This window comes from Pituophis catenifer, unplaced genomic scaffold, assembly GCF_029215685.1.
Source record: "Pituophis catenifer annectens isolate HBS135680 unplaced genomic scaffold, rPitCat1.0.hap2 SCAF_2, whole genome shotgun sequence".
In the NCBI taxonomy this organism is placed as follows: Eukaryota; Metazoa; Chordata; class Lepidosauria; order Squamata; family Colubridae; genus Pituophis; species Pituophis catenifer.
In genome coordinates this window covers 134,482,200-134,537,476 of record NW_027256882.1, presented here as the reverse complement: position 1 = coordinate 134,537,476, position 55,277 = coordinate 134,482,200, and the positions used below count along the sequence as shown (strand labels likewise).

Genomic DNA, 55,277 nt, shown 5'->3' with positions numbered 1-55,277 from the left:
CGCCCTACAGGCAATCAGTGTAAAGCAGTTCTTTTTTCCCCTAGCTAAGCTTCAGAAACGAAACTGAAACCAGGGTCTTTGGTGCAGCGTGACAAAATGAGGCAGAGAGAGATTTATTTTTATTTTTATTTTTCCTCCCCAAAAAAGGTAGGTGAAAAACTGCAAACAATGGAAATTTAGGAGGAGAGTTCAAGATTTTAAAACACAAAGGAAAAAAAGCTGTATTTAACTAGGGAATTGTAATAATTGAGATACTATTAATTTAAGGTGACCAGATTTTAACATTGGTAAAGAGGGACATTGTGGGCGTGGCTTATTTTGTGGGCATGGCTAGCTGGTCATGTGACCGGGTGGGCGTGGCTAGCTGGTCATGTGACTGGGTGGGCGTGGCTAGCTGGTCATGTGACCGGGTGGCCATGGCTATGCGTATAGGGTAAGGTGAACAGATTTTAACATTGGTAAGAAGGACACCATTGTGGGCGTGACTTGTTGTGTGGGCGTGGCTTGGAGGCCATGTGACTGGGTGGGCGTGGCTAGCTGGTCATGTGACCGGGTGGCCATGGCTATGTGTATAGGGACTACTCAGAGGGCTGAAAAGTCATTTCTGACAGGTCCTCACACTTTTGACTGGTCCTCACACTTATGACCATCCTCACATTTATGCCCGTGCAGCAGTATTCTTAACAACCATGTCACTCATTTCACAACTGCTTCTCTTCACCATGGTGACAAGATAGGGCAAAAACGTAAAATGTGAGGACAGTCGTAAGTTCGAGGACTGGTCAAAAGTGTGAGGACCAGTCAAAAATAACTTTTTCAGCCCTCTGAGTAGTCCATATGCACAAAAGGACTAACCAGAGGGCTGAAAAAAGTCATTTCTGACAGGTCCTCGCACTTTTGACTGGTCCTCACACTTATGACCATCCTCATATTTATGCCCGTTCAGCATTCTTAACAACCATGTCACTCATTTCACAACTGCTTCTCTTCACCATGGTGACAAGATAGGGCAAAAACGTAAAATGTGAGGACAGTCGTAAGTTCGAGGACTGGTCAAAAGTGTGAGGACCAGTCAAAAATAACTTTTTCAGCCCTCTGAGTAGTCCATATGCACAAAAGGACTAACCAGAGGGCTGAAAAAAGTCATTTCTGACAGGTCCTCGCACTTTTGACTGGTCCTCACACTTATGACCATCCTCATATTTATGCCCATGCAGCATTCTTAACAACCATGTCACTCATTTCACAACTGCTTCTCTTCACCATGATGACAAGATAGGGCAAAAATGTAAAATGTGAGGACAGTCATAAGTTCGAGGACTGGTCAAAAGTGTGAGGACCAGTCAAAAATAACTTTTTCAGCCCTCTGAGTAGTCCATATGCATTAAAGGATACAGCAATAGAGAGGGATGAAGGAATGGAAATTAGAGTAGGAGTGAGGGTAAGAGAGGGAGGAAGAGAGGAGGAGAAGGAGAAAGGAAGAGGAAGTAGGGAGGAGAAAAAGAGGGTGGGGGAAGAGAAAGTAAGAAGGAAAGAAAAGAGAGTGGTGGTAGGTTTGAGGAGAAAGATTGCTGTACAATAAAAAAGATGAAAGGGAAGAAAGCCAACCCCAAACAAATATAAAGATATTAAGATTAAGAATGAATTGTTAAACTTTAAAGAATAAAAGAGAACAAATATGAATAAATAGCAATAATTAGCATTTAGAAACACACATACAAACATGCAATGTATTTTCTTTGAACAGAATATTTGGCTGGTTCACAAATTTAAACAGTGTTTAGTCATTTCAATTAAATTTACAATTTCTATATTTCCTTTTTGCCATATTTATTCCTCATCTATTTTTTAAAAAAACCAATATTACCCTTCATCCTCATCTCTAATCTTAATCAAATTCAATTTTTCCCTTCTATTCTATATTATACCCCTTCCCATTGTCATCTATTTTTATATCCATCCTCACATTGGTTAATTATGTAATTATGTAATACAGTTGTTTAATACAAATTCAACATTTTAATATAAATCAATTAGTTATATAACTATATTTTTTTGTATATTAATCAATATGAACATGAATATTCCAATTATTTCCATGCAATCCAATTTCTTACAAATCAATTAATTATATTTACCAATAATAATAAACCAAATAATTTCCCCCATATATTCCTCCAAACCACAACTTAACCATTTCTGCTTTCAACACAATATACAATTATTAATAGTATCTCAATTATTACAATTCCCTAGTTAAATAGAGCTTTTTTTCTTTTGTGTTTTAAAATCCAAAATTTCCCATTGTTTGCAGTTTTGTACCTACCTTTTTTGGTGAGGAAAAAGAAAAAGAAAAAGAAAGAAATTTGTCTCTGCCTCATTTTGTCACGTTGCAGGTTTAGTTTCGCTTTCGCCTGTTTTCAGTATAGCTAGGGGGGGGGGGAAATCTGCTCCAGGAACTTTTTGCAGCTTTTCGCAGCTAATTAACCTAGCGGAAGCTGTTAACAGGGGCTGTTTTTCTATTTTTGCAGGCATGGGTCTATTCATTTTTTTTTTTAACACTGATCAGCTGTAGGTCGGCCCTTTGAAGCCCCGCGGCAAGAGTTTAAAGAGTTTTTTTCCCCTCTAGCCATCAGCGGGGATTCAGGAGGCAGAATGAAAAATCGGGACTTTTTTAAAACGCGGCGGGACGCGGGACAAATTGCTCAAAAGCGGGACTGTCCCGCCAAAAGCGGGACGTCTGGTCACCTTATATTAATTGTATATTGTGTTGAAAGCAGAAATGGTTAAGTTGTGGTTCGGAGGAATATATGGGAGAAATTATTTGGTTTATTATTATTGGTAAATATAATTAATTGATTTGTAAGAAATTGGATTGCATGGAAATAATTGGAATATTCATGTTCATATTGATTAATATACAAAAAAGATAGTTTTATAACTAATTGATTTATATTAAAATGTTGAATTTGTATTAAACAACTGTATTACATAATTACATAATTAACCAATGTGAGGATGGATATAAAAATAGATGACAATGGGAAGGGGTATAATATAGAATAGAAGGGAAAAATTGAATTTGATTAAGATTAGAGATGAGGATGAAGGGTAATATTGGTTTTTTTAAAAAATAGATGAGGAATAAATATGGCAAAAAGGAAATATAGAAATTGTAAATTTAATTGAAATGACTAAACGCTGTTTAAATTTGTGAACCAGCCAAATATTCTGTTCAAAGAAAATACATTGTATGTTTGTATGTGTGTTTCTAATTATTGCTATTTATTCATATTTGTTCTCTTTTATTCTTTAAAGTTTAACAATTCATTCTTTATCTTAATATCTTTATATTTGCTTGGGGTTGGCTTTCTTCCCTTTCATCTTTTTTATTGTACAGCAATCTTTCTCCTCAAACCTACCACCTCTCTCTTTTCTTTCCTTCTTACTTTCTCTTCCCCCCACCCTCTTTTTCTCCTCTCTACTTCCTCTTTCTTTCTCCTTCTCCTCCTCTCTTCCTCCCTCTCTTACCCTCACTCCTACTCTAATTTCCATTCCTTCATCCCTCTCTATTGCTGTAATCCTTTAATGCATATGGACTACTCAGAGGGCTGAAAAAGTTATTTTTGACTGGTCCTCACACTTTTGACCACTCCTCGAACTTATGACTGTCCTCACATTTTACATTTTTGCCCTATCTTGTCATCATGGTGAAGAGAAGCAGTTGTGAAATGAGTGACATGGTTGTTAAGAATGCTGCATGGGCATAAATGTGAGGATGGTCATAAGTGTGAGGACCAGTCAAAAGTGTGAGGACCTGTCAGAAATGACTTTTCAGCCCTCTGAGTAGTCCCTATACACATAGCCATGGCCACCCGGTCACATGACCAGGTAGCCACGCCCACCCAGTCACATGGCCTCCAAGCCACGCCCACACAATAAGCCACGCCCACAATGGTGTCCTTCTTACCAATGTTAAAATCTGTTCACCTTACCCTATAGACATAGCCATGGCCACCCGGTCACATGACCAGCTAGCCACGCCCACCCAGTCACATGACCAGCTAGCCACGCCCACAAAATAAGCCACGCCCACAATGTCCCTCTTTACCAATGTTAAAATCTGGTCACCTTATTCAAGTGCCATACTTCCGGCAATTGAATGTTTCAAAGGCACGAAGGCTGTAATATTGATGCATTTGAATGCTTTCTCTTCTGTGGTTGCAGAGGATAGGTAATGAGATGATCCCATATATGGAACAGCCATGCCCCTGAGGACAGGCCAGCTTGAGACTGCTAAGCACATCCTTCAATATCTTCTACATAGAGATGTGTAATAGTTTGATCTCTCTGATATTGACAAGACTGCCAGAGCATGTTGATGCGGCTGATGGATTATAATCCCTCTATAACAGCGTACAAAGGGCTGTAGTTTATACGGCTCACCAGAAGCTGATTAAGTGTAAGCGAATTTTGTAAATTCTGAAATAACATTGAATAGATATTTACATTTTACAAATTAGTACTAAATAAATACCGATTTTTAATTAGCTTTAGATATAGAGTTTATTAATGGTTATTATAACAATTTTTAATATTATCACAGCTTGTATTTTATTGCTTGCATTAGCATCAGTATAAAACTTATAACTGTAATGTTTACAGTGTTATGGTAGTAATATTAAATTTCAGTTGCTGAAATGGTTGCTCTTGTTCTGTTTGTGTAATTTTATGACTTTTTTTGCTGGTCTGTGACTGAAATAAAGATTGTTATATTACTTTTAGTGTCGTCATAAAATACACACACATAGAGAGACAGAAGTACACAGACCTAAGGTTGCTTATTCCACTTTTTGACTTGACCAATTTCTAAAGTAACATTCACCATGATAAAGCAGTGAGATTTTAAATATACTGTTAATGAAATCTCATTTCTTTTGAAAATGTATAGCTATACTTCTGGGAATTTTTTTTTTTACCATGATTTTTATTAAGAACAAATTTTAAAATGATGGATATTAGAAACAATGTAGGAAACATAAATCAGAGGGTCACAAGAAGACAACAGGAAAGCAAGTCCACAAAGATACAAGCACTGGCCAGCCCAAACAACTCACACAGAGAATTCTCCAGATGCAGCTATTATGCCAACCCAGCCTTGGCATGGCACCACTATATCCCTATGATGTCCTCCTTTTGGGGGCAATTTAACCTATTTTTATTTCATCTGATAGGACTGAGGAATTACAGTACTGTGTAGGCAATCTGTTAGCCCTGAGAAATTACAAAAGATTCAAGGATGATCACTGGAACAAAAAATTAAATCCTGTGAAATAAGATTGAAAGGGGGTGGGGGTTAGAAGATGAGAAGGGATTTGATTTATGGAACTTTGTGAGATATTTTAATCAATAGGACATGATGTCCATCTGTAGCCTCCCAGCATCAATTTCTGAAACCTACCCTTGATAAAGATTGCAACTACCAGAGTCCAGATGGATTGGCGATACATCCATATTATTATCCAATGGTTGATAGCATCAAATACTGCAGTGATTTTCTCTATAAGTCTGATCGACATCTCCTTCCACCAAGCCAGACAGAAATAAATTCAATAAATATATAATCCAGAAATACTTAGATTTCAGTTGCCATCACTTTGGGCATATGTACAATGAAAACATAGTAATAGTACTGGTTTGTGACATCATTCACCTACTCCCAATTCAGGAGGGGAAAAAAATAGTCCTTAAAAAACACTAGACATCTGGTGCACCTTATTTTATCCAACAATCACTGAAGTGATACCTTGATTAAAGTGAAGATTTGCAATACAAAGGATGGGTGGGTCAAAGATGATACCAGAGGTACCCTATGGCGCCAAGCCACCTCCAAAGTTATTATGGAGTCCCATGATAGAGAGGCCAGAAGATGAGGGTAAGTTAGTATTCAAGCCGATAGCATCTTTTGCTGTAATATGAATTGTTGCTGAGCTTATCCATTGAATACATTTAGAATATATTTCCACATGCATATGTTTTTTTTCCACTTCTGTTCAGTTGTGATGGATTCTTAGAGACGTCCCTGCAGTTTTTTTTGGCAAGGAATTTAATTTAATTTAATTTAATTTAATTTAATTTAATTTAATTTAATTTAATTTATTGAATTTCTATGCTGCCCAACTTCCAAGGGACTCTGGGCGGCTTACAGCAATAATAATAATAATAATAATAATAATAATAATAATAATAATAATAATAATAATAATAATAATAATACAACAAAGAAGATAGGAAAATTATTTAAAAACATTATATTATAAAAAACATTTTAAAAACATTAAAAACAGTGAGATCAACGACCTCAGGCCTGCCAGAAAAGCCAGGTCTTCACCGCTTTCCGGAAGGCCAATAGGGTGGGGGTAGTCTGGATCTCAGGAGGTAACTGGTTCCAGAGAGCTGGGGCAGCCCTCCCCTGCGGGCCCGCCAGCCGGCATTGTTTAGCTGACGGGACCAGGAGGAGACCAACTCTGTGGGAACTTACCGGTCGCTGGGAGCTATGCGGTAGAAGGCGGTCTCGAAGATAACCTGGCCCTGAGCCATGTAGGGCTTTAAAGGTAAGTGATTTGCCCTTGCCTCCTTCCTAGAGCTGATAGAAAGTGACTGGCCCCAAAGTTAACCAGCTAGCTTCATGCCTAATAAAAAAGGACAGTGGAAATATATTACAGCAGAGGTCCCCAACCCCCAGTCCGTGGACTGGCACCGGTCCGCGGCATGCCAGAAACAGGGCCGCGCAAACAAGCAAAGCCCCATCCATGGGATACAGGCAGCAACAAAACCATGCCCCCTCTGGAGCGTGGATAAACCTCTCTCCATGGAATCAGTCCTGATGCCTAAAATGTTGGCAGCTGCTGCATTATAATACTGAATGTATAATACTGAATGTAAAATACTGAATGTAAAGAAGTGGAGTTACATGAAAATACTTTTATTTAGGGCAGGGGGGAAATGCTACTGGTTTGCACTGGTTCGGGCAAACCGGTAGTAAAAAAAAAGCTACTGGTTCATCCGAATCAGTAAATTGGTATTTCCGACAATCAGCTGTGCAGTGGATTTATATTTGCTAGAAAGCAGGAAATCCTACTTTCTAGGAATCTAAATCTGGCAGCACAGCTGTTCCCCCCCCCCTTTGCTGTTCTACTTACCTTCAAACCAGGGGTGAAATCTAGCAGGTTCTGGAGAACCGGTAGCGGAAATTTTGAGTAGTTCGGAGAACCGGCAAATGCCACATCTGGCTTGCCCCAGAGTGGGGTGAGAATGGAGATTTTGCAGTATCCTTCCCCTGTCACGCCAACCAAGCCACGCCCACAGAACCGGTAGTAAAAAAATTTGGATTTCACCACTGCTTCAAACGGCTCCTTTTTCCACATGAAGTGCACGTTTGGTGCGCACCGCGCATGCACCGACAGCGAATCGGTGGCAACCCACAGAGGATTTCACCACTGATTTAGGGTATTTCTTCCCTTTCATTTCTTTTTTTAACAATAGAAAACAAATGCCAACTTCCAATTCCTTTGTTCTTTGAGCATCAATGGGAAGTAGGGTTTTCTCTTCATCCGTCTCTTATTCTATTTTAGCCTTGAGCTAAACTATTATGGCCATCACCTAAAGGTACTGACAGTACTGTCAGCCGAGCAGTTTAGTGCTATTGAACAATTCTGATAGCTCTCTAGTGCAGCACTCACTTCAGTGAAACAAGAGAAGAGTGGCAGCCAACGAGGCTGAGCAGGAACTAGAGGGAAGAATTATAATGCCCACATGAATCCAATGTGGCAGTAAACATCACTCTGATCCCACTCATTACTGGTCACCTGAGATTGCCTTTGGCCTAACAGGTAAGTGTAAAGCATAATAGATTTTGTCACCTTCTGGCAATCGCTGGATGCTATCAGCTAAAGGTGGAAAACATCACTCGGAGCCCAGTACAGGTAAAGGTGAACTTCTAATCTCTCTCTCATTGGCTGTGGTGAAGGGAAAGTTTTGGCAGCATAGTAGAAATAGGATGTTGCCAGGATCTGATCCTACCATAACTGAGTGTGACTGTTAAGGCATCTTCCCTATCTTTGATTTTAAGTTCTGGTGGCTACTAATTAGATTTAACACTCTTGACTCCTGTACCTATTGGCTCAAAGATAAATTCAAAGAAATTTACAACCAAGAAAGATTTTTAATCACATGCTCATCACTTTGGGGACCTAGCACTTTGTAGTGCAATGATCGAAATATTGAATTAGGACTAGAGCTACCCCACCATTCAGATTTTCAACTATCATGTTTATTAATTGATTATCTTTCAGCCTAGCCTGCATGGAGTTGTTATCAGGATGAAATTAAGTAGCAGGGAGGGTGGATCTCATCTATCTCCTTTAGCTCTTAGAGAAACTGTAAACAAACAATATTACAAAAGAGAAAATAGAAATCAGAGGACAGGAGAAACAAATTCCCTGTTTTGCCTATATCACTTTAAGACAGTATTTAAAACAAAACATTATATACTCTGTGGGTTGTGCCTCTTATTTTTCATGTTCTTTCTTTCATATTAGCTTTTCTTATTTTAATGAGCTTTTTTTTAAATGCACAGATGCATCGCATTTGGTAAAAAAAAAGATAGTTTCAATTAATGGAATTGTATTTGGTAGCTAAACCAAGGCAGCATAATGATCATTGTTTCAGATTGGGAGTGGGGAGACCCAGTTCAAATCCTGCTTGCAACAGATATCACTGGGTGACTTTTAGGCTAGTCCCTATCTCTTGCTGAGTTGTTGTTGTGGGAATGAAATGAAGAAGAGCTCTATACAGGTAGTCCTTGACTTACGACCACAACTGAGCCCAAAATTTCTGTTTCTAAGTGAAACATTTGTTAATGTGAATTTTGCCCCATTTTACAACCTTTCTTGCCACAGTTATTAAGTGAATCACTGCAGTTGTTACATTAGTGACATAGTTCTTAAATGAATCTGGCTTCCCCATTGACTTTGCTTGTCAGACGGTCACAAAAAGGGATCACATGTCCTTGAGACACAACAATGGTCATAAGTAGATATGAACCAGTTACAAGCATCTGAATTTTGATCACGTGATCATGGGGATGCTGTAACAGTCATAAGTCATTTTTTTTCAGGGCCGTTGTAACTTTGAACAATCACTAAATGAACTGTTGTAAGTCAAGGACTACCTGTATATGCAATATGTAAACAAATGAATAAGTAGACCCGTTTTTGCTAAATATATGCTATTAATGTTCTCATTGTTCCTATCACTCATCTCCTCCCACTGTATGGCTGTAACTTGTTGCTTGTATCCTTACGATTTATATTGATTGTTTCCTAGTATGATTTGATTTCTTATTTGTACCCTATCACTATCATTAAATGTTGTACCTTATGATTCTTGATGAACGTATTTTTTCTTTTATGTACACTGAGAGCATATGCATCCAAGACAAATTCCTTGGGCGTCCAATCACATTTGGCCAATACAGAATTGTATTGTATTGTATTGTATTGTATTGTATTGTATTGTATTGTATTGTATTGTATTGTATTGTATTGTATTGTATTGTATTGTATTGTATTGTATTGTATTGTATTGTATATAGTGGTTTCTCCATCCCCTGTACTTCATTCTTTACAGCGGCCAGAAAGGCTCAAATCAAAACACCAAAGGACTCTTTCCACCAGGTACGTGACTTGTGCTTGTTAGTTGTGAAGTCTCCTAATATATACCAACATATATACCATATATGTTGCATTTTAGTGGAGCTTGTTTTAATTGTTTTAAATTAATTGGCTTTAATTGCTTTAATTTTTAATTGTATACATGTACTTTCCACATAAGACTTTACACTTTGTATCGTATACCAAATATGTATATAGGATGACCTCATGGTACAAATCTTCTTTCTTTTCTGCCTTACTAGATTTTCAGTATAAATTAGAAGTAGATCTTGGGAAGGAAACAAAGAAGAGCACATAAAACATTCTGTGAAAGACGTTGGGTGGTTGTACGTTAATCCTACATCTGGAAGCATCCCAGGAGAAAAGTTCAGGAGTGGATCACTGCTCACTCTGCAGGACTCCTGAGTTCTGCATGAATGATAGTTTAATAGGTGTGATGGAATGTACTGAGGTCGGTCATGAGGTGGGAGGGAGATGAATTCCAGAGGTATAAAAGGCAACTTAGCCCAGATATTATGTGTGAGAGAAAGAGAGGGAAGACAACACCTGCTTAATAGGAGTCCTGGTTGCACAGTGGTTAGAATGTAGTATTGCAGCCTAACTCTGCCCACAGCCAGGAGTTTGATCCTTGACTGGTTCAAAGTTGACTCAGCCTACCATCCTTCCAAGGTCAGTAAAATGAGGACCCAGATTTTTGTGGGCAATATCCTGAGATTGTAAACTGCCCAGAGACTGCTGTAAACCACTGTGGGGCAGTACATAAGTCTAAATGTTATTACTATTGCTATTAATAGTTCACAGAACATTTATAGGTGCAGATAGTAGAAGCCTCAGTCTGTTAAGATTTGTCTGTGGGTGTGAAATAATAAAAAAGTCAGTTTGGAATAATTGCCACATTCCGTGTGGGTGGGTGTAAGTGAGATAGATTTGGAATTTTAAAAGTCAGCTAACTTTGTTACTAGATTCAAGTTTTGCTAACTACAGTCATGGGCTCAAAAATAGTTCGGGGGTGTAGGGAAAATACCCATAAACATCACCCAAACATGAGAATTTGCTTCATTACCAAACAAATGTTTTCAAGACTTTCAAAAACCCATTCTTCATTTTCTTTGCCAAGCTTTCTTGATTAGGGCAGCCTAATTTAAGAAGAAAAATGAATGTTGCATTTTAGTGGAGCTTGTTTTAATTGTTTTAAATTAATTGGCTTTAATTGCTTTAATTTTTGTTACTGTGCATTTTAAAATGGATGTTTGTAAGTTGCTTAGAGCAAGGATTATATTAATTGTGTAATAAAATAAGATTGAAGAAATTGCTCCTGTTAAATGATTGGGAGCTAGCAATCCTTCGAGACCTTCTGCAGATCATCCATGGATCTGGTGATAAATTCCAATCTACCTTCTACCAACAGCTGACCTAAAATTATCTAGATGAGCTTGGCCATTCATAACCAAGAACAACATCTTTGTGTAGGCTCTGATTAATTTTATCCTGCATTTCCCCACTAATCACGCTTGGCATTGCCCTTCTGAGAAAAGTACAGTTGCAATTCATGAAACAACAAACCCAAGCAGTTCATAAATTATTTCCAGAACTCCATCAGTAGGGAGGGGCATTGCACTTACTGACTTTAATGAAAATAAAGAAACTAAGTTATTAAGTCTGGATGAGAATTTTGGAATAAGGATTCTGAGACAAATAACCAGTCTTTAAAAGAAAGGTGACTTTTCCTTTGAGGAGAGTTCTTCTGATGACTCCATAGATATGTCCATGAAATTCTCTTGGCAGTAATATGGATGCACTTCAACATTGCTTTCTAGTTTGTTTGTTTGCTTGTTAGTTAATTAACCTTCCAGTCTAGATTGCAGCCCTAGATTTTACTGCTAATTTCATATTCAAGAACCACCCAGATCCAGCCTGGTTCATTTTTCTGAAATCAACCATGGTGATCTAGGAATACTAGGACAAGAGCAACATTTAGCAGACAAAAAATATGTTTTTGACAACATGAACTCTATGTTTTGTGCCCAACACATTTTTTATGATTTTATCTCCCTCCAGATTTCTCCTGAAACTTACCCATGTAGTCCTTTCAAATATAGAACCAAACTCTACTCATTTGATCCTGGTCTCATCCCACCTACCATTGTAGAGCAACCTGATCTGGCCAGCTTGAAGAAGCCATGCCCATATCGAAAGAAAATGGAAAAGGCAAAATCCAAGACTATAAAGAAAAAGTAAGGGATGGGATACTGAGTTTTTGTTACTAGCAGGCAAGCAAGGCAAGTTATATTTGTAGCATCAATTAACATTTGCCACCTGGAATGCAAAAAAAGGGCTGATTGTGTTTGGCTGGTGTTACCCTTTGGTATGCTAACTACTTGCTTAGGATCATGGTATCCTTTACCCAAATAACCAGATGGTACAGCAAGATAATTTTCAACAATTATGCTTTGGTCTTTTGAAATGTGTCTAACTTTCAGAAAATATTTTGTTTTGAATGATGAAAACAATTACTCTGAAGAGGAAATTAAAGTTATCCTTTAAACTGACTGGCTGGACATATAGGTAGTCCTCAACTTACAACAGTTCATTTAGTAACTGTTCAAAGTTATAATGACATTGAAAAAGTGACATGACTGTTTTTCACACTTACAACTGTTGACCATCCCCATGAGATCAAAATTCAGATGCTTGGTAACTGACTTATATTTGTGACAATTGCAGTGTCCTGGGGTCATGTGATCCCCTTTTGCAAATTTCTGACAAGCGAAGTCAACATGGAAGCCAGATTCGCTTAGCAACCCTGTTACTAATGTAAAAACTGCAGTGATTCACTTAACAACCATGGCAAGAAAGCTCATAAAATATGGCAAAATTCACTTAACAAATGGTTCATTTAGCAACAGAAATTAAGGCTCAGTTGTGGTCATAAGTTGAGGACTACCTATAGTGGGTGCATTCCAGTTCCATTACCTCTGAAAAGGTGTCCAATTGGGTAAAGCAGCTTCAGATAATAATATATCCCCTTTTTCCAGATTGCTGAGCTAAGGGGCACATTTTTATTTTTACTTGGAAGCATACAAAATATATATACTTTTGCCCCAAATTTTGATTTGGAAGTCACATGTTTCTCTAGAATCCAGTAAGTGATGCTACAGGATGCATTACAGAGACCATTTTTTGAAAAACCAGAGAACTCAGGTTATTGTCCCATTCCAGGAGTTAATAACTTATCTTTTCAAGTATGCAGATTGATCTGCCTGCATGAGATCCACTTCACTGATTTCATCCATGTTTGTATTCAATGGACCTCTCGGTCTTGAATAACAATGGGCTGCTCACGTGCAGATCATATCATATGCTGCTGATGGAGCACTTTCATTACCGCTTCTATTGTCTTTCAGGACATGAGAGGTCAGGATTATGTAAGGATACTACCGTTAGGATTAATTTATTCAATGCCCCTTCAATTGACAACGGGACACTTTCTCCCCAAGCAGAGTGCGCATATATATATATATATATATATATATATATATATATATATATATATATATATATATATATATGGAATGATGTGGCTCTCTTTGTGTGGTGGTGGTTTAAGATATGTCTGGGATTATGGAGAAAACCCAAATGGCATGAAGAGAAACACATTTGTGTCAGGTTCTACATTCATTTAGACGGTGGTCTTAATTTCGTTGGCTGTGGAATATTACTCCATTCTTAGTCCTGATTAAAACAACCTTATTCCTGTTAACTGCAGTGGAAAGGAGAAAATGAAATTATTTTATTTTTTTTTTTTAAAAAACGATGTCTTCTTTTTTCATTCAGGTCTCAATTTTTACTCTCCAAGTTTATCAAATCAGCAGTTCTTAAAGAAAAAGAGATTTACATTTGGAATGAAACGTTTAAACCAGAAAGGATCAAGGTTAGAAAAAAAAAATCTGATAGTAAAGCATTTTTCAAGAATATTAGGTTTCCTTGCTGTAGGCCAGGGGTGTCAAACTCAAGGCTTGGGGCCAGATCCGGCCCGCGGGGTGCTTATATCTGGGCCGTGGGGCCACCCTGGAAACAGCAAAGGACCGGCCTGTGGTTCCTCTGCCAGCAAAAATGGAGCTTGGGAGGGCTGTGGGCAGCCCTCCCAAGTTCTGTTTTTGCTGGCAGAAGGTTGCAGGAAGCTGTTGCAGCCAAAAATGGAGCTTGGGAGCCTGTTTTCACTGGCAGAGTGCTCGGGCCACCACGGGCGCCCCCGACACGAGTGACGTCGAACTAGCCACACGCACCCTCATTACGGGCACCCTGATGGGGCCCTCAATGAAATCAAGTTTGACACCCGTGCTATAGGCCATATTTTATGATGTAGTCCACATTTGTTAAGCCACAAGACAAATGATCCCCAGCTAATATGGCCATCAGTTAGCTTCAACCCATCACAAGTGAAGAACATCAAGTTGGGAAAAGTCTTGGTGTAAAACCTGTGTAGTGTAGTAATTTAAAATGCTGGATTAGGAGTAGGGAGACCCAGTTCTAGTCCTCTCTTAGTAGCTGGGTGAATTTGGCCCAGCTACATTCTCTCAGTCCTAGACTGTAACTTTGAAAATCATCCCAAAATAAGATAATGGTGAACCACTTCTAAAAATGTGGCCAATAAAGCTTCATGGAGTTGTTATATAGACAACAGGAGTCCAGACTGACTCAAAACACTTAAAAAAACAAAGAAACGGGTGACCTCCAGTCTAAATGACCATTCTCTCAATAGCAATAGAGTATAATAGCAATAGAGTATAATCTGGCATACTTTATATACAGTATATGGCAAATTCGCATACATGGCAGTACCCACTTTTTATTCTCATTGCGGTAGATTATTTTTTGTAATCTTTCTGCATTTTTTCTTTTTCTTTTCTTCTATATTTTGGATTTGTTCATGTAGTTGCCTGTAAAATGTAAACCGACATTTCCTACCATCTCATGATGATCTGGTTGTTTACAGCCAAGATCTGGTAGCTGTTGCCGATTTATCATATTGTTGCCATATGCAAACAGAGATAGAAAAGGAAAGCTTGTGAGTTCCCCTGGAAAGGAGAATTTGAAGCTTTTTAACTTAGAAAAAGAACAATGTAGAGGTTTTCTCCCTCTCACATAACATAGCCGGGATTGGAGATTTTCACCATCGTCTCCTTTCCTTTTTAGAATATTTGCATTTGATTGATTGATTGATGAATGGGTTGATTGATTGATTGCAGGTTCTCATAAAGTCCTTGGCATCTCCTGTGGAACTTGAACAACTCTATGCAGCTCAGGTAAAAAAAAAAAGCATTAATACGATCTTTATTAAGAGGGAAAGTTTCTAGATGCTTGGAAGTCATACTGCAGTGAAGTCCCTTGGCTGGAAGTGAACTATTTTCCATACAGAAACATTGTGGTTTTAAGATTCAAATCCAAAAAATCCCTCAGATATATAAGACACAGATATAATCACACACTCCTACTGGCTTCAACACGTTAGTTAACATAGAAGTTATTTATTTGGAACTATTTATTTTGAACTAACTATGCAAGAATCCAGAAGAGCCACTAAAAGGTAATAAATGAATGCAGAATGCTCTTAATCTTTGTTGGCATCTTGTGGTATAGAGTTTTACAGCCAAGCTCTGGCAGACTGACCTTCCCTCCTGCCTGCCCTCACTCTTTCTTTCTTTCTGACTGTAGGAAATCTGACTTTGTTCCAAAGCTGTTAATAAGAAACATAAACTTGATGTAGGTTACGAACTGGCCATTTTTTAAAAAAATGTCTTCACATGGAGCAGTGGTGAAATCCAATTTTTTTTACTACTAGTTCTGTGGGCATGGCTTGTGGGCGTGGTGTGGCTTGGTGGGTGTGGCTTTGTGGGTGTGGCATGGGAAGGATACTGCAAAATCCCCATTTCCTCCCTACTCCTGGGGAAGGATATTGCAAAATCTCCATTCCCACCCCACTCTGGGGCCAGCCAGAGGTAGTATTTGCTGGTTCTCTGAACTGCTCAAAATTTCTGCTACCGGTTCTCCAGAACCTGTCAGAATCTGCTGGATTTCTCCCCTGACATGGAGGCTAGCTGGTGATCTTGAACAATGGCCCTCCATTTTATAGAAGCCCGATACCTTAAGGGATCTTGCTTGAGAATGCTGAAATCTAATAACTTCTTATGTAAGATGTTACTATTTTTGCGCAATCCCATGAGATCTGATAACCTTGCAGGATTTCAGATATGTTTTTCTAATCATTAAAAAAATATTTGATCTGGGAGCAGAATGTAAGGGGGTTCTCCTGTCATTTGTGGGTGTTCTCTATGTAATACAGGTAGTCCTCGACTTATAACAGTTCATTTAGGGGCCATTTAGAGCAGGGGTGTCAAACTCAGTCCCATTGTGGACCATATCAGGATTTTGTCTGCCCTCGGGGTCATGGGAGGGGGGCATGGCCTGGTTGTCACGGCTGACTGGGTGAGCATCGCTGGGGTGGGCCAGGACTGGGGCTGGTCCCTCACCATCTCTGGGACGGCCCCACGGGACAACTCTGGGCCTATTGCAGGCTGGATCCAGATCCAGATCCATATGACACGTCTAGTTTAGAATTACAATGGCCCTGAAAAAAGTGACTTGTGACTTATATTTTTCACACTTTCTCCAGGCGAAAATTGATACTTTAAAACTCTATATGTATTATATTACTCTCTGCAATTCTATCCATATTATTATATATTTTTTTCTGTATTTTTTAATAATTTTCAATAAAAAATTAAAAAAAAAAAAAAGAACATTGCAGCATCTTCATGGTCACATGATCAAAATTAAATTGCTTGGCAATGGATTCATCTTTATGCCAGTTGCAGTGTCCTGGGGTCATGTGAACAGCTTTTGTGACCTTCTGACAAGCAAAGTCAATGGGGAAACCCAATTCACTTAACAATTAACTAACTTACTAACTTAACAATTGCTGTGATTCTCTTAAGTGGCAAAAAGGTGGCAAAATAGGGCAAAGCTCACTTAACTCATGTCTCACTTAGCCACAGAAGCTTTGGGCTCAATAGTAGTCATAAGTCAAGGACTATTTGTATAGGATCTTCATATGATTTTTGCAATTGGCTGTATGTTTACACCTATACCATTTCCTGTCCCATAGAGCCAGGTTTGCTTACCGTGGGGCCTTCCTGATTCACAGCACATTCTGGTAACCAGTTGATTTTCAAAGTTGGGGCAGTGAGAGTTATTGCTAGAGTTTGGTAGAAGAGTTTGCATATTATTATTTCCGTTCTTCCAAATGAACAGCCCATTTTATTTGAGTCCTGCTGATTGCTTCAGATGTTGCATCTAGAGCAGCGGTCACCAACTGGTGGCCCGTGGACCACTGGTGGTCTGTGAGAAAATTTTGCTGGTCCGCAGAAAAATTATTTGCATTTTTTATATTGCACTAAATCAGGGGTCCTCAAACTAAGCCCTTGGGACAGATACGTGCAATGAACATTTGTGTTGCTGCAGAAAGTCTCCCCCTTCAGGGTCTTTTTGTGTGGGTCAGAGGGGGGAGAGAAATTCTGACTTGTGGTCTGCTTCAGCCTCCTGGTGTGGGGCTTTAGGCGAAGGCTGGAGGGAAATGCCGCTGGTGGTGAAGAGCCAGAGAGCCTTGTTCCAGTGGGACTGCATCAGGTCCTGGAACTGGCTGACCATCTCAGCCCGCTGAGCCTCCAGGCACCTGATGTGCTTCTGCTGAGCCTCCTTCTTGGCCAGATCCAATTTGAACTGAGTCAGTGGTTTTGCCAACTCTTTCTCGTGGTGGCTGCTCCAACAACTGCTTTCTGTTGGGGCCCTAAGGAGCCTGGGCGAGCAGGCGAGGAATGGCTGGGAAGGGAAGGGTGAGTAGAGGCTGGCGAGGCGTCCCTTGACATGAGTGACATCGAGTTGGCCATGTCCACCCAGTCACATGATCACCTAGCCACACCCACCCAGCCAGTCATTAGGCAGATCATATTAGTGGTCCGCAGGATTTAAAATTATGAATTTAGTGGTCCCTGAGGTCCGAAAGGTTGGTGACCCCTGATCTAGAGAACAACCCAATATCCCATCAGTTGTATCCTTCAAGTTGCATGGCTCCCCGAAGCAAGGATTTACTCCTGTTCATTTGTACACAGATAGGCACAGCCCAGGTCTTCCAATCTCAAGAAAAATCTATGTGTATATAGTTTCCTCCTTTTGGATGGTTCATATGATAAGTGACAAGGCCTGCAAGTATAAAGACTATAGGCATGATTCCACTGTTTCCTCCATGCAGTCAGAACACATGGATGGGAGGGAGCAGGGAGGCATCTTTAAAGGTCAAAGAATAGCCTAAATTAGAAACAGTCCCTGAAGAATTTCCCCTCTCCCAATAGGAAAAGGACAAATCTGGCCTATACAGAACCCTGTGCTCAAAGATAGGAGTCCAATCCCAGGTTCTGGGCGATGGGGAAAAGAGTCAAGGTTTGCTGCATTGGCAATGATTTTCCTAGTTTGTTCTTAGCTTCAGACTTTAAACAGGATGTCTGATTTGTGCAGCACAGTAAATGAATGACAGGCAGAGCTTTCTGTGGTTATTATCTGGTTTTCATTGCTGGCAGGAGAAATTTGTGGAAGCGTTCAGTGCGGCTGTTTCTTCAACAGCAAAAAGGCATCCAGAACTGACCTCAGAATGGGCTTCTCCTGCTCACAGGCGAGAGGGCCATTGGGAAAGAAAAAAGAGTCCACGCCTGGAACAGAGAATCAGGGTTAAGACAACTTGTGTAGCCAGGTTTGGCTAAGAATGAAATAAAACAAAGCAGAGATGAGGAGACTATCATGTCAAGGACCTTAATATCAGGAGCAAAGAATCAAGACCATTTACAAGGCTGCAGCATAGAACATTTATTCAAACTTATACATAAGAATCTGATAGACTAAAGTTTGGTGCTAAATTGGCACCAGATAAAGGTCAACAGAATTACAGGAGGGGTTGGATTTGGAATGCTTGTGGGAATGCAACGATTCTAAACTGATGATGCCCTTAACTCTGCCCCCACCTCTGTCTGCTCTTCTCGTACACTTAAAGATTGTTTTCCAGAATCCAGCAAGAACATGACAGAATTTTTTTTTCCCTTTACAAATTCCAAACAGCTGATTTTATTGTAGAAACATTGCTGGAAGGGAGCAATTTCACTTACAACTTATGTTTCTTTCTGACATCTAATTCAGAGATGAAGTATTGAAACTGGACATCAAAACAATTGTATTATCCTGAACAAACATTAGGCTCTGTTAAATATTCATTTTATATACTAATTTACTTATTTATAGCAAGGTGGTTTGATGGCTTTCAGACGTATAATGCTATTTGCTATATCATACGTGACCCGTGCCATCAAATTATAATAATTTGCAGCCTATGTTTGTTTTGCCGGAGCTGCTATAGATTTCCACCCACTCAAATCTTGATTAATCACTCATTATTTTTATGCTTGCTTCTTTTAATTTGGGATATTTGTAAGTTATGTAAGAGAGTGCATTAGAGAAAAAAAAGAAAGAGAAGAAAAAAAAGAAGGCTGACCTCACATTCTGTTCCCCTGGAGGCTCTTTTTTTGCTCAGTAGGAACTTGCTTTGATGAGTACTCTGCTCAGTTCATATTAGGGATAAAATTGAGTGCTGAAGGTCTGTTGTCAGAAGAGACAGAAAAATACAGACTAATCAAGGTCAGTTAAGTGTAGGTCCTTTCATAGCCTTTTTGGAGCCTTTAAGCGTATGGCGTGTTTAAAGGTTTTCCCCCTCCAAATAATAAAAAAAACCACCCTTCTTGAAGTTTCCTTCTCTTAGCCTGAGCTGAAATTCTGTAGGAACTGGAAGCAGCTGTCTTTTTAAGGAGCCTGGAAGCATCTTTGGGACCATTTCTGTGGTCCTACGACTTTCTGCTTTCAAGAGATTAGTCAGTTGTGGGTGAGTTGTGAGTTGTGGGTGTCCCAACACGGGAGGTTTTTAAGAAGAGATTGGACTACCATTTGTCTGGAATGGCATAGAGCTTCCTACTTGAGAAGGGGGTTGGACTAGAAGACCTCCAAGGTCCCTTCCAACCTTGTTATTCTGTCAACAGCAAAGCATTATTTTTTTTTTTGGTTCACCATTGAATCTTCAAACGCCTGTTTTCCTCATTGACTGGAACTTTTCCACACCTCTTGGCTCCTGAATTCATGGCTGTCCCTGTAACCCCCAGATAACTTTCATTTAAAAGTTAAATGTTAAAATTTAAAAATTTTAGGGAGAGGGGACTTTTGTTTCAAGGCAATAGATGGGAAACCACCACAACACAACAGCCAAGCTGCTGAGGTAAAGGGGGAAGAGGATCCAGATCTCTCCAGTGTTACTTACCCCTGTTCTCTGCCTGGATTGCTATGCGCCCAGGAAGAGTTGCAAGCAGATGGCAGCAATTAAAAACTGCTTGGTTTGTTATATCCTCTACATTTGGTCCTCTACTTTTGTTACTGAAGCAACAAGCTAGAATTACTGTGGAAAATGCTTAATAGAAAACATTGATGACATGCTATTCTTCCAATTTCACTGGGATATAGTGGTTTCTGAACAGAACCAAAAGAATGGTACATCTGTAGCCAGCTAGATTCTTCCTATAGCCATCACTCAGATTTCTTTTCAAATGAACAGAGAAATGCATTCTATAGGCTAGTGATGGCGAACCTTTTAGACACCAAGTCCCAAACTGTGCATGCATGCCCAAACGGAAAAGTGTGTGCACCTGCATAAATGCATGCATGCGTTGACATGCGCAGACATGCACATGCATGCATGAACATACATGGACATGTTTGCGGACATGCGCACATGTGCAGCAGAGACCCGAAGACCAGCTGGCTGGTGGGAAGCGGGGCATCCTAACACTGGCAGCAGGGCAAGAGGTAAGATCTTTTTCTTTTATGAGTTTCTGTTTCGTCATTTGCAGGGAAACAGAAGTTCACAAAAGAAACGCCACAGAGATCTGACCTGGGGCAATGGCGCACGTGCCAGCAGAGAGGGCTCTGATTGCCATCTCTGGCATGCGTGACATAGGTTCATCATCATGACTATAAGCATTGTAATGTAATTGGGGATGCTCTTACACTTTTGTGTAGAATGGGGGGCAGGTAGTTTTATTACTCCAGGCATAGCAGCTGATTTGGAAAAAAAGGCACTGATTGCATTTCCCACCACCACCACTTTAGTCAGTTGGAGGGGCCCTTTGATTGGCTCATTGTACGTCCATGTTTCAAGGCTATAGTATATAACGTCTTCTAACTTTTATGGCTGGTCTTCCTAGGCTCTTGGACAACTTGGAACTGCTGACGAATCTGTTATATCTGCACTTTATAATACTGTAAGTATGTGGACTCCTCTTGCAGTTTTAAAGAATTTCAGAGTTTCCTAAGCTTGCATTCCCTCCTTTCTTTGGATTGCTTACTTGTATGATTGATGGCTAGGAAGGATGGGAGCTGTAGTCTGGTGTTGTTTATCCATGATTCTCTAGTATTTGTGATGAGCAGCAGTTTTCAAGCTCTGAGGCCATGTTGCAATGCTCTCATAAAAGGCTATCACAATGGGAGGAGTAAGGCTTATCCATTCACAGAATGGTGTTTGTTGCCAGCCACAAAATATCCATTTACTAAAAGGCAAACTGGATGCCCCGGTGTGCTCTCCACTGTCAAATCCAGCTATCAGGTTGCTCATAATCACTTTAACTTTGTAGTTGTTATGAATAGTCAAATCCAAGCAAAGTAGACTACTAAGTTATATTTTTACTTTCTAAAAATGCTTCCATTACAGTAAGTGGTCCTTGAAGCAGGGCATGAAATAAAGGATGATGATTGAGGCATGCAAAGCTCCCATTTCTTATCTTTTTGTAATAAGAAAAATCTTTCTTATTACAGGGCTTTCCAACTATGGCAGCTTTAAGACTTGTGGACTTCAACTCTCAGAATTCCCTAGTCAGCATGTCAAGGTTGACAAGTCTTAAAGTTGCCAAGGTTGGAAATCCTGCTTTAAAAAGTGTTGAAAAAGCTGGAAGCATGCTAGGCATCAAGGAAGCCCAAGGAAGTCTTAGTGTGTCCATTAGTGGAGCAGAACAGAGAGAGCACCTTGCCTTGTTTTTGACCCAGGTTGCTCTGGAGAAGGATGAAGGAAAGGAGGGACAGTGGCAGCTCCGTATTTTTGAAAATATCTAGTTAGGTCCTCAACTGTCAGACATAAACACCGATAATGGCAAGGCCTTCACAGTAAATTGGCATGTAATAGTGTAACCATTACAGGGTCAAATATAGCATTTCTCATTATTATGGTCTGTATCAAGATACAGATTTCTTCTTTTAGATTCTGTCCTGAGTGGGTGGTAATTTAATATCTCACTCGCAGACCCCTTCTACTGCAGGAATAGGGGATGCCACCAGCGACATGCCCTCATCTATCTGACTGGGGAAATTTTAGTGTTCCTGCCAAGGACTTCTCCCTTTGACTCAGTCCTCCAAAACTCAAAAAGAAAGTGCCTTAGATTTTCCTACCCAAAATTAACAATATGGAATTTAACATAATATGGAGGTGTGCCTCCAAGGAAGGGGCAAGTACAAAAAACCTTGGAACTTTTATTGTGGCAACACAACATTTCATCACTTTGACATTACTGTGTTTGAAAATAGATACTTATGTTTGTGTTTGCCCTTTAAACTGTGCATCATGCACGTGGGGAAGATTTTAATGAAAAACTCATTTAGGAAACCAATAAGGCCTATCTTTAAATACAGAAAGGAGAAATAAAGGCAATAACATACATAATTTCAAATAAAACTTTGGCTTTGCTGAACTAGTTTCTCAATATTAACTGAATAAGATTCTGGATTTCAGAACCTATTCAGGGTTCATTGCAAAAAGTAAAAACAGAGTAAGATCATTGCATAGATGTCATCTAATAAGCTCTCATTTCTTTTGACCTTGATTGTCAATGTTACAGAACCAGAAGGATAATTGAAGGCCAGCCTTTTCCAGGAGTTTGACAGTTACTTTCCCAATTCCAGCAAATGGCCTGAGGCTTGCTGGTAAATCAAAAAAAACCCTCTAGGTTGAATTCACTTTTCTACTGACCTTTGCTTGGAAGATAAAACCAGAGCTAATTTTAATTACTTTTACATTGGATAAAAAGGATCACGTGAGTGAGGCCTTTTGCATTAAGAAAAACAGGCCTTTGAACACATGGTTAAGTTACTCTTTTCTTTTCTTCCTGTGTGTGTGCTATTGGGCCATTTGAAAACTTAGGGGTTAGATATACACCTGACTTATTCCACCAAAGAATAACTGATTTGATTGGAAGGCCCAAAATAGAGAGATTCAATTTCTGTGCAGGAGAGTCTCAAAGTTGCTCTGGGAAAAAGGTTGAGAACAATACAAAAATGGATCATTGACATCTCTTCAAATAAGAAATATTTCTGTGGGTTTCTGAAGTTTTAGCAAATGAGCCCTGAAGTTTATTGTTTATTGTGGCTGCACTACTAGAGTTTAGTTTTCTACCATTTTATGGTGGGGAATATATACACATATATGTACGTGCCTACATACATATATACATACATACATACATACACACATACATACTGTTAACACAGTTTTAACAAACATCAAAGCCCCTCTCCCAACTAAATTAACTAAAAATGAAATTACAAATAAAACTAGATCATTTTGGCTCAGTTCCACATACTGTGACCCACAACCTGCCACAAATCATTAAATGTGGTATTTGCCTCCAAAACCTCACTATGAGGCTCAGAGTAATAAAGCAAACCCCACTCCCTTCAACCTTTCTTGCCTTCATATTTTAATTTCCTCTTTTTAAAAAACTCCATCCCTCTCCATACATACAATGTGTAGACCTAGGACAGGGGTCAGCAACCTGCGGCTCTGGAGCTGCATGTGGCTCTTTCATCCCTCTGCTGCGGCTCTCTGTCACTCAAACTATACATCACAACCATCATCCACTGGCCGCGATTTATTGAGCTTTTCAACCCCCAGTAGGCCAACCATAGATAAACCCAAGAAAAGAAAAGTTTCAGAAGAAAAGAGAACATTTAATTCAACAATATATGGTAGTTTTGTGGCTGCTCAAGAAATAGTCAGGCACGGGAAGGGTTTTGTGGCTCCTGTTTTTTTTTTTTTTTTCCTGTGGGAAAGGAGTCCAAACGGCTCTTTGAGTGTTTAAGGTTGCAGACCCCTGACCTAGGAAGTAAAGTACAAGACAAAGGAATTGCAGAACCCAGCTTAATTTTCCATAATGCCTCTGGGTCTCAACATGGAGCCCAGAGACATTATTGGAAATTTTTAGTCATATAAAGGATGACACCACTAGCCACACACCAAGTGGTGGCCTAGTGATGAAGATACTTGCCTGATATTCAGAAGGTTGAGAGTTCAATCCTAGATAGTGGCAGATATTTTTCTTCTTGGTTGCAAAGAAGAATATATTTGCTCTAAACTCTGTGTGGCATCAAGAAGGACATCCGGCCAGTAAATGCTCAGCTCTAGCCAATCTCCCCGACTCTACCCTGAATTAAGGGATTGATTACAGGGTCATATAAAGAGAATCATTAAGGATCTCACCAATTGCTATATTTGGAATAGGTAGTCCTCGTTTATTGACTGCTTTATGTAGAAACTATTTGCAGTTATGATGGTGATGGAAAAATAACTTTGCGACTAGTCCTTGCATTTACCATCTTTCTAGGTCTGTATAGCAAAGGAAAGCTGAAATAAGATCATAAACACAACTGCAGTTTTACTTAGCAACTTCACTTAACAGTTGAATTGCTGATCTCAACTGTGGTTACTAAACAAAGACCACCTCTGTAGGTCCTTTGCTCTTAGATTACAACTCCAGGAAAGGCTGGTTTTATATCGAAAATATAAAATGTCTTGAGGTACTGATAGTTATTTGCCCCTTGTGCACCTCTTTCGTTCTTATACTACACAGTAATCTTGGTTGGGCTACAATGAATGAATTTGAATCTTTCCCAGTTCTTCTTTCTGTGGTGTTTATATGGGATTTCTTTTTAGTCTTTTATCAATATTTATGTTCTCAGGTTCAAGAAAGTGATGATACCCCTTTGCAGTATGAGGCAGCTCGATCTCTGGCTTTGCTTGGTGAGTGACTTTTCTTCTCAAATTATGGATAGAGAGACTTCCAGTGGAAAGGCATTAGAATGGGTGGGGCTGCTGCTGATTTTCGATTGTTCAACTGGACAACAATTTCTCTGCTGGTCTTTGTAATCCTGGGACTTTGCCATAGCGTTTCTTTAAAATAGGACCTCATTCTAAACAGTGCTCATTGCAGTTACTGCTTTGTGTCATGCATTAAGCCAGGCAAATTACTTTAGCATTGAAAATACAGTTAGTCGTGCATGGTGGTGGAGTGGTAATGTACACAAACATTGAAGCAAATTTAAATCAGCCCTCTGGAAAGTGGTGGCTGCTCCTGCCTTTGGATTGAGGAAGGATACTTTATTGATTGTGTGATCACTCAGATGGTAAGAAATGGGAAAACAGGGATTTAAGCTGACAGGCAGCCCAGGCATAATTTTTATTGGATCTCTTTCATTGTAGAAGTATCCTCTGGACTGACATTTTTCCCACAAAAGTGATTGCTGCCTAGCAGGCATCCTTGAACGAAAAGAGAGCTGTCTTTCACAGGTGGTATAATGCCACTTCCCAGAGCACAGTGGTCTAATTGAGGGGAAAATAGACAAAATATGGACATAAGTTTTTAAAAAGTAGATGCGTTTTGTGGAGTGGGGAAAAGGTAGGTGAAATAGGAAGTCACTCTGCTGTTTCAGGCAAAGGATAAAAATATTAATAAAAGAGCAGTACCCCACTTCAAATGACAGTGACAAGTGTCACTGCAACAGACACGTCCTCCTTGTGGATTGAAACTTAGAAATCTTAAAACCTTCTTTGCAAAATGTTTGGTGAATGAGTAGAAAAATCTGATGGCTGGTCAAAGAAGAATTTTTGAGTTTGAAAGAAAGACGAGGATGGCAATGCTGGAAGGAAGAACAAATCTAAGTGCTCAGATGTTTTGAAAGGGTTGTATGGAGAACTTAATACTCACATAGGAATGTGCCTCAGGCCAATGTTCTGTACTTGTGCTCATGGAAAGGGTGCGGATTTAGCTGTCATGACTTTCTGTGGCAGAGCATGCGATGTATATATGATTCTTGTTAATTTTATCAGAGGCAGACAGCCGTAAATGTTGTGCAGCCTGCTATTTAGTATACCATCCTGGAGCGCACATTTTTAAAATCAAGGCTAACTTTGGTTTCTGTTTCCAAGAAAGGAACTAATGATCAGTTTTAGCACTGTGAATTTGTTAGCTTTCTGGGTTTTAATTCGATTGTTAGAATCAAACCTTGTGGAGAAACAAAGATGTATGTTGAGCCATGTATTTCCATATCATCCCTGGGTTGAGATTTAAGGTAGGCAACAGCTGTGCACAGCTGACAGTGAACCTAAATGCAAACAGTGGGCCATACGTGTAAGGAACTGTACATATGATTAGGCTCCATTACATTGCCCAGTAACGTACAGTACACTTCAAGGATAGAAGTCACAAGAACCTTGAAGTCCTGCTACATTATGTGACTTGAGTCTTATTGATAGCAGTTGCTGGTTTTCTGATCTATTACAGCTTTTCTAGTATATAACAGTTCATTAGTTATAATAACTAGTTTATCAAAGAGCTATATCCTAGAGGCTGAGGCTGCTAGCCTTTGTCAGTAAAAGTGTAATTGTAATGGATGTGTCTGGCCTCTGGCTCTTTGCTGTCTGACCATCGTTCTCCTAGCCTCACAGTGAAAACTCTGGCTGAAATGATGAGAAAGGGCTGTAGCTCAGAACTCCTGTGTTTCAAAACAAAACCTGAGGACAATGCTAGATGTCATCCATTACATACATAAGCTTCTGGAGAAGACTGTTTTCTAACACACACACACACACACACACACACACACACACACACACACACACCATTATTTGCTCCTAGACTATACATCAGTATATTTTTCCTGTGATTGCTGATGAATTTTCAATGAAGGTGTTTTTGTTTGTGTATTTTTGTTTTGCTTTCCTTGGTCTTGTTACTTCTTCATTCTCTGGAGTAGGTTGCCTAGAGACTTGTGTAATGAAAGTGCTAATTCGACACCTGAAAGTGGCAAGCCTGAATCGGAGAGAAGACACATTGGCTGCTTTGAAAGTTGCTCTACAAGCATGGTCAATAACACCCTCCTTTGAGGTAATGTATCAGAATGTATAATACTTCTGATAGGCTAATGCTGACCCAAGCTCTGGGCAACCATTTCCATTCTGGAATACTACTTAGGATAACACTGCTGTACCTAAACTAATACAACTCCTCTCTCTTCACAGTATTATTGCATTGGGGCTCGATCCAGTTTAATTCGAAATCTGAAACGCTTGGTGAATTTGGAGGAACCCTTGGACAGCATCACCTTCAATGCAGCTCTTTGCTTGGGGTACCTGGACAAGTCCGATCCAATTGCCCAAGAGACAATGTTCATGTTTTTGACCCATGTAGAGAGGAAGAAGAGGTTTCAGGTGGGGAAACCACATGTGAATGCAGAGATTGAAGCTGCATTTCTATCTTCTCAAAGGGTTTCTAGGGTACCTGAGAAACATTTGCCCAGGAAAAGGAAAGGAGGAAAGGAGAATTAGATTTGATCTGCATTCTAATCAGAAAAGAAAGCACTCTTAGGATTAATGATACTTCTGTTTAGAAACAGATTTTTCAAAATTATCTTCATTGTTCGTGGAGAGCTTTGGTTTCCTTTTCTACTTGACAGCCCCTTTTTTAACAAAACCTCAGTGAGTAAGAGAAAAATGCTACAAATACACAAAGCTATACAAAGAATATCTGACGTGTATCTGTTCTGTGGCTCCACCCAATGGTGAATGGAAACTTTGATCCAGACCAAATTAAACAAGACATTAGGAAATAATTATTGGATCTCCAAGGAAGAAAAAAGCTGCAGAAGATGGAATGGGAAATTGGATTGAGGTCTGTAACGTTAGGGGAACAGACTTAGCATGAATGTATTCTATGCTGCAAACTTGCATTACAAACCTGCTTTAAAAAAAAACACTCAGTAAGAAAAAGCTAAAGACAAAAGCGTAGATTTGAGATGACAATTTTTCAGATGCAGAATGATAGGAACTTACCAAGTAAAAATATATTGCCATTGGCCTTTCCCCACCTGTACCTAATTGTAGTACAAACATATTTGATCAGCCTTGTTTTTCTGCTCTTTCCTCATGAGGTTGCCTTTTTGTGTTGCCAAACTCATAATTGATGCAATTTAAAATAATCCCTGGTTGTTTCAGTGTTAAGTATTATTGTCCTCCTCAAGCAGGCAACAGGTCCTGGCAGATCTTCCATGAGTTTTAAGGGATGGTATCAGCCTGATACCTATTGGCTACTATAGAATGGAGTAAATACACCATTTCCTCAAACACTATCCACTAAGGCCATTCTTCTCTGAACTATGGGAGAATCTAGATCTTTGAAACTGGACTCTCAACATATAGCAGCCAGGTCACCTGGACATTCTATGATTTGGAGCCCTGGATCAGCCCAAATAGCTGATTAGTGTTGGTGAGAGATGACTGTCCAGTGGAGTGAGAGTAAATGTGTGTGTGTGTGTGTGAGAGAGAGGGAGGGAGAGAGGAAGGGAGGGAGGGAGGGAGGGAGGGAGGGAGCTCATTTGATAATATATTATTCCTCTTATTCCTCTTCCGCTCATTTCAGCTGTTGTTTGGGCTGCAAATATGGATTTAGCACTCTTTGAGAAGAGTGCTAAACTCATGTTAGCTCATTTTGAAGCATTCTAAATCTAAGTCCTAAAACCAGGGGTGAAATCCAGCAGGTTCTGACAGGTTCTGGAGAATCGGTAGCGGAAATTTTGAGGAGTGCGGAGAACCAGCAAATACCACCTCTGGCTGGCCCCAGAGTGGGGTGGGAATGGAGATTTTGCAATATCCTTCCCCCAGGAGTGGGGAGGGAATGGGGATTTTGAAATCCTTCCCCTGGAGTGGGGTGGGAATGGAGATTTTGCAGTATTGTTCCCCTGCCACGCCCACCAAGCCATGCCCACAGAAACGGTAGTAAAAAAATTTGGATTTCACCACTACCTAAAACTGCTTGACTGAATTCTTGGCTCAAGGTCTGGTGGGTAGCCCTTTAACTTGGGCATATTGGAAAGCTCTTATCCAAAGACTCCAACAATTAAAAAAAAAAAACCAAAATAAATTTTGGAATATTCTTTTCTTGAGGTTTTTCAGGTGTTGTTGGACAAGTAGCTAGCATTAAATAATCACATTTAGAGTTCAAAGCTTAACTTAGGTAGCCTGAGGCTTTCCATGTTTTTTCCTTAATTCCTTGAATCTAGACAGGCCTTTGTGGGTTCAGCATAAATTGTTTTTCTCCTTTTCCTTCTGAACCTGCGTTACTCTAGCCACATCTCCTTTCTGTAGGCTTTGATTATGCTGGTAAAGCACATGGGCGTAATGAATGCTATCATTATCCGGAAAGTCTTAGACCATCTGGAACGGTCCCCTGTGTACAAGGTAAGAGATTAGAGCCAGTATTTGAGCCAGTATTTAATTTTTGGTTAACTTGTTTAATTTAATTTCCTCCTGATGTGCTGGTCTATAGATCTTTCTCCTACTGCTCACTTTCTTAATTTGGCTGCTTAAGATTGTTGATTAACCTTCTGGCTTTGATATATATATTTTAATAATGCATTTACCTCTTTTGATTTTTCATTCATTGATTCATTCATAATGTAATTTCATCTTTTGTCCACATAACAATTCAGGTGATGTTGTAAGCGTTACAATAACTATTCTCAAAACCAGTATTCTATAGTTAAGAACCAAAAGCTTGGCGGATAAGTTGCATAATCAGACAGGATGGGCCAGGAGAGGCCTCAAAAACTGCATGGAATCTGACTTTATCACCACTGGGAATCTATGCTCAGTTTTAGACATTAGCTAGAATAATAGAAATAAAGATCTTATAGTACTTTATTCAGCATAAGCTTTCAAAAACTTGAATCAGTGTTCTACACACTGATTTTTTCAGTAAGAGACTAACATAGCTTCCCCTCTAAATGCTACTAAACAGGGCAGTCTTGGCTCAGACAAGATTTAGGTCCAGGTCTTTTTATACTTATTTTTCACTTCCCTCCCACAACTATGTTGGAGAATGAAATCTCCTTCAATATATTTGGATGCTTACCAGATTGAAGAATGCTGCTATGAACTTTTTGGTAGGGACTAAGTACATTGATAAAGAAATTTAGATTAATATAACAACTAGCACATATGTGCAAAGGAAACCTTTACCTTTATTATTTGATAAAATCAGAAAAGGGAGAGCTTAAAACATCTTCCCTAGAATATTATAGCATTATTGAAATAAATGCATGAATCAATGGCTTCTATCTAATATATCAATGTATATGCCGTTTTTCGAAACTGACCACCTACCTCACAGAGTGACTCTGGGTGGTGTACAAATAAAATAATTAAAAAGAACTGCGGTCTAAGAAAAGTGGAAAAAGAATAAAGTTTATAATCTTTCTGCAGACTTGCTTAATAAGTCTGGATTTAGTGAGTGACATTTCTAGGAAAACTATGCCTGATGTTATACATATAGTTATACACATAGTTCTGTGAAATCTCATTCACAACTAGGGCTGAAGAACAACTTAGCTTACATAGGTGGAACCTGGCTAGAAAGAATATGCACATAAAAGCCTATGAAAAAAGAAAAAGACATATATACATATACATTATACATATACATATACATATACATATACATATACATATACATATACATATATATAACCCAACCCCCCACCCAATCAGAGCACACCTCCATCCAATCAGAACACAGCCATGCTCCCACCCAATCAGTTCATACCCCCACTGGCAGTTGAAAAGAAGAAACAACCACGATCACACATTGCTCCTAGAAGCACAAGGCCGAAGACACGAGCCTGAAGATGATGAATGAGACTTTGTCGAAACGTCGCCAAGGTACTTCCAATTTTACGTGGGAGAAAACCCATACATACATACATACAAATACCCACGAAAACCTCAGAAAACACATATATATATGTTATATATATATATACATATATATATATATATATATATATATATATATATATATATATATGTGAATATATATATATATATATTCATTCCTTCTAGATGTGTCTCATGTATATATTTTTTCATATATTTGTTGCATGAACAATAGTGGATAATAGGAAACAGCCATTCTGCTTAATGTAAAATAGTTTAATAAGGACCAAGCTGAAGAAAGCTTGTGCTGAAATCCAAATCCCATTACTAGCTGAGTAGTTCACATTCCTGCTTTCTCTTTCTATCCAGCATCGTGCTAATGCCACAGACCTGTTGACCACCATAGGCCTTGAAATAATCCAACAGGAGGGACTAGAGGAGGATGTTTTTATTGTGCTGCTCAAGAAGGTATCTGATGAGCCTTTTCTGGTAAGCCTGTTCTGAAGACATTTGTATCTAGCTACCTATTTATTTATTCGATTGATTGATTGATTGATTGATTGATATATTGGTTTTCCTCTAATAGCTCAAGGTGATGTACATAGAATTGTCTCCTTCAGTTTTTCACACAGTAACCAGCTTTGGGGGGGGGCAGAGCTGAGAGAGGATTGATTGATTGATCATATGTGTACGGTCACCCCTTTTGCAAGAAGCAACTCTGAGTATTCAGCTCAAATTAATCCCGAGGGTTTCCATGCTTGAAAGCAGACATGGACAGGGACCTCTCTGGTCCTAGTCTAACTTTATAACCACTATTCAGGGTTGTCAAACAGGCAGCCCGTGGGCTGGATGTGTCACGCACAGGCCCTGCCCACCCCAGCTCTGTGAAGGGAAAAAACATCGTGAAATATCACGTGACGGCAACATGGCACCATGAGTTTAACACCCATGTACTATATCATCAAATTGTGATGGTTCATTATTGAGTCTCATTATTTTCCCCTTAGGACTCAATTGAGATCAGAGGTCCTCTCCCTCTGTCCCTTGACACTTTTCTTTCTACTACATTTACTCTGTACACTGGACACCCTTTATTAGTCAAGGGAATGGCAAGGCTGTCTGAGGTTCCACTGGGTGATTGCTGCTGACCATCTAGTCCCGTGCTTGCAAACCTATGGCACACTTGCGGGAAGTGGCATGCAGAGCCATCTCTCTGGGCACGTGAGCTGTCGCCATTGCTCTTCCGGATTCTGGTGCACTGGCCAGCTGGTCTGCATGCCCACGGGAGCACCGGAAACCGGAAGAACAGCCGCCCGGTGCACATGCTAATCTTCCAGTTTTCAGTGTGCGCATGCACACTGGCCAGTTGGTCTTTGCTCATGCATGCGTGCCAGAAACCGGAAGATCAGGTGGCCAGTGAGCATGCACGTGTTGGAAACCGGAAGATCATCTTCCCAGTGCGCATATGCGCAATGGGCGGCTGCTCTTCCATTTTCCAGCACGTGTGCGCACGCTCCCATTTCAGCACTCGGTGCTGAAAAGGTTCACCAACACTGGGATAGAGTCTCCTGCTTGAGCAGGGGGCTGGACTAGAAGACCTCCAAAGTCCCTTCTGGCTCTATTCTATTCTATCAAATTTATTACTTGAGTTGGTCAAGACTGATCTATGCTCAGATCAAAATCAGGGGGAAGATGGTGAGCAAGATTAAGCCTGGAAGTTAAAAGTCGCTGCTTCTGCTGCGGAGGAGGAGGAGAGGGGGGAGGATAATGATGTACAGCTGATATGGAGAAAAGCATAACATTTTTATAGGAAGAAAGGAGATGGCAAGTCGTCAATATGACATAGCAAAAATTCCCAGATTGCTATTGCCTACAGGCCAGGGAGCTTCCATGGAAGATCTTATGCATATTTTCTGATTCATATTTTCTGTTGAATCTATTGAGAACAGAAAGACAAATGTGTCTGGGAGGAAGATTGGCACAGGTAGAAACTTTCACTCTCTTTCATGTTCTGCTGCAGATCAAATTTTAGGCACATCCTCTTGCTATCCAGCTGCTGCTTTCATTTCTGTTCTAACAGGTCTTCACAGATAAGGTTTCACTTTGTACCTTAATTATGAGGTCTTTATAGCTACGTGATTTGAAAAGAAATAGGCACATTATTTTTTTATCCTGAACCTTTCATGGAAGTAATTAAAATAGCAGCCTTCCCAAATTTACCAGAACTTCAGCTCTCATGTTTCCCAACTTGAGAAGCTGTTTATTGTACTGTTTATTTTTTATTGTATTCAATTCTGGGAATTGAAAACCCTGTCCAATGTAGAGATGGGAAAGCTGTCCTAGAATGGGAATAGATATTTGTCTTTCTGTCCATGGTTATATTGCAATGCTGCTGTGCTACCCAAGAATGCACAGTTTATACATTTCAGGTGGTATGCTCTAAGCCAGGGCAGTCAAACTTCCGGCCCACAGGCCGGATGTGTCATGCGCTGGCCGTACCCACACCTGGTTTAGTGAAGGGGGGAAAAGTTGTGTTACGTCACATGATGACACTGTGAAGCCATGAATTTGACATCCCTGCTCTAGGCCATGGATAATATTGATTTTTTTATTGATTATGTGCCATCAAGTAATTTTTGACTCTTAGCAACCACATAGGCAGATTTTCTCTATGATGATCTACCCCTAACCTGTTTTTTCAAGTCCTTCAGTGGTCCATCCATCACCACTCTAATTGAGCCCATCCATCTTGCTGTCAGTTGTCCTATTCTGTTTCTATCCACTTTTCCCAGCATAAAAGCCTTTTCCAGAGAGCTGGGTCTTCTCATACAAAAGCATAAAAAGCTTATCATAAATGGACCCCTACATGGGGAAGCATTTATGAAAGGAGCTCGCCAGCTAATTGGAAAGTAATCCTTGGGTTGAGGCCTGAGGTTCTAGCCCACAAAAACAACAATTTCTCCAACTCAACAATTGTCCCTCTATTAAGGCCAGAAGGCTTGCAGTTCTGATCCCGCATTAGGAGAATTCAGACATTGAGTCAACGCTGGATCATTTTGCTCAAATATTCAGTGCCCCCTTATTTGTACCTAAACCCTTCACTTGGTTCTTTCATCCATCATTCAGATAGTCAGGCAGAAAATTGCTTTGGCCATTGAAGAACTGAAAATGAAAATGCGAGTTTGGGAAATAGTGGAGAGGTAAGTGGCATACATATATAAAGCTCTCTCTCTCTCTCTTCCAAGTGATTTGAAAATGACCCATGGTCATCTTAGCTGCTGTCAGTCTTGAAACACTGAGAACAGGCAAGCCAAACAGTGTTCTCTCCCGAACTGACAGTCAGAATGCAAAAAATGCCAACAATCCTCCTGCATAATTTAGTACAGGTTGGACACCTGCGCTTGGCAGGGGCATTGGCCAGTGTGCATGTGTGTGTGTGTGAGAGAGAGAATGGGAGAAGACAGACAGACAGACAGACAGAGAGGGAGGGAGGGAGAGAGAGAGAGAGAGAGAGAGAGAGAGAGAGAGAGAGAGAGAGAGATTGATTTTTTATAAAAAGTCAAAATGGCAGTTCAAACCGTGTGATCCAAAACCCCATGGGATGGGTAAGGGGAGAAAAGGTTGGGGGGTCTTCTGCAGCATCCCTGAGGTCGGTTGTAAGGTTGAATATCCATAGGGGCACTGCAGTGGCTGTAACTTTGAAACTGGGTTTTAAGTACGGTAACTTTGCGGGAGTCTGTCATAACTTTGAGCAGTCGCTAAACAACCCGTTGTAAGTTGAGGATTACCTGTAAAGTATTTTTTTTTTAATAGATTTGTTATGCTGTGGGGTGTCCAGTTCTTGAAGAGGAAAAAACCCTCACAATACACTTCAGTATCTCAAGGGGGAAGCTGAGTTTAGTGTGATTTGGGAAGTGTGGCTTTTGTCCAGAAATAAATCAATTCACCTGCCCAAGAGAAGTAAAGGAATGGGCTGGCGCAGCATTGATCTGGAAACGGCCCAAAGATCCCTTGTGGAAGTTGTCCTATTGTGCTCCATTCCCCCCCCCTTTCAGCTCATACGAGAAACCCATTAAGAAACAATATTTGTTTATGGCCGCAGCATTATGAGAATCCTATGAGCTTCATTCACATAATTATATTCCAGAGTAATCATCGTTGTATTTATCCTTTTATACACGAGAGACCACATTCTGAAGGTCGCAAAATCCTCATTTGTACGTAGATGATTATTTTTTTTTTAGAGAGACTGATGAAATATGGCATAGAGAAGCTTGATCAGTATTGTGTGTGTGTGTGTGTGTGTTTGTGTAGTTAATGAAAAAGTGATGAGAAAAACACAGACTTGCCGTATGATAGCAAAAGTGATAAAATCAGAAGATGCTTGTTATAATCCTGCCCTCAGGATCTCTCCCCCCCCCCTCTCTCCCTCCCTCCCTCCCTCCCTCCCTCTCTCTCTGTGCTGTAGGAAGAGGCTGTAGTTAGGAATTATCAACATAAAAGATCCAGTGAGATTTTATCTATCAGTAGCAAGACTCAGGCCTGCTTGGGTGGGTTTGTATTGTAACTCTGAGGCATGGATACAGGAGACTAGCACCGCAGGAAAGGTAAACCAATAATAGTTTCTACTAGTCCAAATAAATACGGAATCCTATAGGTACACTCCAGTCTTATGTAGGTTTACTAAAAATAATTTTCACTACCGTCAATGAAACTTACTCATAAACAATTGTTTCATAACTGTACAGATTCTGCAACTGAGTGTATTTATAATCTTATACTGGCAGAAGAGAATTGAGGTGAGGCACAGATTCCAAAGTTCTATAAAATAGCATCTGGTAGTAGAACAGTTCTCGCTGACCCAGATAAGCAAAGGAATACACACACAAACACACACACACCAGTGGTGGGTTGCCCCCGGTTCGCACCGGTTCTATAAAACCGGTAGTAAAACCGGCGGGAGGCTCCGCCCACCGACCCCGACGTCATCAAAACGCTTCTGTGCTTGTGCAGAAGAGTGCGCGCGTGCACGAGCGAAGCAAGCATGCACGCGTGGCCCTGCTGCGAACCAGTAGTAAAGGTAAGTAGAACCCACCCCTGACACACACAGAGAGAGTGAGAGAGAGAGAGAGAGAGAGAGACAGACAGACAGACAGACAGACAGACAGACAGACAGACAGAAGACAGACAGACAGACAGACACTGAGGATGGATAAGGCAAGGACGGAAGACTTAAATGTGTATCCTATCCAACCCTAGAATGAGTCAGAAGCATAATGCTGGTACAAAGTTATATGAGGATAATCCTGATTCATCTCCAATGTATCGAATCCAACAAAAATATCAACATGTCTTAATGTCCCGCCATGTTTACTAAAGCTTCTGAGAAGCAGCGTAGTTTCAGCTTCCCCTATGTAGACTCATCTGGCTCACTGGCCACACTGACCACTCAGAATTGGGCTATTCTTTAGGATTTGTCATCCAACTGGATAGGGTGGAAAATCCAGGTAATCCTCAATTTACAACAGTTTGCTTAGTGACCATTCAAAGTTACAATGGCACTGAAAAAAGTGACCTTTGACCGTTTTTTCACACTTACAGCCATTGCAGCGTCCCCATGGCCATGTGATCAAAATCCAGATGCTTCACAACTGGTCCATATTTATGACAGTTGCAGTGTCACGGGGGTCATGTGATCGATCACCTTTTGCCACCTGTCAAGCAAAGTCAATGGGGAAGCTGTATTCACTTAGCAACATGTCACTAACTTAACAACTGCAGTGATTCACTTAACAGCTGTGGCAAGAAAGGTCGTAAAAATGGGGCAAATTTCACTCAACAAATGTCTCACTTAGCAAACAGAAATTTTGGGCTCAATTGTGGTTGTAAGTCAAGGACTACCTGTATAGAGCAGAAAAGCTTCCCTTTGTGAGAATAGATCTTTAGAAAGGGTTCTTTCAAAGAATGGTCTACTGGAATGCCTGTCCGTCTTTTTTATTAAATATCAAGGCAATGGAGAAAATGTCTTTTTCTATTTCACTTAAATATTCCTTCCCCTTCCACAGGCAGCTAAAGGATGAGAATGATTTGATCCGGAAGCACGCGGTGATTACCTTAGTAAGTCTTAGTTACTGCCTAGCCTATTAGCTTCAACCTATCAATCTGCAATCTGCAAAAAGGAGTCTTACAGGAGAAATTTGGGAGGGAAGTGGGCTTCTGGTTATACAGGAAAGTTTTCCATCTTCTTCTCCCTCCCAGCACTGGATGTTCCTTCAGACCTACTGCTGAGGGCCTCTGGAGCAGATCGGGGCATTGTCTGAGAATCTGCAAGGGAAAGGCTGTTGGGAGATATTTGGCTAATTAGATGCAATCCATAAAGTCCCCTCCTGCTTTGTTTTATACTAGGGTGTTCTTGGTATCCGCCACATACATGTCTTCTCTGTCTTGTTGGAGATGTTAGAACTGGACACCGATGAAGCAGTTCGTATCCAGGTCAGTAGAAGAACACTCCAGGGAGATTTAAGAGGGCTGGCTATGTTCTTTGTATCATTTTGGTTGGTCAGTATTTTGGATATATGTCTCTCTTCCATTACAGGTTATCAGAGCCTTTTCCACTCTGGGAATTGATAACGTAAATGTGAGGAAGAGCCTTAAGAAGAAGAAACAAGGAGGAGGAATTCTGGGCAGGTATTGTGCACATGAAGAGAAGCTGTTACTTTAGAGCAGTGGTAGTTAACCTTTTCCAGACTGAGTGCCCAAAGCGGGTCCATGTGCAAATGCGGGTGCACATACCTAAACCCTCAAAATGCAATGTGGGTGCAGGCCCCGTGCATGACTCCGCCCCCCTGTGCATACACGTGCTCCCTGCATGTGCACGCAGCCTACCACATGCAGCCTGTCCCTCGTGCATACACACATGGCCCCCCACATGTGCCCCACCCCCACGCTTGCGTGTGCACCCCCCCACATGTGCCCCACCCGACATGCACGGCAGAGACACGATGGCTGGCGGGAGGTGCAAGCGCATGTGTGGCTGAGCTGGTGCGAGAGCTCGCGTGCCCAATGAGGGTGCTGCATGCCACCTCTGGCACGCGTGCCATAGGTTCACCATCACGGCTTTAGAGCAAAGGTATAGAATCATACTTCCAACTCTAAACAAGTGCTTATTTGAGAACCAAAAAGGAACTTTGGGGTTCACCCTTATATGAGTCCTGTACCTGAACATGTCCTGGTAACTATTAGTTCATATGGAGACTGATATTGGCTGGATCTCCTCCCCCCTCAAGTGAGGCAGTTTTGTCTTTAGCTGTTCCAGTTTGAAAGTAGCACTAAAGGCTGTTATGATTTGAACAGTGGAAGATCAAGTGGTTTCAAACTAGTTCTCCTAGAGAACCCACCAGGTATCTGAGCCAACTGCTGCCTCACAGACATGGACGACAGGGTCCACTCCTAGTCTGGAAACATTTTATTTATTTTAATTTTTAAATTAAATTTATATGCTGCCCAACTCACTATTCCGAGTGACTCTGGAGACACTCTCAATTAACAATTAATTTGAGAAGAAAGACTTAATTTGAGAAGAAAGAAACTAGGATCCGGTTTATCACTCTCAATTAACAATTAATTTGAGAAGAAAGAAACTAGGATCCGGTTTATAGCGTTTATGAAGAGGAAGGTTAAAAACACAAGAATTTCACTTGAATACCATGCCTTTAGATGAGAAATCTACTGTATTTTTCAGAGTATAAGAGACACTTTCCCCCTCTAAAAGAGGGTGAAAATTTAGGTGCATCTTAGACACTGAATGTAGCCCCGCCGCCGGCCCCCACTCTTCGGCCTCTGCGCGTCCTCTCAAACGGAGCTTTTGGAGGGTGCAAACAGCCACTCAAACGGAGCTTTTGGAGGGTGCAAACAGCTTCTGAAACAGAGCTTTTGGAGGGTGAAAAAGCAAAGCGCAGAGGCCAAAATGGCAACCCGGAACAGCTACAGCCTTGTCGGACCGATTCCGCGCTTCGCCTGCTGTACTTACTGAATCATCCTGCGATGATCAGCTGCATTTATGAAGCTGCGTATCTGCCCCAACTTGCATGCGCTCACAACCAGCGAATCTGTTGCTAAAGTTCACCTCTGGGAACAGCTGATTTGGGGTATTCCAGGAGGCCGATCCACCTGTCAATCAGCTGCTCGTTCTGAATCAGGCTAATGTGCTGAAGCTGACCAAGCTGTTTGCTAAGGACGCTAGCCTAGAATACTGATGGATGCTGGTAGGCAGAGGCAGAATTTTTTTTTCTTATTTTCCTCCCCAAAAACTAAGGTGAATCTTATACACCAGAGTGTCTTATACTCCAAAAAATACGGTATATATATCTATAAACAATTTATGATGAAAAAATCCTGTTCATTTCCTGTTCCTTTTTTTTTTTTTTTTTTTGATAGGAAGGGCTGCCGGCTTGCCTCTTTTGGAGGAGAGGCAATCAAATTTGTTCTTTATTTTGTTAATTGCTAGACATTTTATCAGGATAAGAAATAATTCTTACACAAGATCAGCCTGAATAACAGTTCCCTAGTGGTTGCTGCTCAGTAAAGCAAGAGAATGAGGACTAATATTAAATGTTCAATATGAATACATATTATTAATCTTATCTGCCAGGCTTCTGATTGTGTGGGATGGGGGGAATCTGCTGAGTAGAGAATAGTCTCCTTTCTCACTCTGTGTCTTCTGTGATCAAGGGTCTAGCAAGTAAAAAGCTGCCTTTCCCAGATTCTCCTGCAAATAATTCTAGTTGTGCCCTAAACCCATAAACCTGTGTTTCAAAATAGCATATGTTGTGGTGCTAGATGTGAAGCAGTTGTGAGGTGCTGCACTGTGAGGAGAAACTATTCCTCAGCAATTATTCTGCTTTAAGTATGGGTTCACTGCTGCTCTGAAATGTACTAAACCAGGGGTGTCAAACTCAGGGCCCGTGGGGTGCTTAAATTTGGCCCATGGGGCTGGCCTGGAAACAGCAAAGAACCGGCCTGTGATGCCTCTGCCAGCGAAAAGAGAGCTCGGTGGAGCCACGTGTGTGCTCCCGAGCTCCGTTTTCGCCGTCAGAGGGCTATCAAAACAAACTAAAAACAAAACAAAAGGAGAAATTTTTCCCCATTTGCATTTGAGCATGCAAGAAGGGACAAGAAACGAAAAAGGGAAAGAGGAAAGACAAAGAAAAGATGGGAAGAGAGCGAGGGAAGAAAAGTAAGGAAGGAGGGGAAAGACGAAGAAAGGAGAATGAAGAGGGAAGGAAAAAGAAGAAGGAGGAAGGAAGGAAGGGAAAGAAGGAAGGAAGGAAGGAAGGAAGGAAGGAAGGAAGGAAGGAAGGAAGGAAGGAAGGAAGGAAGGAAGGAGATTATAATGAGAATGAGAGAGAGTCTCAGGGAAGTCCTGCCTTGGCATTTGGCCAGTGCAGGTGCCCCCGACGTAAGTCCTGTGTCACGCCCACCATGGCCATGCCCCCCCTACCCACGATGGCCATCCCTCTCCAGCCCTCCCCAGCCCACCGAGGTTAAACACAATCCTGATACGGCCCTCAATGAAATTGAGTTTGATACCCCTGCACTAAACCCATGCTCAAAAGCACCATGGCATGGGTTTAGCTCTCTTTCAAAACAGTCACGGATCAATGAAGCAGATCATGCTTGCTTCACTACCCTACCTACCTTGTGCCTTTCTGCTGTTTCCTAGGTGCCTGATAGACACTCTCTGCTTCTCCTGCCACTGTTCCCTGCCCAGATCAGTCTAGCTTAACATCAGGGCTTGACGGGGCAGCAGGAGAAGCAGGGAAAGATTGTTATTTATTTAGTATTTCTTGATATATGGGATCAGTGATCTGGCAGATAAAGAACCCTCTCCACAATTTATGCTGCCACATTTTCCTGCTTTATTGGGAAACCTGGTATCTGATTTGCCAGGGGGAGGGCTAACTCATGGACATAGCTAACTCTCCAAACTCCATATCTCCCCAAGTTGCAGTCCCAGCCCGTGTAAGGCAAAGTGATGAGTGATTGTTGTTCCCTCTTGCAGGTGATGTTCAATGGGAGGGGGAATTGAACCAAGACAATCCATTAATCAGTTATGTTAACCTGCCCCGTATTAGAACTGTAAAGACAATGTCCTTTCTCAGCATCCTTCCAGTAGGGTGGCAAAATATGGTTGGGCAGTAAGGTAACAAATTTTTACACCAACATGTTGGTGAACTATATTTTTAATCCAGCCATTTGGCTGTGCCGTTTGTCAAGCATGCTACACTGGGGTAGGATTAGACAGGTCTAATGTGTTTGCTAATGGTAGCTGGAGGGGTGTGTGTACAGGGAATTGTGGGAACAAGCAGTGCAAGATGCTGACTGCTTAATCATGCTTTAGGGCAATCTATGAAACTACTCAGTGAGTACATAAAGTGGATCTGAAGACTTAAGTGGATGAGGTCCAAATCTGTCCTTTGGGGACCGGCCCGTAAGGGAAGTCAAAAGTTATAGTTCAGCAACATCAAATTTCCCAATGAAGATACCAAGTCAGCAGGCAAACACTGTAATGGATGTAATCAAACATTCTTAATGTTTCTGAAATACGTATCTCATAAAGGAGTTTTGTTGGCAACCTTCTTTTCTATTTTTGTTTTCCCTGCTTTTCTGTTTCTCCTTTCTAACCTCTGCCTCCTTTTTTTCAGGGAGTCTAGCAAAGCCTTGGAGATACTTGACCGACGCTCAGAAATTCAGAAAGAGTTGATGGTTCATTCTTTTATAATCCAATGAAATGATCTTTTTTGGCATGCCGACCCAAGTGGTGGATTAAAACATTGCCTCTGGGTTTCCAGTGAGCAGAACAGACAAAATGTAGGGTCTGTCTTTGACAGGTGGGTTCGGGGTACCATTTGCATTTGTGGGAGGTTCAGTAAACGCCAAATGTTCAGGCCATCTGTTTGAGGTTTTCTCTGTGCAGCCAGTTTTCCTGCAGACTGTCGTCTCTACCACATTGCCATGTGGTTAATGTAATTCCAAGTTACATCTATCTTGCTGCTGTCACCTCAAGCAAATCACCAGGGTCAATTCTGCTGAAACTGTTGCCCAGGCAGGAAATGAAATCTAACTAGGAAAGAGCCCTGAAGGTGCATCAGCTCTACTTTTGACCAGAAACCCTTTTCAAATTTTGTTCCATAACACTAAAAATCAGAAGAAAGCTTTTGCTTTGAACAAGAGAGAGTTTTGAATTCCAGAGAAGCTGAAATTCAGGTCAGCAGATTACTTGATATAGATAAAAATGCATAGGAAAAAAGGCTGTGTTTAGGAAGACTGAACTTCCAATCCACACGATAGCACACATCGCCTTTGTGTTTAAATATTTTTCTTTCTGGCAAATTGGTACTCTTTCTGGCCACTAATTTGCCCCAGCAAATGCAGAACTACATTTTGCCCCCTGGCTATAGTGAGTTGTGGAGCCTGCCTTCTTTGACTCTTAGCAATTCCATGAGAGGAATTGTCAGAGTTCGTTGCAGCACACACAATCAGACAATTCAGCAGGATTCAAAAGTTCTTTATATACATAACAACACATAAGGCACGTTTACAATACTCTTGTAGGTTTTTCCACATTGTAGAGAAGAAAAATAGCAAGTACAAACACAGCACAAAATGGAAGCACAAAATGGAGGCCAGCAAAAGGAGGCCAGCAAATGGAAGTGGCAAAATGGAGGAGGGAGAAGCTAGTGCCCTCAAGTTTATATACAGAAAGTTAAGCCACACCCAGGCTCCAAACTGTCTCTTATGGCCCCATACAACAAATACTATGTTTCAGTTACCAAACAGTCCCCCATTGGCTGACCTGTTGCTAAGCCTATTCCAGTTCATGAATATATTTACATTGACAGGAATGGTTACTGGTTGAAAAAAAAAAAGGGGATTATAAAAGAAAATAGGACTATGGTCTTGAGCAGGGGCTCTCCAAATTTGGTGACTTTAAGACTTGTGGACGTTAGCTCCAGGAATTCCTCAGCCAACCATGCTGGCTGGGATATTTTGCGTCATGAGGTCCACAAGTCTTAAAGCTGCTAAGTTTGGAGGCCCCTGATCTGTCCCCGTCCACACACACACACAAACACAGCCAGCCGAGGGTTAAGAAAGTACTTGGCACGCACACAGGTCATTATCTCAAACTTGGCAGCAATATAATCACCGTCTGCCAAGAGCTTTTACTGCAACAGATAACATAAAATTACATACGCATTGCAAATAGTCCAGCAAAACAATATCCTTTTCGGCAGCTTCAGACGTTGTTCAAGTGACTAGCCAAAGTTCATTTTTGTTTGTCACGGAGTTTTACCAGCCACCACCCTCTCTTATATAGTTTCTGGGGTGTGGTCCAGTGACTCAGTTCTAATCCCTAGCACGCCTCCTTAGCTGCTGCAACCGTTTATCACGCCTTCGTTGGCGTGCATCCAGGAATGACGGCTCTCCTTCGCTCTCATCCGAGACACCTGGCTCCTGGCTAATCTCCTCTCCCTCGGCCGGCACCTGAGACAGTGCCAGAGGGGAGGGGCCTGGAGAGGGAGGCCTGGCTGACTCCTCTTCCTCATGTTTGGAGCTTTCTTCCTCCGATGAGATAGGCTCAGAGGGCGGGGCCACAACAGCCCCTGGTCTTAAGGACTCATTGGATGAAAAACATGGCAGTGCATTGAGTGGGACCTTTTGTGTTTCCTTGGGATTGTTAATAGTCAGCCTTCTTTGCCATTCCAAATAGAGGGCTTGGCTGGGAACATCTATGTTGCTATGGCTGGGTCGCTACTGCTGTACTTCTGAAATAATCAGCATGGAATAAGAAGCTTCATAATCAAAACCCAATTTTTTAATTTTTTTTAATGCAAATAAATATTTAAATGGAACACAGCCTGCATCAATGCAGAGCAGCATGAATACTTATTTTTCATCATGTTTAATTAAAAGAACACTTAAGTTTTGTAAAATAAATACGTGCCAAATATTAATAAGTTTGCAATTGATTGGATGATGGGAAGATGGCGATATAGTTTACTTCTTAGTGAGTAGTGTGGATAAGTGTTGTATCCACTGGACACCTTAATTCAAGGGGCTTGAAACTTATTTTGGTAGAGCTAATGTTAATATAGAGTTAAAGTAGAGGAAATGACTGGACCATCTCTTTTTGTCCTGAAGACAATGGTCATGGATTTTAACAGTTTCTGACAGCAAGAATTTATTAAAGATAGTGCACCCATCTTGCAATAGGCAAATGTTTCAAGCATGTTCTGAGATTACTGAGAATTTGGAGAGCAAGCTATGGGCTCCTTTGCAAGTTGGTTGCCAGAAGAACCTTATTGAATCATGAAATGGTGGTCCTAGGTCATGCCTGGCTAATTCTGACAGATACATTTCCCCAAAGCTAAAGTGTTGATGTTTCTCATGCCACCTTCTTTGGCTACCACCCACCTCCAATTGCTCTCTACTATTGTAGCTTAGCTTTTTATTTTTGTAGGCTCCACTAAACACAGCAATGAATTGTCATAGTGTTTATATTTTAAAACCACTTATCCACTAGTGACGTAATAGCATAGTCTAGCTAGACCAGGGGTATCAAACTCAAGGCCCGTGGGCTGGAACCGGCTCACGGGGTGCTTAGATCTGGCCAATGGGGTTGGCCAGGAAACAGCAAAGGACCGGCCCGCTGGGCCTCTACTAATGAAAACAGAGCTCGGGGGGCTGCATGCGGCCCCACTGTGCCCCATTTTTGGCTGTGACGGCCTCCTGCAGCCCTCTGCCAGCAAAAACGGAGTTCGGAGGTGCGTGCAGAGGGCTATCAAAACAAACTAAAAACAAAACAAAAGGAGAAATGTTTCCCTTTTTGCATTTGAGGATACAAGAAGGGTCAGGAAAGGAGAAGAGGAAAGAAGAAAGAAGAAAGAAAAAGAAAAAGAAAAAAAGGAAAGGAAAGATGGGAAGAGAGCAAGGAAGGAAAAATAAGGAAAGAGGGAAAGAAAGAAATTAGAATGAAGAGGGAAGGGAGGGAGGAGGGAGGAAGGAAGGAAGGATGGAAGGAAGGAAGGAGATTATAATGAAAGTGAGGGAGGGTCTCAGGGAAATCCTGCCTTAGCACTTGGCCACCACAGGTGCCCCCGACACGAGTCCTGTGCCATGCCCACCATGGCCACGCCCACCATGGCCATGCCTACCATGGTCACGCCCCAGCCATGCCTCATATCAACCTGGCCCTCCGAAGTCAAACACAATTCTGATGTGGCCCTCAATGAAATCGAGTCTGACACCCCTGAGCTAGAGGTTACCCAGCCTTTTCTCAATATTTCTCTGTTGGCCCAATCAGTGGTGGGTTGCTCCCGGTTCAGTCCGGTTCTTGCAAACTGGTAGTAAAAGCGGCGGGAGGCTCTGCCCACCTGCCTGGACATCATAATTGACAATCTGTACATGCACAGAAGCATGTGTGCACGCTCCCATTGCAAACTGGTAGTAATGGTAAGTAGAACCAATTCCTGGGCCCAATGATGGTTAGATGACTCTAGGAGCTGCTTTCTAGAGCATAATGGGAATCCTCACTATGGATGCTGATGGTTTTAGCTGGGATAAAGAAACATTCTTTAAAATAAAGATGTTAGAGGCTGATGCTTGTTTTTTGTCTACCAAATACCACCCTCATTTTTAATTGAAAACATATTTTTAAAAATTAAGTCAAGAAGGAAAGGGGTCTGGTTGGAAAGTATTTCAGGGCATCCTGTCCTCCTGGGTTTCATTTCTCTGACTTACCATACTCAATTTCCCCAAAGATTTTTGGTCACTTGCAAGAATCTATTGCTTAATTAGCTTTGGGATAAACTTCAACAATTCTGTGAAATCCCACAGCATTATAGCATGTGCTGTGCTCTAGTCAGTAATATTATTTTTATTTGCTGGACCTCTTACATATTTTGCAAAGAGCAGAGAATAGAACTAGTTTTAGAAATCCAGCGACCAAAGAGTTGTTATCTGAAACTCCATTGTTAGGCAATGGTGTCCTAAGCCACTAGTGGAAGCTTCACTTTGGCCATTGAATGGGAACTCAGAAGTGCTATTTTGCTTCACCCTCCCAACTTAAGAGAGAAGCAGCATGAGCTGGAAGGTAAGCAAACTGTTTGTCATCTAGCTATGTTGTAAGCATGCCAGTAAAAGTAAAAATGATGCTACATTTTAAATCTTGACAAAGTTAAGACTGGTGATTCACTACAATATCTTAATACTGATTTTCATGCAACTCCATATTGCAGAATTTAGAACTTCCCCACTGCAACAGCCTTTACTTCTGAGACATGAAAATTTGGACTATTCTCTTGTTATTGAAAGTGACCTGCTAACTGTCCACATTTTCATGTCTTCATAATGGGAAAATGTCAGCGTGACAAAATCCCCCTAGTATTTGCCAAATTTCCCTCTCTCCCCTTTGGATAGTCATTTATCTTGGAGCTTCTTTTAGAAAAATTATCAGAATCTAGAAGTCAGGCAGCAGAATTCATGACCTCTTCTAAAAGGCTACTGAGCTCTAGAGCATTTTTTCAGAAAAGAAAAGAATGCGCAGCTGGGAGTTTCTCTTGCTTTGAAAGTGCCCAAGCAGTGCAAAATGAATTCATATTCACCTTTGATCAAAAAACCTAAGATGTGATGGATTCTGTTTTCCAAATTATTTTGGATTAAGTAGAATCCAGATTTTTAAAGTAAATTCCCATTTCTGCAGAATTCACGCCCATCTTTCAATAATGGGAAGCTAAAATGAAATAAACACACTTGGAACCTAGGGTTATAAATGTAAGTTTATTTTAAAGTTTTCAAGACAAGAAGTCCATAATCAGTTCTTCTAACTGAAAGAACATTCAGAGACTGTAATTACAGCATATGTATATTTATTTGGTGATAAGCATGATTGAAAAAAGACTGAATAGACTTTCCCAGGACTGAACTACGAATGGACCAAACTCCAGATCAGACAAGGGAAGCAGAGATCTGAACAATTAATTACATACTGTTTGTTGTTAAAGACAAGCTAACTGTCTAATATGATGAAGCATTTGAAAAATGAATGCTAAGACTGCTTAATAACTTGGAATGATTACATTTGTTTGCTCTCTCATGTCTGGTAAATTGAAAATGTTTTCCTGAAATGGATGCAATGGACAGAAATCAGCAGGAAAAATTAGGCAGATTAAAAAAAAAGAGGTTTAGGCAGTAAGAAACATCTGCTAAGCTAAATTTCCACTGGAATTAACTGTGCCTAGAACTAGAAACATAGTTCTGTTGCCCATCAAAATGGACATTTTTTTTTTTAAAGACACCCCCTTAAAAAAAAAGTTTGAGATGCTTAGGAGCTTCTTATTCATCTGATTCCCCACCCTCTCTCCTTCCTTTTCAATTGATCCTCATCATTTTTCTTCTGCCAGTTTGGTCAATGCTGATAACATGGTCACTTGTAAGAAGGAGTCTAGTCATTATGAACTTAATCTAGGGATGAAGGATATACAGTATCTGACATTTTAAAAAGAGGATGAGAGCCACCATGATGGGAGCAGGTCACATATCTGGACAGTATTCCTTTTTTAAATTGAAACTCTAATTTAGGACTTCCATTACAATTTTCATTCATTTCCTGCCACAAAATAATGGGAATCTCTGCTAAAGTGTCATTTCCTGCCACAAAAATTGGGCCTGGGATGAGAGGTGCAGCAATTTGAGAATCTCAGGTATGGCCGTTGCCTATCTGGTCTCCTTCTTAACAAGTGGTCTTGCTGGGATTAGCTGAAACAGAATGCACTTTACTTGTTTTATGACATCCTTGCAAAGACTTCATTAGTAGTAATGAATATTTACCCATGTAATATGGCTGTATTACTATTATCCTCCTCACCTGTTCCACTACCATCTCTTAGTGGTATCATTATTATGATTATTAATATTTTCTTATTATGATTATTATTACTTCGTTGTTTTGCTTGTACACGGAGAGCTTATGCACTAGAGACAAATTGCTTTTTTGATCAATCACACTTGGCCAATAAGGCATTCTGTTCTATTCTATTCTATTCTATTCTATTCTATTCTATTCTATTCTATTCTATTCTATTCTATTCTATTCTATTCTATTCCATTCCATTCCATTCCATTCCATTCCATTCCATTCCATTCTTCTAGCCTCGTCTCATCTCGTCCAGTCCAAGCCAGTCCAGTCCACTCCATTCCATTATTCTGCTCTGTTCTGCTCTGCTCTGCTCTGCTCAGCTCCGTTCCATTCCATTCCAATATTTCACTTGCAGTCCAATAGCCATCCTTACATGTGCATTCATTCTTGCTTTGGACACATGAGGTTGTCAGTACTCCTTCCGTGGGATTTCCAAGTACAAACTGATAATGTCTTGGCTCATAACATACCAGATTGAACAGTAGTTGAAAAAAAAGTCAGGATAATTTATGTGGGAACACAAGGGGACAGTAGAGTAGATGACCAAGAATTGGAGAAGATCAGGAAGTACCAACAACTTAAAATAAAAGCGGAAAGATTATGGTATAAACCAGCCATGGTGGTCCCAGTGGTTATTGGCACACTGTGTACCATACAAAAACATCTTGGATGGCACTTATAAAATCTGCTCATTGACAACATTTCCATCTGTCAATTGCAAAAAGCCAGACTACTGGGTATCCACACAGATACACTGCATCAATACATCGTAGGTCTTGGGAAGAACTCAATGCATATGAAGGCCAATACCAGCTAAAGAACTGGCAGCTGTGACCTCACATTGTCATGAACAGATAATTCCTAAGCAGAGTCTTTAAGTTGATGATAGGCTTGATTAGACAGATGTCATATTCCATCTGGTGTTCTACATTTTCAGAAAATTGCAATGCTTAACAAATGGTCACTTATTTTGTTATATTTTCCCATTGCCAGCGGTGGCACTGGCAGCATCTATACCAATTGCAGAACCAGGGTTTTTTTTCCGGCTGAATGCAATGCCCTCTAGTTTATACACAGTAAAGAGATTGATTTCACAACTGAACATATTCACAAAATGTGTGTATGTGAAGTGGGTAGGGAGCAGAGGAATGTTTTTCTGTGACAAATAGCCTTGAATGGATTTCCCTCCTGTTTTTTCTAATAACTGTGTCACTGTTGAATAACTCCAATTTCCCTGGAGTAAATAGGGTGAAACTGCAATCAAAATATAGATTTTTTTTAAAAAAAAATATGTTATTATCATTTTCCTTCAAGGAACAAGATTTATATTCAAAACATGGTTGGGAATTGAGAAACCAGTTGGTTAATAAATCTTTCCCGCACCCCCTGGTTTTGCCTTTCCATCATTCCGGTGTGGTGTGGGTCCCTTCTGGTAATAATTTATTCAGCCACGAAGATGTGGCATTTTTTCATGCTTTTGCATGCTTAATCAGGAAGAACTCTGGCTGCTTTTACTGAGGCTAAAGCACGCAAACAAGGAATTGTTGCCTATTTCTAGCAGATGCAGAGATGAATTATTATGGTCTGTGCATGCTCAATTCAAAAGGAAAAAGGAAAAAGGAGTGGAAAGTAGTACGTAATTGACTCAAAACAGATCAGCATTTCTCTAAGGAAGGTAGTCATAAAAAGAACAGACATGATCGTATTTATTGAAGTCTTGCTTCTGAAGATGCATGTAAAAAGGAGGCAGGGTTTCAATCAGCCAGCTGAGGCTGCTCTCTTGGCCCATCCCTTAACCCAGGGGTCAGCAACCTGCGGCTCTGGAGCCGCATGTGGCTCTTTCATCTCTCTGCTGTGGCTCCCTGTCACTGGTCAGCTCCACAATTGATAGGGCTTTCGGTAGAGGAAAAAGGATGCCGCGCTAGGAGGAGACTCTATGGTGGGGGAACCGGACTTCCGGTCAGCAGAGGAAAAAGGACGCTGCACTAGGAGGAGTCTCTAGGGTGGGGGAACTGGATTTTCGGTCGGCTCCAGAATTGAATGGGGGGCTGCCGGTTAGGAAACTTTGTGGCTCTTTGAGTGTTTAAGGTTGCTGACCCCTGCCTTAACCTATTTGTATTTTCCCTTGGTAAAGATAATCCTCCACTTATAAGCCAAATTGAGCCCGGAATTTGGGTTGTAATTCATGATTTCTCATTAAGTGCCTCATCACATGACCTTACTTGATTTTACAATGGTTTTTATGATGGTCACTAAACATGTCACCATGACTATTAAGTGAACCATGTGGTCTTAAGTGAATCTATTATACCCAATGGGTATTTTCTGCCATTTTCTGCCAGAAAATGGGGGGGGGGGAGGGGGAGGGAATGTCGCAAATTGTGGTTACATGACCATGGGATACTGCAACTTGTAAATGTGAACTGGTTTCCAGGTGCCCATATGCATTCTTCTGACTGTGTGTGTGCATGTGTGGGGAGGCAGTCATAACTTTGAGAACAGGTCATATGTAACTTTTTTTGAGTTCATTGTAACTTGGAATGATTGTTAAGTGACTGATTGTTAAGCAAGGATAACCTGTGTCTCAGAAATACGAGCCCTGGAAGTAAGAGACAAATAAACAACGAAAGGTTGCAATGTATCAAAATGTAAAGTTTTGATTTTGAGAATTTGTTGCTTAAAGAAAAGTATGAGATTCAGCTGAAAATGGTCCCTGCTTCTGGAATGGCGCCATAAGGCCTAAGAATGATTAGAGGTGTAGCAACTACTTGCTACTTTCTCCAATGTGATCTCTGGAGCTCTGGAACTCTAGAAAAGATAAATGGGTGTTCTTTTGAAGGGGGGGGGATGGAGGGGGGGGGGAGCTGGTGGGTGGGGAGCAGGCCCAAGACTGGGGATCCTAAGAGAGCAGGTTCTGACCAGTTCTGGAGAACCGGTAGCAGAAATGTTGAGTAGTTCGGAGAACCGGTAGTAAAAATTCTGACTGGCCCCGCCCCCATCTATTCTCTGCCTCCCAAGTCCCAGCTGATTGGGAGGAAATGTGGATTTTACAGTATCCTTCCCCTGCCACGCCCACCAAGCCATGCCCATCAAGCCAAGCCATGCCCATCAAGCCACGCCCACAGAACCGGTAGTAAAAAATTTTGAAATCCACCACTGGGTCAGTCATAAGGACGAATCGGCCCGAATTTTATGTATGTGACTGTAAGGGTGCCAAAACGTCCTACCAGGTTGTAATTAGCTTTTGGATAGGTCCATTGTAACTTTGAATACAGGTAGTCCTCGACTTACAACAGTTTGTTTAGTGACCATTCAAAATTACAACAGCACTGAAAAAAGTGACTTGTGACCATTTTTCACACTCAACAACCATTGCAGCATCTCTGTGATCAAAATTCAAATGCTTGGCAACTGGTTCATACTTATGACAGTTGGAGTGTCCCAGGGTCATGTGATATCCTCTTTTGTGACCTTCTGACAAGCAAAGTCAGTGGGAAAGCCAGATACGCTTAACAACCGTGTTATTAATTTATCCTCTGCAGTGATTCACTTAACAAGTGTGGCAAAGTCATAAAATGGGGCAAAACTTAGTTAACAAATTTCTCATTTAGCCACCTAAATTCTGGGCTCAATTGTGGTCGTAAGTTGAGGACTACCTGTAGTTGCTAAGCAACTGGTTGTAAGTCGAGGACTATCTATATCTGAGAGGTAGATTTTAAAAAATGTTCTGCTAGTCTTCTTTACAGAGAAGAATGTCATCTTAAATTTAACATTAGCTCCATTTGCAGAAACATTTGCTGTTTTTCCCCATCTGTGCCAGCATCGTATGGTGGATAGTTTTCCAAGACAACTAGTTGAACTTTAATTTGACTTTCAAGCACTGGAGCTGTTAGGTTCAATGATATTGTCATGTTGGAAAGTGAGGGGAAAAAAAGAAAGAAAGTAGTATTTCCAGGAGAGAGTTAAGAAAGCTAAAATGAATCACAGCATTCACTCTGTAGAAACAGGACTGGCAATAGATTTTGCTGTTGTCTGGAGAGATTAGGTCTGGCTGCTTAGTAGCCAGATATAATTTCTTTTTTGATCTATGGGGCTAGCTAGAGCTGCTGCTGCAGCAAGAAACAATAAGAAATAACGGGGAGTTTCAAAACAGCCTTTCTCAGCTTCCAAAGGGATGGACTTGAATGCCCAGAATTTCCCAGGTAGAATGGCTGAGCCTGAGAATATTGGGAGTTGAAGTCCCAAGTTTGAAAAGGCTTCTCCAAAACCTCAATCTTCATGCTAATCATGTATAGAGAGGACATGTTGACCTATGCCAGTGTTTCTTAATCTTAGCAAATTAGCAAGGCTGTCTGGGAAGGTCTGAGAGTTGGTCTACACCAGTGGTGGGTTGCTACTGGTTCACCCCGGATCAGGTGAACTGGTGGCGGCAGCGGGAGGCTCCACCCACCCCAGGGGTGGGTTCTAAATTTTTTTACTACTGGTTCTGTGGGCGTGGCTTATTTTGTGGGTGTGGCTTGGAGGTCATGTGACTAGGTGGGCATGGCTAGCTGGTCAGAGTCATTTCTGGAAGGTCCTCGCACTTACGACCCGACTCATTTGTTTGCTTTTAACACTGATCAGTTGTAGGACGGCCCTTTGAAGCCCCGCGGCAAGAGTTTAAACAGTTTTTTTCCCTCTAGTCATCAGCTGGGACTCAGGAGACAGCAATAGATTGGAGGTGGGACCAAATAAAAGGTAAGAATAACGTGGGTGGGTTGGGGAGTGGGAGAACCGGTTCGGTGACATCATATCGTCACCGCTACCGGCTCGGCCGAACTGGGCTGAACCGGGAGGAACCCACCACTGGCCCACCCGCCCAGATGTTTCTGCGCATGAGTGCGTGCGCACCCATGAGCGAACCGGTAGTGACGGGTTTTGAAACCTGCCCCTGGTCCACACATCTTAAATTTTCTAAGGTTGAGAAAGACTGATCTATGCCTTAAAGTGAAAATATAAATTTACATGGGACCAGCCATCAGCTCTTCAACTTCCCTGCATTTCTACCATTTTCATAAGTAGAAGAAAACTCCCTGGGAAACAGTCACTGACAAATATGGAAAGGGGCAAGCCAAACACCATCACAAGAAACACAAGGAACTTCCAAAATTATTTCTCAATACTTGGTTGGAAGGATTTCTTTTTCCTAAATTGTCTTTGACAAAGATTATTGCATCCAAAGCATGTTGGAGAATGTGGCAACTACCTATTGGGCAAGCCAAATCTTCATGGTTTTTTTCTCCAGAAAGCAGAATTTAATTTCCTATTGATCAATGTCACAAATGCCAATTGTGTGGAGAAAAAAAAGATACAATGAACATTAAATTTTCCTCTGAATTCATTGTGGGACACAACACGTCAAAAATGAAAAAAAGTATAATTATAACAATTCAAACAGAATTGCATACATGAATTGGAAAGAAAGCGTTCCTTAGAGACCTTCCCAAAGAGTTGGAAAATGAATATACACCTACCTTTTTGAACTTCAGCTTTTATAGTCACAGTACATTTATTATAACTCTACATGTCAGGCTTGTTTGAGTTCTCAGGATTATAATTTAAGACGCAGCATATCGGGAAGCACCTGTGCATTGTTCTCTTTTTATTCAGCAAGCAAAGCAACACAAACATTTTGTTTCATTTCTAGGCAGTATTTCTTTACAAGTATTCCTCCTCCTGGCCCAGATAACACCCGCAATAAATCCAACAGCAGCAGGTTGAGTTAAAAGTGACTGCCCAGGCATTTGAGAATGAATTCTTTCTCTACTAGCAAAGTAAGACTTCGTGAATCTAGTGAAGGCTATCTTGTTACGTTGATAGTCTAGACAGGGGTGGGCTTCAAAAATTTTAGCAAGGGGTTCTCTGCCTGGTTGCTGGGTGGGCGTGGCCATGGTGGGTGTGGCCTAGTTGGCCTCCTGCACCATGGTAGGGGGTGTTTTTGCCCTCCCCAGGCTCCAGAGGCTTTCCTTGAGCTTCCGGGAGAGTGAAAACGACCTCCCCAGGCTCCAGAGGCCCTCTGGAGACCCATTTCCAGCCTTCCTGAACTTCCAGTAGGCTTGTTTTTCACCCTTCCTGAGCCTCCGTGCATGCCCTGCACTTACCTGCATCCAAAACGGGTTGTGTGGGGACTCCTGGGAGGGGAGGGGCGTGTTGGATGGGGCCAGCCAGGAGTGGGATTTGGGGGTTCTCCAAACAGCACAGAATCTTAGCTAAAGGTTCTCCTCACCACAGCCCACCTCTGAGTCTAAAGAGTTAGCTAAAGACTGTATGAGTATTGTTACTTCAATTTTCTACTCCCCACTTAAAGATAAGTATAGGATATTTATCCTAGTTGGCTTTCCCCCCATATCTCTCTGGGTGGCAGTTGCTCTCTCACATCTGTTAGGATGTGAACTTCCCCATTCTTTTCTGTCTCCCCACCACAAAGCCCATCTGCACATGATAGAATTTCCTCCAGAAGGCGACACTTTTTCTTTAGTGCTCTCGTCCACATTCAGCCTGTTCCGCTTCTGTGAATCTTGTCCCAGCCTCTTCTTAGACCAGGAACAAACTTTCAACAGCCAGCAATGTCCAGGTTTGTCTCTGTCTGCCTATCATTTTACTTTTGTCCTTCTTTTTTTCCTCCTGATGTCATCACCAGTCTCCTTCTTGCCTGCTGAACAGTAGTTCCCCTTTCCTATGGGAAAGTACGTTATACTATCTCAGGGTTCTGCTATCAGCTACAAAAAAAAAAAAAACCCGCACAACATTTCTAGGTACAGGTAGTCCTCGACTTACAACAATTTGCTTAGTGACTATGCAAAATTACAACGGCGCTGAAAAAAGTGACTTATGACCATTTTTCACACTTATGAACTCACTCCCCATGGTCACATTTGGATGCTTGACAACCGATTCATATTTACGAAGGCTGCAGTGCTGCAGTGCTCTGGGGTCATGTGATCGCCTTTTGTGACCACCTGACAAGCAAAGTTAATGGGATAGCCAGATTCACTTAACAACGGTATTACTAATTTAACAACTGCAATGTTCACTTAACCAATGTGGCAAGAAAAGTCATAAAATGGGGTAAACTCACTTAGCAACATACATTTTGGGCTCAATTGTGGTCGTAAGTTGAGGGCTACCTGTATCTGAGTATGTACATGACAGAATGCTAAAGAGTCATGGTTGACTATGGATTGCTTAGTGTTTGAGTGCTTGATTGATTGATTATCTACTATTAAGTGAATGTCAACTCTTAGCAATCACATAGATTTCTTCCCCATGGCAATATGTCCTTGTCCTTTAGGTCTTACAACAGGACATCCATTAACAATATAACTGTGTCCATCAACCTTACTACTGATTGTTCTCTTCT

At 41.0% G+C, this 55,277-nt stretch overlaps 1 protein-coding gene across 1 annotated transcript; it reads left to right on the top strand.

Annotated features, from left to right (window-relative positions):
- The first annotated feature begins 5,838 nt into the window (after positions 1 to 5,838).
- Positions 5,839 to 41,691, top strand: HEATR9 (HEAT repeat containing 9). The gene is made up of 16 exons (XM_070934647.1): positions 5,839 to 5,935; positions 9,691 to 9,737; positions 11,793 to 11,968; positions 13,569 to 13,665; positions 14,984 to 15,040; positions 21,083 to 21,139; positions 24,879 to 24,939; positions 26,952 to 27,082; positions 27,217 to 27,405; positions 29,338 to 29,430; positions 31,273 to 31,392; positions 34,030 to 34,103; positions 36,969 to 37,020; positions 37,309 to 37,395; positions 37,499 to 37,590; positions 41,607 to 41,691. Exons 1-16 carry the CDS (start codon positions 5,839 to 5,841, stop codon positions 41,689 to 41,691), a joined length of 1,515 nt encoding a protein of 504 aa, XP_070790748.1.
- Positions 41,692 to 55,277: the final 13,586 nt, after the last annotated feature.

Excerpts from the sequence above, each read along its gene's own strand:
- HEATR9 (XM_070934647.1), top strand. The coding sequence starts at position 5,839 with ATGGGTGGGTCAAAGATGATACCAGAGGTACCCTATGGCGCCAAGCCA. Across the intron at positions 13,666-14,983 it reads TTAAACCAGAAAGGATCAAG|GTTCTCATAAAGTCCTTGGC; the intron begins GTTAGAAAAAAA and ends GATTGATTGCAG. Across the intron at positions 15,041-21,082 it reads AACAACTCTATGCAGCTCAG|GCTCTTGGACAACTTGGAAC; the intron begins GTAAAAAAAAAA and ends TGGTCTTCCTAG.